Below are 72,089 nucleotides of genomic sequence, written 5' to 3' on the forward strand. Positions count from 1 at the left end.
CATCTGGAAAAAGGGGGCTAATGATCCCCACCCCCCAGAATGAACTTCCGGGACACTGAATCCAACGACTTTTCAAGTTGATGGGCAAAAGGCCTCAATTCCATCATCTCTCCAAAGAAAATTTAGTAAGGCTTTGGGGATAAATAGAGTCAATATGTAATCTTTGGTTCATGGAAGGTGCTCGAAAAACAGGAATTGGTATTGCATAACTTTATGTGTTGGTCTCATTAACATTTTGCATTCTGCTATTTGTCAGAGCCTCTACAAGCAACGGGACCCTTTGGGAAAGTTCTTACTACCTCTTTCGAGATCTTCCAATGGGTCCAACCTTCACAGGAGCGACCCTGAAACTTGTGACTGCAGCAACAGGTCAGCCTGGGTCAGAGCTGGGGCTATTTCTATGCATCTGTGTCGTCTTAAGTTCTGCAAACTTTGGGGAAAGGGCTGGATTTCTTTCTCTGGCTACATCTAAACCCCACATGGCGCCCAAAATTTGCCCCATCCAAGCTCCTTGAGTAAATACATTCGTTCTCAAGTTCCATTACGATCTGAACGCAGCTGTGACTCACAGACCCCTCAAGGGTCCTGGGCTCTGGGGCGGACTTTGCACGCTGTGTGGGTTTACCGGTCATGGTCACGACTGTCCGTTGGTCAGATGTTATCGTCCTCATCTGACGGAGGAGGACACCCGGTCAGACATGCAGCTTCCAGCAGGCCGTGCTCCTCCAGAGAGAACGGGGCGGACGCAAGCCGTGGGGACAGTATGGCGGGCCATCTCGGGTGCAGCCCTGCCCCTGCTCTGGGGCTACAAGCCAGGAGTACACAGAAGGCAGGATCGGGAGCCAAACCGAGTGTATTTTCTGGGTGGGAATGATTCGGGTCCCTTCATTTCTGTAACTGAATAAAATGCATTGGGTTCCTCTGCCTGGTGATCACGGTTTTCATTTTTTCTTTGAAAATGCTTCTGGAGCAAAAGCCACTTGAGAAGATTTATGGCCTGAAATGAAAACTCCAAGCAGGTGAAATGAGAAAATATCTGTTGAGGTAGAACATGGTTTCTTGCCATGGAGCAGGTCTGCCCCAGGGTGGGGGGGAGGGGCAGGGGCTGGTGGGTGGAGGTGAGAAAGGAGGCGTGGCGGGGACCCCAGCTCCAATGACCGAAGTTATTGGCAGAGTCTTGGGGCTTTTCTTGGCGCTCACACCACCTTCTACACACACACGTGGGAGGTTACACATGTTCTTACCCCTCTCCTCACGTTTTATCTTGACAGAGAATGGAAGGCTTGTCCAAAGCCAGCAGCTGTCTTGAAATAGATACCCTGTATAATCCTAAAAAGAGGAATGTGGTTGATCTTTAGGAGACAGGGAGAGGCTTGAGCAGAGAGAAGCTTCTGGAAAGCAGGTGGGTGGGTTGGTAAGTAGGAAACGAGGGTGAGTGATGTCATTTCAAGGTGAAAGGTGAAAGGCTCTGGAATCAGGCTGCCAGATGGCCGTGCTCTCCACGCCTTCCTAGAGGCCTGGCCTCAGGAATGTTACTTGCTGGGCCTCAGTTGACTCACCTGTAAAATGGGAAAGCCATAATAGCACCAGGAAGAAGTTGTTTCAAAAACAACCTGTTGAAACAATGCCTGGCTTATGGCCAGCGTTCAAAAAGTATTATTTTAAGCAAACTAGAATATCTAAGTAAGGTTGACAAGAGTTAAGAATATGCTGAAGCCCAGAATGGTTTGCTATTTGCATATAGTCACAGGATGACTATTTAAAGAATGTTTACTATGTATCTCAAATTCTGGGAGGATTTAGGACAGATGACATGGATTTGTTTGAAAGGCTGGAGGACATGGTGTTATATAGAGAGAGTTTTTTTTTAAATATCTATTTATTTTGAGAGAGAGAGAGAGCGAGAGAGAAGAGAGGGAGATTAAGAAGGAGGGAGAGGGAGGGAGAGAGAGAATCCCAAGCAGGCTCTGCACTGTCAGCGCAGAGTCCCACGCAGGGCTCGAACTCATGAAGTGTGAGGTCATGACCTGAGCCAAAACCAAGAGTCTGACGCTCAGTTGGTTGACTGAGGCACCCAGGTGCCCCGAAGCTGGTTTTTAACTACCACGATTGTGCTTTATTACACACCACCACCTAGTCTATGCTGACTGACACGCCAATTCCAGTCTTCTATTCTGTGTGTCTGGCTCTCAATTGCATCTTCATTGACCTTGAAGATGTTTCTCCTTCTCTCCCTCCCAGGGAGCAATCCCAGCTCAGGGCCTTGAGGTGCTTTATGCACATTTTCCTCTTGTTTCCATCCTAGAAGCTGAGGGGAAGCAGACCCTAAGCCTGGGTGTGCCTCCCGTCATTTCCTTGCCAAGGTCATTGCAAATACCTCTTCTCCGGTGCTGCCAGCCCAGACTTCAATTGCCGCATTGTTATTGCTGGCAGTTTTATAGGTACCGTAAGCATATTCTTGTCAATAGACTTGACCTCTAGCATTGTTGAAAACAGACAAGTAAAGGTGCATATATTATAATTTCCCACATGGGAGGTTGTGTTTATAAAGGGATTACTGTGGTGTCTTAACTTCCCGGACACGTGAATTTTCCAGGGACGCCTGGTGTTTCCGTAGACAAGGGTATTCACGCGTCTCTTTCAGATTCAAGGTTGCTCTGGTTGAGTTGGGGGCACAGGGAGTTAGCACCGACTGTGCAGGACGGGCTAGACCAGCACCGGGGAACTTTGAAATCAGGACACCGTTGGTCCGGGCTAGGATCCCCCAAAGCAGAAGGAGTGGGGTGTGGGAGGGAATCTCAGGGAGCACTCCGGGAGCCAGGACTCGGCAGGGGTGTGTGTGAGACAGGTCGGAAGGAAAAGCCGCTGTGAGGGGTGTTCAGAGGTTGCCGCCGGGGACAAAGAGGGCCCCCTCCCCCCAGGACCTTTAGAGAAGCACACAGGGAGGGCAGGAGCGATTTGCCTCCCACGTCTCCCCCCACCTGAAGGCGCCCCTCAGGGCTGCTCACATGTCCTGTACACGAGCCGGGAGAGGGTCGGTGTCGGCAAGGTGCACTGACAATGCAGGGACGGTGCCTGCTTAAGGTCAGATCCCGCTCCTCAGAGTGAGCCGAAGCCCCCCGAATCGGCCACACCAGCTGCAGCGGCGATCTGGGGGAGGGGGCGTGGGGCCGAGAGTCAGAGGGACAGCTGCGCCTCCTACAAGGCTTGTCGCCACTTGCAATAAGAACATATTGTGCCCACTATTTTTGTTAATGTTTATTTTTGAGAGAGAGAGAGAGAGAGAAAGCGCAACCAGGGGAGGGGCAGAGAGGGGAGGACAGAGGGTCTGAAGCAGGCGTCCCTGGACAGCAGAGAACCTGACACGCTTGGACCTGCGAACCCTGAGATCACGATCCGAGCCCGAGTGGGACGCTCAGCCATTGAGCCACCCAGGTGTCCCAGGGCCCGGTATTTTTATACAGCACCGTCTTCCTGGGAAGGCCAGCTCGTTGCCAGCCCTGTTACTGATGTGGCCGAAGGTGGGTGGAGTGGGGTGGGGGGTGCATGCAGTCAGGAAGGCGGCAAGTCCTCAAATCCCACCCGTTCTCCTGGATGGGGAAACCGAGGCAATACAGCAGACTTCCCCGCCCGATCTCCCTGGCATTTTTCTACCTCCTCACTCCAGCCCCCTCAGACCGGTGCCAGCATCTGGTTTCTCCTGGGCTCCTGCGCGACCCCCGCAGACCGTGACCCCGCCCCCCCAGCACAGCCTGCAGGTGACCGCGACCCCGCCCCCCAGCACAGCCTGCAGGTGACCGCGACCCCGCCCCCNTGCAGGTGACCGCGACCCCAACCCCCCAGCACAGCCTGCAGGTGACCGCGACCCCAACCCCCCAGCACAGCCTGCAGGTGACCGCGACCCCGCCCCGCACAGCCTGCAGGTGAGACCCCGAGAGCACGGCCACACGGAGCCGGAGGACCAGAATTGCCGCCGGCAGGGGTGCCGCTGTGTTCTCGTCTCTTCTTGCAATAAGCCATCTGTAGGAGAGAAATTGATTTTTAAAATAAACAGGCTTTGTGTAAAATGTCTACATATGTATGGGGCCATTATTAGGCTTTGCAAATGACTTTCTCCCCCCGAAGTGCAATCACAGCTTCTCTGCCGCTGAGACGCGGAGCTCGTGACCGGGGTTCCGCAGGAGGAGGATGCGGGGGTGGGGGGCTGCCAAGGCCCTCTCAGACCCCCTGGGCTCCTCCATCTCAGGGGGGGCGGCTCTGGATGTCAGTCCTCCTTCCGAAGCACTTAATAGGGGCTTCTAGGTGGGGGAGGGCTGTAGGTGCCTTTCTGCTCTTGGACAAAGGCAGGGATAACATTAGATGTGCATTTCTAATTTAAAAAAATTTTTTTAATTTTTCATTTGAAAGAGTGCAAGAGAGAGACCGAGAGACAGAGCATGAGTGGGGGAGGGGCAGAGAGAGGGAGACACAGAATCTGATGCACACTCCAGGCTCTGAGCTGTCATGTCAGCACAGAGCCCTACACGGGGCTCCACCCTAAGAACCGTGAGATCATGACCTGAGCAAAAGTCGGAAGCTCAGCCAACTGAGCCACCCAGATGCCCCTAGTTGTGCATTTTGAAGAGTGCATTTGCGGTACAAACAGCCACAGTACAGGACCCACGGGCGTCTTGGTTGACGTGGTCATTACTGTGATACAGCCACTCACAAAAGTGGAGTAGTCAGAGTTCTAAGGTAAGCCCCGGGAGGTTAGCTTCACGTGTCCACTTGGCTAGGCGATGGGACTCTGGTATTTAATATGAACCGCTCATATTGCTGTCAAGGTATTTTGCAGATGAGATCAGCATCCCCAAGCAGTCGACTTTAAGTAAGCAACCCTACTCTTAAAAGTGCGGGTGGGCCTTGTCCACTCTTAAGATTGTGGGTGGGCCTCATCCAATCAGTTGAAGGTTTTAAGAGCAAAAATAGGTTTCCCAAGAAGTAAGTCTGCCTCAAGACTGCAATGTCAACTTACCTGATTTTCCAGCCTGCTAGCCTATCCTACAGACCTCAGACTAGCCAGCCTCTAGCTATGTGAGCCATTTCCTTAAATCTCTAAACATCTATATATGTGTATGTCACGTTATATCTCAGTCTCTCTCCATATATTAATGTCATCTATTGCTTCACTTTCTCTGGAGAACCTTGACTGATACAACCTCAAATATCCTTGCCCTTCTGTAATCTCCTCCCTTTGAATTTGGGTGGAGTCTGTGAAAGCAATGATCCAAGGCTTTTGCAGATGTAACTACAGTTTTTCTTTAAATCTTGGTCCGAAGGTCAGACGCAGGAAGTCAGAGATCTGAGAAGGATTCAGTGTGCCCTCGTGGGCCTGAAGAAGGAAGGGGGTCATATGGCAGGGAATGTGGGTGGCCTCTTGGAGTTGAGAATGACTCTCAATGCCAGACAGCCGGCAAGAGAGCGGGACCTTAGTCCTACAATGGCAGAGTACTGGGTTCTGCCCACAAGATCGAATTTAGAAGCAGGTTTTCCCCAGAGGCCCCAGAAAGGATTCAGTCCGACCAACACCTTCATCTTAGCCTCGTGATCCCCTGAGCAGAGAAGCCAGACACACGGGGCCCAGCTTGTGACCTACAGAACTGTGAGCTCATTCATGGGTGTTGGTCTAAGCCCTAAGACTGTGGTTCTTTGTCACATGTCAATAGAAAGCTCCTACCAAAGCTAATACCGTCTCAGGTGGCATTGATAGAAGGTGGCTACACATCAAGGGTGATGAGATCCACTTAAGAACTTGGTTACAGCTCCAGGAGCCATGTTTCCGGAGGGTCCTGTCCAGATTAGAGAGTGAAGGGGAGGGGCATGGTTGGAAAGGATGTTCTGGGGGNAGTGACTGTTCATGGTTGAGAGGGGGTACTCAGGGGGGGCATTCACTGGCTCACAGCATATGCAGAACTACCAAGTGCAGAAGTCACTCCGTCTTGTGTGCCTGGGCAAATAGCTGCCGGGAAGAAGGTATCTCTGGGCCAGAGCCCAACACACCAAGTTTCTTCAGGCCTGACCCAAATGCGCCGCTTCCTTATGCAGGATCCCAGCCCTTATAATGCGGCCCCACATACTTCTGGAAGCTTCTGGGAGTCTCACAAACCCTTCTGTTGCCCGTGTGTCTGCCATTATTTGGGAGTCTCTAGAAAAATGTCCTCTGACTCTATCTGGAATCGATGCCCACCAAGTACTGCTACTCCCCGCCACTTCCAAGGCACGGGCATTCTTACTGCGCTGGAGTGGACCCCTCCTCTCTGACTCTCTTTGTCTTCCCTCCTTCCCTCTCTCCCTCTCCTCCTTTAATAGGTAGGCAGCACCGAAGTGCGTTGTCCCCTTACCATTCAACCTCTTACAGTTTATGGCTGCCTTAATCTTTTTTTTTTTTAATGTTTTATTTATTTCTAGGAGAGAGAGAGAGACAGCGTGAGCAGGGGAGGGTCAGAGAGAGAGGGAGATACAGACTCTGAAATAGGCTCCAGGCTCTGAGCCGGCAGTCAGCACAGAGCCCGACACGGGGCTCGAACCCACGAACTGCGAGATCATGACCTAAGCTAAAGTCGGACGCTTAACCGACTGAGCCACCCAGGCACCCCATATGGCTGCCTTAAGAAATTCAACTCAATACCCACAACGAGCTCCCTGCTGTCATTGTCGAGCCTGACATGTATCAGGCATGTGCAAAACAGGAGACATGTATCGTCTGTTCAGGTTCCCAGCACTCCTTTGAAGTGAGTATTATCATTTATAGATGAGTCACGTGCAATTGAGTGTGTGCGAGGCACTGTGGGAAGAGAGAAGGGGTGATTAAGCGCATGACCAACTGCTGTCAAAGACAGAACCCAACGAGAGCGAAACAAAAAACCCCAGAAGTGTAAGGAAGACTCTCAGGACAGGGACACACACGCCTTACGCACGTCTCCCTCTGTTCTCTCCCTGTCCTACTTCCTCTCTGCTGTGTCCTCGGGGACGACATGGGTCTTACAAGTCGGACGGCCCGGGCTCAAAGGAACTCCAGCACCTACCCTGCACCGGACACTTTGGGCAACACAGCTGGCCTTCTATCCAGGTTTATGTAGTCCCCATAAGGCTTTTGGAAAGAGGGGGCAGACAGAAGTTAATAAGTGATTGAAACGATCATCCTGGCATGTCAGTGGCCACTGAGCCCGAGAACAAAGTCCGTGCCGGCCACGCCTCACAGCGGGAACTTGACTGGTCATTTCATGTGTATAAAGGGCGGCTGGTCCTATCTCCCCGCAGGCCGGCCGGGGGAAGCAAGACGCGCTAAGGTGCCTACCGCCGTCTGGAATGTGGCTCTCCTTCATAGTGTCACTGCCCCCGTAATGATCATTTCCTTACCAGTTTTCACCGAGCCTTGCTCCTCTGGAAAATCTCAGCCAACCAAAGCGCCACGTTAAGTTAATGAAATCATGATCGTATTATAGCATTTCTCCTACTTTCCAGCAAACATCCTACTGAGGGTGAACCGAGTCTAGGCTGTGCGGAAGGGAAAAGCAGCCTCGGTCCCTGCCTCGTGGGTTTCTTTTCCACATCAGACAGACAGACTAAATTAGCAATTAGCATCGGACACCTCCGCGCTGCCGAGGATGGCTTTCAATTAGCAGGCAGCTGCTCCACTCCCATTAGTTAATGTCACCCTTCCTGCATTTCTTCTGAATGATAATTGCAGTATGTACCAATGCATATTTTTAACTGTTCCCTTTAAAAAAAAAAAAAAGGAAAGAATGTCATTGTCCTCCTACAAAAGCTCAGCTACTGTATTGTCGCTCCTATAAAGAAAAAAAGAAACATCCAACCTGGGACAGTTCTATCCTAACGAGCAGCCCCATGAAACCCCAGGCTCTCAGTCTGAATAGAGAATGTTGGTATGTGCTTGGAACTAGTTTTAGCAGCATGCAGTGCGTGCGTGCATGTGCGTGTGCGTGTGCGTGCGTGGAGGGGATGGTGTTTGTGAGGCCACACACATTCCAGGAGTAATAGCTGTAAATTGTTTACAGTGAAGTGTTCCCCGAGTATTCTTCTGGACCGCTTTTATCAGTGGAGGGGGATCGTAAGGGAAGAAGGGANCGTTGCAGAGATATCAAAGTGAGTTCTTCACCCAGCTTCTCCAAAGGTGCGTACAGCTAGGAATGCATAATTACCGTGCAGTTATCAGAACTAGGAAACTGACACGGGTGCAGTGCTGTTAACGGACAGACTAGATTCGGGTGTTGCCTGTTTTTCCACTTATGTCCTTTTCCTGCTCCGGGACCCAGTCCAGAACCCCACGCTGCCTTTGGCTGTCATGGCTCTTCAGGCTCCTGTGACCTAAGACAGCTTCCTGAACTTTTTTTTTTAATGTTTTATTTATTTCTAGGAGAGAGAGAGAGAGACAGAGGGAGAGAGAGAGAGAGAGAAGCAGCGTGAGCAGGGGAGGGTCAGAGAGAGAGGGAGTCACAGACTGCAACAGGCTCCAGGCTCTGAGCTGGCAGTCAGCACAGAGCCCGACGCGGGGCTCGAACCCACGAACCGCGAGATCATGACCTAAGCGAAAGTCGGACGCTTAACCGACTAAGCCACCCAGGCGCCCCTGAACTTTTTCTTTTGTGTCCCGGACAGTTTTGAAGGGCAGGAAGGAGGCACTTTGTTGAATGCTGCCCCATTTACCTCCAGCTGTTTAGATTGGGGGTGTAGCGTTTTGAGAAGCCGTCACAGAGGTGAAATGTTGCATGATACCAGGGGATGTGATATCAGCCTAAGTTATCACCGGAGATGGGAACTTTGGTCAGGACGGTGTCTGCCAGCTTTCTCCAACAGAAAGATAGAACTTTGCCCCATCTCTTACTCTTTGGGAACAAATCACTAAATAAAACCTCAAATCTAGAGGAGAGGAATTAAATCCCACCTCCTGGTGATACATCATTTGGAATTCTGCTGGAGGGAAGACTTGGGGAACGTGACTTTCTAAAAAATTTATGTTTATTTGAGAGAGAGAGAGGAGAGAGAGAGAGAACTGGTGAGGGAGAAGGGCTGAGGGAGAGAGAAAATTCCAAGCAGGCTCCATGCTGAGTATGGGGCTCAATCCCATGACCCTGGGATCATGACATGACCCAAAATTAACAGTCCGACGCTCAACTGACTCAGCCACCGAGGCGCCCCGGGGAGGGTGGCTTTAACAGCACATCTGTCACTATGTGATTTTGGTCCAGTAACTCAAGCTCTCTCAGCCTCAGATTTTCTTCGTATGAAATGAGAGCCTGCGCAAGACGGCTGAGGTTAGGCCCCAGCTCCACCCCTACCAACATGGCCTTAGAGAAGTTTCTTAAACTCGATAACCTTCAGCAGTCTTGTCTATAACGTGCTGTGGTTGGGAGCCTGGGTAGCAGCCGCAAGGCATTTTGCACAGAGCCCGTGTCTGGGTATGTGCAGTAAATTTCAGCTATTATCCTGACCAAATGGAGACTCAGTAATAGGCTAGTCAAAGTTACTCAGTGTTGGCATCAAAAAAGGTTCGTAGAATTAATTCCTTGCCATGTGTTTGAAAAAAATGTTTCCCATCCTTTACAGCTTTGTTGAAACATGAGACCGATAATAGCAGCATGAGAACATTGCACACACCCAGCCTTGCCATTCAGTTGTGCACAATTACAGTTTTGGTGAAGAAAATAGAGCCGGCGTTGAATGTCAGGCGGGAGACTCTGGATCACCTTTCCCACTAAGTAGCAAATTGTCAGTCGGTGCCTCCGTTTCCCTATCTGTTTAATAAACATGACCCTCGGGGCTCCCAGCACAGGGATAGCCATATGGCAAACATTCAATTCCTAAGCTACGTAGATGGCTTACCCGTCATAGACCGCTTGTTTCAATAGAAGAGTTGGGCACACAGCCACGGAGTCTTATTTATTTAAGTAATCTCTACACCCCATATGGGGCTTGAACTCACCACCCTAAGATCAAGAGTCACAAGCTCCTCTGATTGAGCCAGCCAGGTTTTAAAGGGTGATTAGCATTTCCATGTAAAAATTAAATAAATGAACTGATATGAAGCTCATTATGTAGGTATTTGCGTATTATTTGGTGTTGGTAAAGTGGTGGTAAAACTGGTGCATTTAAAAAAAATTTTAATTCCAGTGTAGTCAATATACAGTGTTGTGTTAGTTTCAGGTGTTCAATAGAGTGATTCAAAAGTTCCACACTTCACCCAGTGCTCATCACGACAAATGCACCCCTTAATCACCATTGCCTATTTCTTTTTAAAAAATTGTTAAATTTTTTAAAAAAATTTATTTCCGAGAGAGAGAGAGACAGTTTGAGCAGGGAAGGGTCAGAGATAGAGGGAAACACAGAATCTGAAACAGGCTCCAGGCTCTGAGCTGTCAACACAGAGCCTGACGTGGGGCTTGAACCCACGAACCGTGAGATCATGACCTGAGCCAAAGTTGGACGCTTAACTAACTGAGCCACCCAGGCGCCCACCCCCCCATCGCCTATTTCTCCCATCCCCCTACCCTCCTCCCCTCTGGTAACCGTTAGTTTGTTCTCTATAGTTGAGAGTTTGTTTCTTGATTTGTCTCTTTTTTTCCCCTTTGCTCACTGTTATGTTTCTTGGATTCCACACGAGTGAAATCGTATAGTATTTGTCTTTCTCTGGCTAACTTATTTCACACAGCATTGTGCTCTCTAGATCCAGAGGTGTGGTTGCAAATGGAAAGATTTCATTCTTTTTTACAGCCAAATAATATTCCAGTGTGTGTGTGTATGTGTGTGTGTGTGTGCGCGCGCGCACGTGCACATGTGCATTAGATCTTTATCCATTCATCTATCATTGGACATTTGGGTTGTTTCCGTAGTTTGGTTATTGTAAATAAAGCTCCAATAAACATAGAGTTGCATATATCCCTTTGGATTAATATTCTCATATTCTTTGGGTAAATATCCAGTAGTGCAATACCTGGATCATAGGGTAGTTCTATTTTAATTTTTTGAGGAACCTTCATATTGTCTCCCACAGTGGCTAAAACTGCTACACTCTCACACTCTGATGTGTTATAAATGGCTAAGCTCTGTTTCGAAAAAAAAAAGCGCACACTTGCATATAGACAGAAGTCATGAGGCTGCTCTTAGACTTTGATCCAGTGAGACCATCCAGGGGTCTCAAACCTAAACTAGCTGAACTGAAGAAAATAGCGACATGTGTGGAGATATTTATTCTTGCCGTCTACATGGCTGTGAGAAAAAAAGACATCATCTAAAGGGAACGGATAAGAACTGCCATTCCATAAATCACTCAGTAACAAGATGTTAATTACAAGAAGCGAAACGACACAGGAAGTACTTATGATGGATTGTTTGGTGAAAACAATAGTAAGAACATGACAGACACATCATGTTGAAACTGTGAAACTACATGGGCATGTGGACGGATTCTAGAAGGAAATGTGCAAAAGTGAAAACATGGTTCTGTTGAGAGAAAAAAGCAGTTAGGTGCCCCTGGGTGGGTCAGTCGGACTTCAGCTCAAGTCATGATCTCACAGTTCATGTGTTCGAGCCCCACGTTGGTCTCTCTGCTGTTAGCACAGAGCCTGCTTTGGATCCTCTGTCTCCCTCTCTCTCTCTTCCTCCCATGCTTGTTCTTTCTCTCATTCTCTCTCTCAAAATAAACTTAAAAAAAGAAATGAGGTAAGAGTTAAACAAATATTCTTTTATCTTAAAAGAATATTCAAGCAAATATTTCAAGTTAGGCAAAACAGACAGAGGTGGTCAAATTTGTCGATGGTTTGGAACAAATACACAAGGGCTCCCATGAACACCTTTCGCTGCACATAAGTATTTTCCCAACCTCCCCTTTCCCTTATGTGCCCCTTAAAGCTCCTAAATAAATTTAATAGAGTCAACAGAAGCATTTTTAAAGGATGAAGAGAAACAATTTCAGGACTCTATATAAAGAGGGAAAGAAAGAGCTTTTTTCTCTTCATCCTTCAGTGGCTTGTTAGAGTCTCTCGGAGCCTGTGTTACTGAAACCCGAGGGTGACAGGCATTAAGGTGAATCTATTGCCGAGCCTGGGTCTTTAATGAGTGCATTGATCAGAGAAGAAACGCAAGAAAGCACAGTCCGGTGACACCTGAATGAATATAAATTTAGCCCCGACTGAAGATCTTCCACAGTCAGCCTGTTCCCTGCTGACAGTGTGAACAGGAGGGGAGAAAAGCAATTTCGGTCTTCAGTCTTGATTCTCTTCATGCTGTTGGCAGTTTTTAAGAAGAACAAGTTATGACTATTTTACCTTTAAAAGCAACGGGAACCTGTCAAAGATTCCCTCCCTGGAAGTGACAATCGAGAGAACGACTCTACTTGGGACTGATCTTGAATCTGAAATCGATCCGTTTGCCTGGAGGCGGATGTACTTTTAAGCCATTGGATTTGTCCAGAAATGGGACTGGCTGCCTTGGCAGAGGCTGACTGCCCCATCATCGGAAGAATGTGAAGGAGGGCAGATTGGCTGGCTGGCAAAAAATTTCAGAGGGGCTCAGACATGGAAGAGAGACCTAGGGAGAGGAGGAGGGCTTGATATTGAGTCACCTTTCAGATGACTCCAATTTTTGCCTTCTATCCTTCTAGAAAACCAGCCAGTGGAAGGATAATGGTCACAGCATTTTGGAACTAGACAGATGGAGTTTTGGATTTTGGCTGCGTGATTTATTGTATGACATTGGACAATCCCCCACCCTAGTTCACATCTCCCTCAGTCTCTTTATTAATCAAGTGGAGATGTGAACATGACCTAACTCATAGGTTTGCCATGAGTTACGTAATGCACAAGTGTAATGTATAATGTGTTCCCCACAGTGGACACAGGGTAACATGCTCTCAATAAGTATTATCATGATGACACTTTTTCATTGTATTCAGTGATCATACATCAAAGCCTTCTTATGTGCTTGGTCTTTATCTCCATGACATCTCACTTAAACTTCTGATATGAGGTGAATCATGTCCCCCAAATTGACGTGTGGAAGCCCGAACCTCCAGGACCTCAGAATGGGATCGTGAATGGAGACAGAGACTTGTAAGAGATAGTTCAGGTAAAATGAGGTCGCATGGATGAGACCCAATCCAATATGAGTGGAGTCCTCATAAGAAGAGATTAAGACACGACATAGAGAGAGGGAAGATCATGTGACGATGCAAGAAGATGGTGGTCTTGCAAGCCAAGGAGAGAGATCCCAGCCCTGGTGACTCCTTGCTCTCAGACGTCTAACCTCTAGAATTGTGAGAAAATTCACGTCTGTTGTTACAGCTACCCGCTCTGAGGCACTGTTACCGCAGACCTGGCAGACTAACATATGCTTCAACTACCCTGGGAGGTATGCATGATTACTCACATTTTCCAGAAGAAGACACTGAGGTTCAGAGAGGGGCAATGACACCGTCAGGATGACACAACCCCTCAAGCACCTATTGGTTTTACTTGAGTGTCAAGGGAAGGTGAGGAGATCGGTAGGTAGCACATCAGAGAAGCTCAATAAAAGTGAGGGCCTCCCTTGTGACAGAGCTGAGACTCACACGCTGCCTCCATGACTCCCATTCTTTCCATCTTGCTCCGAAGCTCTCTCTTGCTCACCTGCTGGCCCGACGTGCTAAGACTCTCAACTTTTCTTTCTCCCCTTTATCACTCTACAGACTTTGGCACATCAGCACCTTTTGATTTCTGCAGCCTCTTCAGAAGTATTTTTGACACAAACAATAGTCTCGGTTTTTGCCTTTTCAAGAGGCATCAGCACAATCCGAGCAGACACTGGTGACTCATTTTGATCATTGCCTTAAAGCAATTCCCTCTGTGAGCCGGGACCTGACAGGCCTCACTGTGCCATGAAATCTTACACTATTTTTATGCCTTTTAATCTATCTTTTAACAGCCTTCTTGTTTAGAACTCTAGGCCCTGGATTCTCAGAAAGCACATTTTCCAGAGCGGGGAGAACACACTTGGCCTGTCTTAATCAAAGGCTCAGGGAGCCCCAGTCTGGGGTCCTTATCCAATCTTCAGCTTTTCTAGTGCATTCCCCCACGGTTTCCTTTTATAATGGCCTCAGCAGGGACTCCCTGCCCGCTTGGCAGGGCTGCTGGCTGCCGTCATCTGTCTTAATAACTGCTGAGTTTCTCGAAAGCAGGAGGCTGTCAAAATGTTTCTAAACGGCCTGAGTTACTCACTTGAGTCACTGTTATTGGAAGGTCATTATGAAAGTGACATGTCAGGGTGAGCATGTGGGATGGGGTCAGTCATTACCTTCAGAATGCCTCCCAGATACCCCTGGGCCAGGTAGAACTATGGCCTTCTCCCTGGGCTTCTTAAGAACTTGGTACGTCTCCTTGTTTTGTGTTCCATTTGATGTAACAAGCACTCAAGGAAGATTGATAAGATCCATGCCGCTGAATTCACTTCAACATCTTTCTATTTAACTATATAGTGAGTCCTTGTACTTTATTAGGACTTTAAGGTGGAGACACGGTACTCTGACCCTAAGACTCATTTCTCCTGCCCTCTGAAGATACAGGCCAAGGGAACCATATATGCAAAAATAATAGCCAAGTGGGAGACAAATCGGTTTTATTCATAGAATAGTTGGGCAAGCGACTTGTATCCTTTACTGCTGGATCACTGGGAAAATTGAGCTGGAGAAAGGGGTGGGGTTTGGGTCTCCTGTGGACCCCCAGTACTCTATTCTGTAAACCAAATGTTTTATCCAGGCCCCAAGATTGGCCCTGAGACCTTAATACCACCAGCAGTGTAGATGAGGGTTCAACAAGACCCCACAGGACAATCCTACCCCAAAATGGCTACAGCATAGAGGCTAATGGGAAAGAGAGACAGATCCTGGCTTTGGGGCCTGATGGGCTTGAGGTCGTGGCCTATCAGCTAAGCATTAACTCCTCCCAGTGATTTGGGAGGTTGTCAGGAAAATCTCCTTTTCCCTTACCATACAACTATAGGAGGAGTAGGGGAAACTTAGGCAGAGAATGTACAAGAGCTCAAAACCCATCACAGACACCACAGATGGATGAGGTCTCCAAGGGCATCAGGTCCAAGTCATCATCACTTAGCTGGAAACACAAGAGTGAAGGGACCTGCCAAAGGCCACATGGTTACTCATGGGCAGAGGAGTGGCTCAAGTGAGTGTCTTAATTCTGTCTCCATCCCCTCTGCCCTGGAAGTCTACTGGTTTGGAGATGGACGTTCCTTGTCTGGTAATTATGGTCCAGCCACTTTGCAGCTCATGCTGCAATGAGTAGTGAGCTGTGGTCTTCCTGACTTCCTTTCTCTCCCTTTGACTTTCAGATTAAAATGTGTCTTAGAGGAAAAGGAGGTCTCTGAATGCTGTGCAGGAACCTCCTTTCTTAACAAATCTTTCTACCTCCACCACAGGGTTATTGCTAACAAATTGCTTTCTTGCAATGTCTCAAAACATTGAATTTCCCTTCTCTCCACTGGCTCTCTCTGTACAGCGTGAGGTCAAGCTGAGAAATGCAGTGGAATGTTGCCTTCCAGTCAAGCAAATAGAAAGATAGCCGATTAATTTGATGGACTAACTCTATATGGGGCTTTGTGAATATTATTTAATATTGCAATCTTATGAGAGAGTATCCATTTTGTAGAGAGGGGAAACTGAGGCATGGAAAGTTTAAATAAGCTGCCCAAGTTGACCCAATGGAGTGGTGGTGGAGCCAGTATTTGAGTCAGACCTATCTGAATGTGGAGCCAATATACTTGGCTTTATATAATAGCTCCCTTACATATTTTCCCATACTCATATCCCTTAACAAGATTTATCCACAATTTTTGGTTGAACTGATAAATAATATTTATAGAATGATGAGTATGTAAATATTGGTCTCCATCAGGCACAGTAGTATGCAGTTATATAGTCTTCAGCTTTTTGTTTTACCTGGAATTAATAATTGCCTTGATGTTCCAGTGTTTATTTCCTGTGTACCTATTGCTTTCTTTTCCAGTGTTATTACCTTGTGTCATATGCCTGTCAGTAGTTCTCCAAAAACTTAAAGTTATACACTCTCAGCCTTATATTTTTATATTTACTGGAAACCTGTGTCCTGCATCACTATCATTTTTCTTTCAATCTGAACAGATCTGAACAGATCATTTTCTCAGGCTGGTACACAACGGCCATCTGGGGACTTCCATTTGATCATCTTACTCTCCTGAGTTGAATTCTTTGTCCCTTGGATCCTGTGTTTTCCTTTTCTTTCTTTTTTTTTTTTTAAATTTTAACTTTATTGAGTACCTCTTCCAGAAGTTTTCTAGGAANAAGTTGATTGATAATATATTTCTAGGTTGAAAAACATACTGTGGGTTGGAACCAACAGCCATTTCATTCTCTTTTTGCTATGCTTTCCTATAAATCAGTATCTGGGAAATTAAAAGTACATTGCACAAACTGCAATAACTGGTGCTGGATTATCCCTCCTGCTGTAAACAAACATAAAATTGAAAAAAATATAAAATAACTGCTTTCAAGCAGTAGGCAATTGACAATGCAATCCTTGAGAGAACAGAGATTCATCAGGTGAAGCTCATGATCATCCAGCCTTATGCCTGGGATGGTGTCTTGGCTGGGGCACAATGAACTGGAGTCTAAGCAGAATATGCTGTTGTTCTGCTGAGCTTAAGAAGTAGAGATCAGAGTTCAGGGCTTGAGGCAGATGGAATCCCTAGGGTGGGGCTTTGGAGAGAAATCTATGTAGAAAAGGAGTCCTGTAAGTTGACACAGGGGTCCCTGATAAGCTATGGCTGAGCTTTGACTGTATGTGCACAGGGCAAACCTCTCAAACCTTATCACAGAGCAGCTGCTATGGCATTGAGAATAGAACAGAGTTACTAGAGGTCAAGCTGTGCTAGAGAAATTGGAGTTCTTGCCCTGCAGAGTAGGGGAATCCCCTTAATACCCCTAGCATCTAGCTGTGATGTCAGAAAGGCCACAATTTAAGAGTAAGAATTATGCCATGGACCTGCCATGTTTGAGTCCCACCAAGTTAGAGGGGCCTGGAAAATACCTTGAACTTTCCACAGATCTAAATGAACAAGGTGTGAAACCAAGCCTTTGCAAGTTAAAGTGATGAACTGGTAATTGCATGGCTTGTGATTTCAGAGGGTGATAACTGAAGCCAGAGTATCTACAATGTCTTTTTCACAATGTCCAATATTCAATAAAATTTTCACTGGACATTAAAAAAAAAAAACAGGAAAATGTAAGCCATAGTACAAAACAAAACCAAACAAAATGAAAACAGTTAATAGATACCCAAATCCAAGATAGCGTATATGTGATGTTTAGTGAAGACTTTAAAATGACCCTCATTAAGATGTTCATGTACAGGAAAATTTGACTTTAATGAGTCAGTAGGCAGAAAGTTTTAACAAAAAAAAAATGTAAACTCTGAATAACTGGAAATTCTAGAACTGAAAAGAATGAATACAAACAAAAAGCTGACTGAATAGATTTATTTTTATTTTTTAAACTTTATTTATTTATTTATTTTGAGAGAGAGAGAGAGAGCGAGTAGGGGAGGGGCAGAGAGAGAGAGATAATCCCAAGCAGGCTACCAGCTGTCAGCTTAGAACCCGATATGGGGCTCGAACTCACAAACCATGAGATCATGACCTGAGGCTGAGATGAAGAGTCAGACGCTTAACAGAGCCACCCAGGCACCCCAAAATTTCACTAGATAGAGTTAATAACAGATTGGAGATGGCAGAAGAAAGAATCGGTGAACTCGAAGATAGGTTAACATAAATTGCCCAACTGAAGGACACAGAGAAGAAGAATCTGAAAACCTAAGGCTCTGGTGGTCTGTGCACCCACCTCTGTGGCTGTGCAGGGGTGGAGAGGGCATCAGGTGGGTCCGTGCCAGTCTGTGTGCACACCTTTCCCTCCAGCCCCAACCTGCAGCCTTGCCCCTGCCTCACACGCACCCAGTGCTCTGCTTGCAGCACCTTTGAGAGGTTCTGCAGGGTAAGTTGACTCATTTCTCAGTGTTATGCTCCACTGCTGGCCTGTCTGTTTCTCCACTGTTCACCTCACTTTCCCCACTATAACCCCAAGTTAACAATAATCTTACCTCACAGGAACCTGAAACAAGTGAGATGGAGCTGGTAAGGAGTGGGGGCATAGTGCTTGGCACACAGATCACTGATGATCAATGCTCTCTATTTTCACTCTCTCCCACCCTCCCGCCCTCTCTTCCTCTTCCTTTTTCCTTCCCCTCCCAACCATTATGCATTCATATATTTCAACCACCTCAGGCTGCTTTCAGGACAGCGGTTTGTAATTACTGCAGCATGGTGTATAATGTCTGTGGCAAATTTATTTCCTCTCATATTTCTTGTAAGTGTTGCTGATGCAGAATGAACGCCTCAAATCACTCAGAGGCAAACAAATGAGACAGAAAACCCGCCAGTAATAAGCTGGATTGGGAGGTGCATATATTTTTTAGAAACAGTTTTCTTCTTTGTCTTTACTGTGTGGCCAATTAGAGTCTTGTCTGGGGAGATGACAGTCTGGCCCTGTCCTTGCCAACAGGCCTTACCCTGAGCTCAGACAGAAGGTGGGGGCTTCACAGCCTGACCTTGGTCAATGCGATGGCCTTTGTGCACAGAGAGAGTCAGATGTGAGCTTGGAATGATCCAGTCCAGCCCAATGCAGGGAAGGGAAGTCAAAATCCAGACCAAGGTGTGGAGCTGACTTCTGTGAGGGCCAAGCAGCCGGAGGCTGGGCCTGGGCTGGAGGGTAAGCATCACCTGGTCCCGGGGTCCTCCCAACCACCAGGTGCAGGAACCCACCCCCTCCTGTTCCCTCTCCTTCCTTCTCAGTCCATCACTGCCCAGAGCCCCCAGCCAGTTGGCGCTGATTCTGTTTTTATTTTTAAGTAATTAACTCAGCAAATACGTGTGGCACACTTCACGGTTCCAGGCGTTGGTCCAGGCACCGGAGGCACAGATGAATAAGCCCCTGTCCCTCCCTTCAAGGTGCTCATAGGTGATCAGGAAGACAGACATTGAGCAGGCTCTTTCCATCTGTGTGGCTGGTGGCTGTTTGGGGACAGCAGAGAAAAGAGCCCTCAAGCCTGCTTGGAGGGGTCTCCATGAGTTTCTGGGCGAAGGTGCTTGAACTGAATTTTTAAAACAGAGAGGGGGCCCTTGGGTGGCTCAGCTGGTTGAGTGCCTGACTTGATTTCAATTCAGGTCACGATCCCAAGGTTATGGGACTGAGGCCTGTGTTGGCTGATCGCAGAGCCTGTTTGAGATTCTCTCTTTGACTTCCTCTGCCCCACTTGTGTGTGCTCTCTCTCTAAAATGAGCTATAGATAGATAGATAGATAGATAGATAGATAGATAGATAGATNAAAGCCAAGCCCAGGGCAGGAAGAGACTGTGAGAGGCCTCAAGGGGTTTGAGGTCCCCATCAGGGTTAGGTGTCTCGGCGCAGCGTCCTGGTGGCATGAGGAACTTGGAGGGAGGAGGCGTGCAGGGCGCTTAGAGCCCAGAAGGCGCAAGGCGGAGCCACCACTCAGACCAAGAGCCTTCACCGTTGCGCCCGATGCAGCTGGGCCAGCGCAAGGCCCCGGGTGTAGGGTGTGTGGGGCGGACAGCGTGAGGCAGCCGTCGCCGAGATGCCCTCCCGCGTGCCAGGCTGCGGGAGCCTCGGGCGTTTGCCTCAGCAAACCTGGATCTCCAGAGACGAGGAGCCCTGAGCTTAGAAACAGCTGGGCGCACGGCCACCCGCGTCCGCTCCTCCTGTGGGGTTCACAAGGCCCTGGTTATCCCGTGGAGCCGCTGCCGCCGCTGGCCTTGACTGCTGGACGGGGCGGCGATAACAGGCACATTCCTGGGACTAGGAATGAGCCTGGCCTGGCAGGAATAGATGGAGGGCGTCGCCAGAAAGGGGACTCAGATATGAAGCAGACCCTGCTCGCACAGGAAGACTCAGCACATGAGTAAACAGACGCCTCCGTGTCCAAGATGAGAGGAGCCAAGACCGGCTGTGCCCACCTCCAGGGAAGGGCTGCCTGGAAGGTTGTAACCAGACTTCTCCATTTTGTTGCAATAATTTAAAAAAAAAAAACTTTTTAAAATGCTTATTTATTTTTGAGAGAGAGAGAGAGAGAAACAGAGCACAAGTCGGGGGAGGAGCAGAGAGAGAGGGAGACACAGAATCCGAAGCAGCTCCAGGCTCTGAGCTGTCGGCACAGAGCCCGATGCGGGGCTTGAACTCCTGGACCGTGAGATCATGACCTGAGCCGAAGTGGGACGCTCAACTGACTGAGCCACTCGGGCGCCCCTATAATAATCTTTTTATTTTAATTGTCACTTTGGCTGACGGCAAACTGAAAATCTTTTTGGAAAACACTTCCTCATTTGGAGACTGGACATTGAGATGCCCTCCCTCCCCCCTGCAGAGGGTGGGCTCATACCTGAAACCTGCCCTACTGGGTCTAAGACAAGGTCAAAGGCAACGACAAGGAGACAATCAGCCAGCAGTCGGTCTTGTTCCTGTTAGAGGTGTCTGCCTGCCGCCGGTTCAGGCTGCAAGAAACAGAAAATGCAACTCCTCTCTGGCTTGCACAGTAAGAAGTAGATTGGCTCAAATAATTGAAGAGTCCAGGCATCGATCTGGATTACTGGGTTTGGCTTGTGGAAAGCCTGAGTCAGATTAATTGAGAACATGGGATTTGGGGCTGCCTGGGTGGCTCCGTCGGTTGAGCATCTGACTTTATTTCAGCTCAGGTCCTCGTCCCGGGATCGTGGGATCGAGCCCCATGTCAAAGTCCAAACTGATCATAGAGCCTGCTTGAGATTCTCTCTCTCTGCCTTTCTCTTCCACTTGTGCACGCTCTCACTCTCTCTCAAAAATAAAATAAAATAAAATAAAATAAAAAGAAAAGAATATGGGATTTTAATCTTTTACACTAGTAACCACTACGTTTCATTCACAGCCAGTCACTCATTCCGTGTTCTCTCCCTGACTCCTCCCCATCTGTGTTGCACACACACTATCATCCTCCGTACCGTGGAGGGGACACCAGCCAGCCTGCATTTGTCAAGCCCAGATAAAGTGAGGGGCACTTCAGCTGGGAATTCCATCCTGAGGTCCATTGCCTCAGGAATTTCAGAAAAAAAATCTAGGAGCATTCACCAACTTTCAGCTTGACAAGGTGAAAACACGGATTCTGGTCTGGATGAAGCCTTGCACTTTCTCAGGAAAGACCGGGCGCCACGCTTCTTCCTGGACGAGGCTGGGAGGTTTGCACAGATGCAGGGAAGGAACGTTACCTCCCCAGGTAGCCCTGCCTCTGTCCTGCTCCGGGGTTACCTGCCTCACGCCTGGGATTCCCAGCAGAGCAGAACATAGCTTCCTGCCACTCATTCCATAAATGCTCATCAAGCGCCCAGTGTGCCGCAGTTCCTGTTCGAGGCCCCAGGGATACGAGGTGGACAGAGTGAACAAAATCGCTACCCACAGGGGCACATTTTCCAGAATCCTTCTCTCCTTGGTGATAACCCGCTGGTCCTTCGAGACCCGCCTTGGAAATCCATCCCTGGCGTGTGCAGATATAGTCTATCAACTATCCACAGGAGGGCTCAGGGTCGCGGAAGGTCTCCTCATGTGACTAAGGCTGAGGGCGTCATCAGAGGGGGCTTTCTGCAAGAAGAACGGTGCGGAGGCTCCCGGGGTTGGGCGAGGTGGCGCATCTCCCCTCCCGCTCGGTGGCGGCAACCATCTTGTCTGGCTCCTTTTCCCACCTGTGAGCTGCTAACTCTCGAGGCCGTGTCCCCATTGGGAACCCGGAATGTGGAGGAACTCTTCGTATGTTTGTTTCAGGACAGCAAGTAAAGGACAGCGATGCAAACCCAGCTGGCAAATACTCTCTGCTCAAGACCTTCTCTGGTGCTACACCCCGCGGTCCCCCACCCCCAGAAAGGACGTGGCAGGGCTGTGTCTAGGACTCTAGCCCTTGATCCAGAGCTTGGACTTACATAGGAAGTCAGTGTAGTCCTTTTGAATCAAGGAGTCGATGGGTAATAAATGAATTAATTCAAGGGGGATCAATATGTGTGAATGAATTCTGTTGTGCTCTTCTCCTCTAATGGCTGATCCAATCCTCCTCCACAGCTTTCACCCTCATCTTTGTGGAGGAAACTCTTCTACCCATGGTTTCCACGTACGGTTGTCAGTCTGTACACTGCACAAGGTTGCCGGCTCTAACAAGGCACCATTCACCTTGTGGACATGCAATAACTTATGTGAGAGTGTGGGCAGGGGTAGAGCTTGTGGGTCTCGCCACTGAGCCTGGAGCAATGGAGAGGACGCATACACAGCTGTGTCGGTGCTTGGGCCACACCCTGTTTCGAGCACATTCTGGGGTTCCCCTGAAGTCCCTGCTCTCGCCAGGGCCCAGATCTCATCCTTGCCTCACACTGGGGCTGCCAGGGTGGCCTCATCAGGGGGGCAGAGGGCCGTGCAGGAAGTGTGTACTGCTGGCAGTGGAGGGCGGGTGATCTGAGCTGTGTTTGCTCCTGCTTCAATGGCCTCTGGACCCCACCCCCCACCCCCAGAGCTAGGCTGAGGCCAGAGGGAGTCTCTTCTACTGATAAGAACCCTTGCCTGGTCCCTGCCCTTTCACAGGGGTTATCTGATGTGGCCACAAAGGGTATCTATTCACATTCCAGCCTTGCCCCAGGCCAGCTTGTGCCAAAACGTATTTAAGAAAGGGGTGCCTTGAAAAAACACTTCCCAAACCTTTAGACTGGTATAGATCTGTCGGCCGCAAGCAGATCTGAATGCCGGCAGCCCCCTTCTGGAACCCTGCGTGGAGTCACGAAAGATTTCACAGAGCACCTGTTGGGGCCCGAGGCATTGCCGAGGTCACCCAGCTTTACCCCCGTGGGGTTTCCTGGGGTGGGTGCGTGACCTTGTTCTACGGGAGACCGTGCAGCTAGAAAGTGGCCGAGCAGGAACGAGGGGAGAGCGGTGATGGCTGAGGCTGGGGAGAAGCCGCCTGCCCGTCACCCCCATGAGGACGTGATCACAGTTGAACCACAAGCGTCTCCCCATTGACTCCTCCCCCACCCATGTTCCAGAAGGAACAAGAACCTTGTCTCCAACATTCAGCGGTGGAATTTCCCCAGCGGCTTGTTTACAAACCTCCCCGCAGACCCAGGGAAAGTCTCCCCACCCCACAACCCGCCTTAATGGGGTGCTTGTCTCTCTGAGTGTATCTGGTATTTCTTCTGTTCACGAACAGACTCCTTTCCAACGCCTCAGCCCTGAGGGGACACAGTGATCACAGATGGGTCCCCGCTGCTCGTTTATGAATGAACAGCCTCCCTTCGTTGTGATTTTATGTGTATATTGATTTCATTCACTCAACATGTCTTAGGACCTTGAAGTTTCACCTTTGCCATCGTCATCTTTTTTTAAATTTTATTAAACATTTTTTTGGTTTATTTTTTTGGTTTATTTTTGAGAGAGAGAGAGGGAGAGAGAGAAGGGGGGGGCAGAGAGAGAGAGGGAGACACAGAATCAGAAGCAGCCTCCAGGCTCTGAGCTGTCAGCACAGAGCCCGACGCGGGGCTCGAACTCACAAACCGTGCGATCATGACCTGAGCCGAAGTCGGAGGCTTAACCGACTGAGCCACCCAGGTGCCCCCATCATCACCATCATACAGGTGCATAAACTGAGATACAGAGAGGCCGATGAACTTGCCCAGATCACACTGTTGGTGACCAGTGTGGCTGGGATTTGAACCCAGGCAGTCTGGCTCCAAATGCTGTAGTTTTACTTCGCATGCTTGTGCATCTAATGTCAAGGAGGGGTCTTTGTTCACGTTCTGAGAGCAAGGGGGGCTGGTGGCATTTTTTTGAGTAGGAAAATGAGTGATGTGCTGGAAATTCAAGCTCCGGTGGTTTTCCCTCACATTCCTGAGGGGATCAGGGTGTGGTCTTTGGGAAGGGGCGGTCTGGGCCCTGAGCCCAGACAAGCGTCCCTGGACCAGACAGAGGCGGCTGGAACGGAGACAGTGTCAGCCTCGAGAGACCTGAGGAAGCTTGCCGTCCCCTCTCCGGACTCGAGCCCTTAATTCCCACCACGGACCGTGCAGGCACACAGACACGGCAGCGTTCTGTGGGAGATGAAGCCACCAGGTGGACGGAAGAAATGCCATCTGCCTGGAGTCACACAGCCCACCTGCGGCAGAACCAGCTTCCGGGAAGGCTGGATGCCACTCGCTTCTGGACGCAGAGAGGAGACGTCAGCTGAGCACGAAGCCGGGATCCCAGGAGCACCCCTGTCCCCTGCCTGAGGGTTAGGACAGCTCATGTCCTGTGTCCTCTGCGGCTCTTACAGGCGGGGACCCCCTGGTTAGAGTGTGGGAGGCACAGGTATGCACGGGGTCCCTTTGTTCTCAGGACACATGTGAGCCAGAGTGGTTGTCTCCATTCTGTGGCTGTGATTCAGGAGGTTAGTGACTCACCCACGGTGACACAGCCAGGAGGAGGAGAAGCCGGCCGACGGCCCCTAAGGCTCCATCATCTGAGCAAGCCAGCGAAGCCGCCATAAGCTTGCTGGTGTCTTAAAAGAGAAATTAAGGAATCACTTTGAAGGATCAAGATGTTCTGGAAGGTGGAGGTGAGCTCTGACATGGCCTTTCTGCTCCTCTGGGAGACGGCGTAAAGCTGTCTTCTCTGCCTCTGGGCTCTTCGAGACACTGGCTTGTGCCGACTAGCTGCCCTCGAGCTCGTGACAATGATACAATGGCAGTGTTATTGGGATCCAGTGGCCATCGCTGGGTAGACTGAAATCTGAGATGTGTGGAGAATGTCTCTTCTCCTGGGAGCAGGTGACAATCTCGTGTGAGGGCCTCAGGCCTGGACGATGCTATCTGTGGAGAAGAGAAAGAAATCACGCAGGCCCGGTTACCAGTCTTCGGGAGAGTTTCTTCACATGGTGTCCGCACCCCGACGACCTTGGTGGGGGGTGAGCTGAGTCACCCACCCCGAGGGAAAGGCCAGAGAATCCGCTTTGCCAAAGATACGGAAGTGCGGGGGAATGCCCTGTTACTCAAGGCCCCCTTGTGTGTTTGCGCTGCGTGTGTGTGTGTGTGTTTGTGTGTGTTTGCACACATGCACTGCCATACACACGTGTGCATCTCTGGCTCTACTGGGGTCTAAAGGAGAGGCTGATCAACACAGTTCCTTACGGACAGCTAATTGCAAGCCGAGAAGGGCCTTGCTTTGGGCAGCTCTGAGCATCGGATTGTGGAGGAAAATATATTGCGGCCTTGGGAAGAGATGGGGAAGGAATGATGTTAAGGAAGTAAGGCACTTAAATGCAGCTCTGTCTCCAGCCTGCTGTGTGATATCAGAAAAACTCATTGCCGTCTCTGAGCGTCATTTTCCATACACATCAAGTTGTAAAGCCCGAGCTCCTTGCCGAGGCCTGAACAGATGCTGCGCTGTCTGACCCTCCTTCAGAACCAAGTCACGGGGCCCCCAGCCGCCGGGAGTGCTGGCAGCGTGCGGCTCGGCCGTGGCCACACTGCCCTCCCTGGGATCAGCCAGCAGCTGGCCCCTGGTCCCTGCAGGCAATCGGCCGTGGCTGCCTGGGCCGGAGACACAACAACTGTGCACGTGCGTCCCAGCTCCAGCGCTCTCTGCGGGGCCAGCCGTGGCCTCTTGTGACGGAGGCCCCTCTCCTAAAGTCCCGCTTCCCTTTGAAGCTGTGCTCCCGGCAGCCCTACTGTGCACTCACCCCCATCTCAGCCTCTGTGTCTCGGAGAACCCAGACGAAGGCCCAGCGATCTGCCCCTCCCCTGCTCTCCAGTCCAGCTCCTCAGCCCTTCCCCTCATTAAACTCTCCAAGCTTGCTCTAGCCTCAGGGCCTTTGCACATCCCTGCTGTGGAAATACGTCTCCCTCCATCTTTGTTGTTGGCTTCTTATCATTTAAATCTCGGCTACATTGTCATCTCTGTAGCAAGGCCTCCCCTGACCACCCAGTCTGGAGTATGTCCTGCATACTCTTCACACGTCCCTGTTTTATTTCCTTCGAGGCCCTTATAACTCGCTGACGTTGTGTTTATTCAACATTCAGTTGTTTATTTTCTGCTGCCCCGCTTTGGAATACGGGCCCCCTGAGGGCAGGGACTGAGGCAGGCTTGGCCACCCCCCATTTCCAAGAATGCGTGCCAGAGCTACCCGAGAGCGGGGGTCTTTCTCCCGGGCTTCGGGATGCCCGTGACCCTAGATGGCGTAGCAGTTTCCCAGAGCTGTTGTAACAAACCACCACACGCTGGCTGCCTTAAAGCGACGTCTCGCACGGTCCTGGACGCGAGGAGCCTGGCATCTGGGTGCGGCGGGCCCGCGCTCTGTCCCCCGAGGGCCTGGCGGCTTGAGGTGTTCCTTGGCTGGTGGCCACGCCACTCACCTGGCTGTCACATCACCTGCCTCTTGCCACGGCTGCTCCCTTTCTCTGAGTCTTGTGGTCCCCTCTGTCTTTCCCAAGGACACACGTCACTGGGTCTACCCCCCCCCCCGCCCCGTGATCCAGGACTGTTTCATCTTGAGATCTTTAGCTTCACTGCATCTGTAAAGACTGTTTATCCAAACAAGTTCACCTGCACTGGGTCCAGAGATCAGGACGAGGATGTATCTCTCGGTGTGGGGGGTGGGGGAGCATCATTCACTCACCTGCACCAGGTCCAGAGATTAGGATGGAGATGTATCTCTCTTGGGGGGGGGTAGCCCACTACAGATGGGAACAAAAATGCATCTTTGTTTTCATTAGCTTCTAACTGGAATGTAGGATTTTCCTCAATCAGGAAACAGCAGCCACTGCGCTGTGGGCAGTGCCCGCTCTCTCTCACCGACAGGTAATCCAGTCCTTCAAGAAGGCGGTCCTTGGGGCGCCTGGGTGGCTTAGTCAGTTAAGCGTCTGACTTTCGCTTAGGTCATGATCTCACGGTTCGTGGGTTCGAGCCCCGCGTCGGGCTCTGTGCTGACTGCCAGCTCAGAGCCTGGAGCCTGTTTCAGTCTGTGACTCCCTCTCTCTCTGACCCTCCCCTGCTCACGCTGTCTCTCTCTCTCCTAGAAATAAATAAAACATTAAAAAAAAAAAAAAAGGCGGTCCTTCCCCGATGTTCCCACCGGCCCCAGTTATAGAGTGTGGTTCCAGGGGAGCCCCTGTGTTACTATTTGTTGGTGAACTACTTTGACAACCGTATTGCAATATAATTGGCCTCTCTCTAATCCTGTGCTAATTTCATTTTATGGGAAGGGGTCCACAGGAATTTCAGATGGTGGACAGGGCCCGTGGCACACAGGGAGGGAGCCAGCCTCCGGATGAATGGTTTCTGAGGTGTCTGTTGTCTTTGACCTTCACAGGCTGGCCATATTTTTTGGTCACGTGTGTAACAGTGTCAAGAAAATGAGCTCCGGACGCTGTCCCCTGAGGGTCTGAGACCCAAGACGGAGAGCGGGCTTGGAGACAGAAAATGCCAGCCCCCTGTGGTTCCTTGCGTTTCGCTGTCACCGCACGGCCTTGATGGAGGGGAAGGCAGCGGCTGGCGTGGGAAGGGCTCAGGACTTCGGGATCCTCCAGAAGGAGACTGCCAGATTCTGCGTGAGAGCCCGGAACGCACTGCTGGTCACTGAATGCCCACAAAGCGAGTGGATGCGTTAAGGATGGTCCATTTGATGGGCCAACATCGGCAGAGATGCTGTTCACAGAACCCCTCCCCGCTCGTGGACAACTTGAATCCGTTCTCTAAAAAGCTGCTTCCCTAATTCTAGGTGCAAGTCAGTGCTGAACCAACTCTTCACACACAGAGTTGCTCTTCTTGGAGCCAGACGGCCCTGGACAGCTCCGGGGCTCCCTGGCCCTGGCAGCGGTGGTCCATGAAAGGGGGAGATGAATATTCCATACGCTGAGCTGGAGGGACCCACTGGCTCCTGCTTGATTCCCCCGCCACCGGCAGCTGCGATGGGCTGGCCTTACCATCGACCGTGCGGATTACGTCAAAGGTCAAAGGCACCAGACCAAGCTGGCATTATTATCCTGCCACAGAACAGATTAGGTGACTCTCAGGACCTGTGCCCAGCCACCCAGAGCTTATCACTCACCGGGAAATAGTTTGAAGTCAAGTGATGTTAAGCCTAAAAGCAGAGATGAACACACACAATTTCAAATAAGAATCTGATACCTGTTGCCCTTGTGGGTGCACGTGAGCCTAACTTAGAAGGCCTCGTGTTTTGGGTGTGCCTGTCTGTCTGAAGACACCCCTTTCTAGCATTGGGCTTGGAGTGAGCTGCCTCTGGCCGATTAGGACCCCACTAATATCTCACTGAGTCTCAGCTTCCTCCTGTGAGATGGGCAGAAAGAATCTCTGATTCGTCCTACCTTACAGGGTCCTGAGGGGCTGGAAGGAGATGGTGACTGTGAATCCCCCTGTGATGCTGAAGGGGTGCAGATGTGGAGGAGAGGGTTTCATCAGTGTTTCTTGTGGATCTGAGCTTACAAGCTGCGAAACAAGAGAGCAACATTGCTCTTTTGGCATTGATCACCCACCGTCTGGTGGGCCGGTCGGATGGTGTTCATGGGCGGGGCCTCCCAAAAGTGCTAGCCTGTGGCTGTTACTGTGCCCATTTTACAGGAAATGAGAACGAATTCAGGTGCCCAAAGGCCCGCATTCTGATCAGAAATCAGCAAAGGCTGGGACATAGCCTCTGGAAGCCTCCCTGAGATCTAACCGCTTCGGGTGGAGTTCTGCAGATGAAAGCAGCTATTTTGGGTTTACTCCAGTTCCTGGATCATTCTGGTACAAGAAAGAAACACTAACCTCGGTGTCAAGGACCTGGGATTGAATCCTAGCCTTTCCACCGAGGGGGGGTTAGGAGGGTTGCCATGACTTTGGGCGATTTTCTTTTCTCAGTCTGTTTTTCTTTTTTTTTTAATCTCTAAAAGGGATCCTCGTGCTTAACCTTCATGCAGTGAATTGTCAAGGGGAATAACAAGTGGGAAATCATCCGGGTCATAAGAGTTGCCAAATAATTGTTTTTAGCTTGTTCACTCACTCACTCACTCACTCGGCCATCCCTTAGATGGATTTCTGGTCTGCAAGTTGCAGTGGGTTAAAACCGTAGTATTGTAGTTGAACAGACATGTAGCCTTCACCACCTGCAAGCTGTGAAACAGCAGCGTGCAATTAGCCTTTGCCAACCTCCCTTTTCCCTCCATAACAAAACTGCTTCCTCTGTGCCAGCTGCACGCGAATCCCTTTACGTGCATTAACTCACTAGATCTTTGCAATGGTCTTCAACGTTGGCATATTGTTATTCCCTTACTACAGATGAGAAAACTGAGGCATGGAGAGGTTAAAAACGTGGCCAGTGGTGCATGGCTAGTGAGCGTTGGACCTGGAAATTGATCCCGTGAAACGGGGCTGCCGCGCACCATGCGATATTGCTACCTTCCCTCCTAGGGAGACCCTGAAGAAGAAACAGGTGTAAAGTACATGCTGGCACAGAACCATTTTCCGTAAATGTCAGTTTACCATGTCATGGAATAGTGCACTGATCGCAGAAAGAGGTCCTAGGGCTGGGCTCCCTGGGTCCCACCTCAGCTCCGTCACCAAGACACCCCAAATCCTAGATGAGAGTCTCATTCTCCTGAGCAGCGAAAGAAGGGTAATAGTAACCATTCTCCATCTGAGGGTTGCGCAGCTTGTGCGAGGTCAGAGTGAGAGCAGAACTTGGGTCATTTTAAGTTCATTACAAGCCTTGGCTTTTATTGCAAAACCTCTTGCTGCTTTCTACCTGTGTCCTAGTTAGAGCACACACCTTCCAGATCTCTGACTAGACTGTGTGATCCGGGAGGGTAGGGGAGATGTTTTATTCACCATCGCCTCACTGCAGCCCACAGCCTAACAGTCATCGCAGAATTGGGCTGGGTGTTCCTTAGAAATAGACTGATTTGAATACATGCGTAGCCTGGGATGCTTTGGGTCATGTTATGTCTTCGTGGGACAAGAAGGTCAGAGGACCTAGGCATTAATAAAAGCCTTGCTAAGCAATCTGCTCACACGATGGGCTCCGGTACAATGGAAAAATGCCAAGCTGTTGGGTGTGAGCAGGCAAGGGGCCTCGGTGGGGAGGCCTGGCACCCAGTGCCCTTTACTATCTTTTTTAGCTCTGACCCGAAGCATCTGTAGCTCATCTCTCCATTCATTCAATCACCCACACTTGGGTGCATCCGTTTCTATTTATTTCCTCGAGAGAGCGGTAAAACGGCACATTTAATGACTCCCTTTCTTCTCTGCGAAAGCGGAGAGCCTCAGTCACATGGGCACGGAGCACACAACCTTGGCCTTCAGGAGAAACGGGGCCACGGATCTTCAGGTTCTCCCCGCCCCCTCGCCCCTTTTCAGCAGCTCCTTGCGCTTCGACCTCCAGATGCCTCCCTAAAGCAGCCCTGCCCCTGTGCACACTGCTGCCCAAGCCGCACGCGGACCGCCCCCCACGGGTGGCACTGCCTCATTGCCGGCAGTGTGGACTCATGGAATCCACCCTCCACACCGTGGGCAGAGCCACCTTTCTAACTACGACCAGTTCTCTTTCCGGTGTGGAATGCGTCAGTGGCTTCTCCCTGCTGCATGCCAGGCCTTGGAAAGGAAGCACCGGGCGCACGGTCACCCTGGAAGACGGTCTCCTGCTTGTTTGTGGCATCTGTCTCCCCACCATCACCAGAGCTCACTGGGCAGAGGGTTTGTCTTCTCTTACTGAGCATCCCCAGTGAGTGGGGGGCATTCAGTGAGGGTCGTTGTGAGCAGATGACCGGACGGACGGACGGATGGTCTTTTGCTCTTTCACGTCTCTGTTCTGTCCCTGTAGCTGCCTTCCCTTCCTGGCTGGCGCCTCCTCTGCTCAGGGATGGGCTGAGCCCCTTTCTTCTCTCCTGGCCCAGGATGCACCTGTTCTGAGTCAGACACAGGGATTTGGAGAGGGAGCATCTTTAGGTGAACACACAGGTGTGCAAGTGCCACTGTTTAAACAGGAGATGCCTGCACACCCTGTCCGATCTGCCTCTCAAGAACACATTGAGCTAGAGTGTTCCAGGAAGCAGCAGATGCGGTGTGTGCGTGTGTATGCGGTGTGTGTGTACATGTGGTATGTGCGTACATGATGTATGGCGTGTGTAGGGGTGGTGTGATATGTGTGAGTGCATGCATGTGATGTGTGATGTGTGTGCATATGTAGTATATGGTGTGGTGTGTGGGTGTGCATATGGGCATACATAGTATGTGCTGTGATGTGTGTGTATGTGTGTGTGTGTACGTCTGTGTGTGCATGTGATGTATGGTGTGTGTGCATATATGGTNGTGTGTGTGCATATGTAGTATATGGTGTGGTGTGTGTGTGTGCATATGGGCATACATAGTATGTGCTGTGATGTGTGTGTGTGTGTGTGTGTGTGTACGTCTGTGTGTGCATGTGATGTATGGTGTGTGTGCATATATGGTATATGCTATGTGGTATGTGTGTGTGCATGCATGTGTATGTATGTATGTGTGTGTGTGCCTCTGATGTGTGGTGTGTGTGCGTATGTAATATATGGTATGTGGTGTATGTGTGCACATGTGTGCATATGTAGTATATGGCACTGTGTGTGTGTTGCATACACAGTATAGGGTGTGGTGTGTGTGTGTGTGTATGTGTGTGTGTGTGTGTGTGTGTGATTCAACGCGGTTTAGTGGTGGTTACCTAGCAAGCATTGGATTGAGGCTGTAGCTTCTAACTACCCACACTGTCATTTATTGCTATGGGGTCACCCGACTTCCAGGATCCTGTTTTCTTATCAATAAAATGGCCATGAAAGTCCTCTCTGAAGGTTGTTGTGAGGGTCAGAGATGCTGCACTTAAAGCTCCTGGCATCTACGGTTCGGATAAATTCCACCTCTGAGCTTCCTTGCTGCGATGCTCAGGGGTGCGTCACTTCCCAGTGAAGAGCACTGCAAGCATCAGGGCTGAGCCCATCAGCCAGGCCTGGTCAGGGCCGCTTCGGGCCATCATGAGGGCAGGCCAGAGCCAAGGGCTATTGGGCCAGCAGGGTCCTCACGAAAAAGTAATGCCCATCCCGATTTTTTCTTAACAAGCCCTGGGGAGGGCCCGGCAGCATTTGGCCTTACCAGAAAGACACAGTGGGTGGTTGAATCCACTTGTCTCCACTGGGTCCTGTGTCTGGAGTCATCTGGTATAACACTGAGGCCTCTATAGCTGAAGGCACGAAGGAGCCCCATCAGGCATCTGGGCAGCTCCTGTTTAAACACACACTTCCCTCCAGGCCCTGACTACCACCGTCCTGGGGAAGGGTAATGGTCAAAACAGCCTACTTTCCACTGTGTATCCATTGTGTCCCCAACGTTGGAGTAGACACTGGGCGCTCCAACACTGAATTCTCACAGCTGTCCATGGGGGGCACAGGTTCTCATCTGGGCTTGATTTCCGCCTCCTGCTCCTCCGGGACAATTGTCAACATCCGGAGACTATTTCATGGACAAAAACCACACAATCGTCTTATAGATGCAGAAAAAGTATTTGACAAAATCCCAAACCCCTCCATTATAAAAATACTCAACAAACTGGAAATAGAACTTTCTCCACCTGATAAAGGGCATCTACAAAAAACCCAGAGCTCGCATACTTAATGGTGAAAGATTGAAAGTGTTTCCCTTAAGATCAGAAACAAGACAAGGATTTCTATTTGTACCATTTCTATTCAACATGGTATTGGAGCCTCTAGTAAGGATAATTAGGCAAAAAAGAAGAAGAAGAAGAAGAAGAAGAAGAAGAAGAAGAAGAAGAAGAAGAAGAAGAAGAAGAAGAAGAAGAAGAAGAAGAAGGGAGAGAAAAAGAAAAAAACAAAAGAAAAAAAAGACATCCAGATTATAAAGAAAGCTGGAAAACCATCTCTATTGGCAGATGACATGACTTGGACATAAAAATTCTAATTAATCTACTAAAAAAATTTAAGAGGTAATAAATGGCTTCAGGTTTGCATAGTGTAAGATTAATATAAAAGATTGATGGCACAGGTATCCCTCTCTTTGCAAAAGCTCACTTTACACCTCTTTGCTTTCATGAAAGACCTACATTGGTACCTGTTTTGGTAATGGAAAGAAAGCTGAAGAGGATTTTCACTTTTACCAAAAGGCAGCAAGCCCCTATGGAGGCAGTGCACCCTGAACTCTGAATGTGGTGCCACCCAGCACCTTTCCCAGGAACTACTCTGACCCATGTCTGTGATCATCCATGCTTCATCTCCATTTACTTTGTGTATTCTTTAGCCAGATGTGTCCTAAGAGATTGGAAAAGCCTGAGAGAGGTTGTTTTTGGTGGTGGTGGTGGGGTCTGGGAATGCTCAGAACTTTTTCCATATAAATGAATGGTAATCACTTCTTTGCTTTACACCATTTCGTCTTACTGAAGGTTTCCATTGGAACACTCAGCTTGCAGATAGTGGGGGAAACCTGTATTTCTCTACACTAGCAATGAGCATTCCAGAAATTAAATTAGGAAACCAATTTCATGTACAACAGCACCAAAAAGAATGAACTACCTAGGAATAAATTTGACAAAATCAGTACAAAACTTACACTCTGAGAACTACAAAGCATTGTTGAAAGGAATCAAAGAAAAGCTAAACATATGGGAAGATAATCTGTGTTCAAGGATCAGAGGAGTTAATATTGTTAACATGGCCATGCACCTCGAATCGATCTATATGTTCAACACAATCCCAGCAGACTTTGCTACAGAAATTGACAAGCTGATGGTAAAATTGATCTGGAAATTCAAGGAATCAACATAGCCAAAACAAAATAGAAAAAAAAAAAAGGAACAAAGTTAGATAACTTACATTTCTCAATTCCAAACGTTGCTGCCATTGAAAGATAAACTGAGGCACATTAAAATTTTCAAAAGTTTCTCTGGGCAAACATTGACTGGAATTGGGTGGGACACCCCACAGAAAGTGGTTGGACAGGAGATAAGGGAAGGATTTTTATACAGAAGACATGGGAATGGAGCAAGCAAATTATGTGACTGGCAATAGCTTGAGCAGTCACCTCATTTGGGAAGACCTAGAGGACTGTGATCTGCTGTTCTTCAGTTTCTTTTTCTTGGACTCCAGTGCACTGGCTCTGCCATAGGTTTTGGTTTGCACATGGAGGCCCCCAAGTGATTGGCTGAGGCCACCTCAGCCTCCTGGACTTGTCTAATTACTCTACTCACTACAAATCTGCAGAATTTAAAACAAGGTGGACTGGTACAAGGATAAACAAGTATAGAAGTGAGAGTCCACCGTTAAATCCTCACAGTTTTAGTGAACAGATTTTCAACAAGGGTTCTAAGACCCTGCAGTGCAGAAAGAATATTCTTTTCAATGAGAGATGCTGGAGCGAGCAGATGTCCACATGCAAAAGTAGAAAGTTGTACCCCATTCTTCACATCCTACACAAGAGTTGTCTCCAAATGGATGATAGGCTTAAATATAAGAGTTGGAACTCTGAAAGTCTTGAATAAACTTCAGGAGTAAATTTTCATGACCTTGATTTAGGAAAAGCTTTCTTTCTTTCTTTTTTTTTTAAATTTAAATCCAAGTTAGTTAACATATAGTGTAATAATGATTTCAGGAAAAGAATTTGGATCATCCCTCACATATGACACCCAGTGCTCATCCCAACAAGTGCCCTCCTTAATGCCCACCACCCACTTAGCCCATCCCCCCACCCAACACCCTGCTAGCAACCCTCAGTTTGTTCTCTGCATTTAAGAGTCTCTTATGGTTTGTCTCCCACTCTGTTTTTATATTATTTTTGCTTCCCTTCCCTTATGTTCATCTGTTTTGTGTCTTAAGTTTCACACATGAGTGAAATCATATGATATTTGTCTTTCTCTGACTGACTTATTTTGCTTAGCATAATACACTCTAGTTCTACCCACATTCCATGTTGTTGCAAAGGGCAAGATTTCATTTAATTTCATGTATATGTATACACATACCTCATGTTCTTTATTGATTCATGAGTTGATGGACATTTGGGCTCTTTCCATACGTTGGTTATTGTCAATAGTGCCGCTATAAAAATCTATAAACATCGGGGTGCGTGTGCCCCTTTGAAACAGTACTCCTGGGTCCTTTGGATAAATACCTAGTAGTGCAATTACTGGGTAGTGGGGTAGTCCTATTTTTAATTTTTTGAGGAACCTCCATACTGTTTTCCAGAGTGGCTGCACCAGCTTGCCTTCCCTCCAGCAGTGCAAAAGTGTTCCTCTTTTTCTGCATCTTCACCTACATCTGTTGCCTGAGTTGTTAATTTTAGCTGCTTTGACAGGTATGAGGTGGTATCTCATTGTGGTTTTGACTTGTATTTCCCTCATGGTGAGTGATATTGAGCATTTTTTCCATGTATCTGTTAGCTTTCTGGATATCTTCTTTAGAAAAGTGTCTATTCATGTCTTTTGCCCATTTCTTCACTGGATTATTTGGTTTTTGGGTGTTGAGTTTGATAAGTTCTTTATAGATTTTGTATTCTAACCCTTCATCTGGTATGTCATTTGCAAATATCTTCTCCCATTCTGTCAGTTGCCTTTTAGTTTTGCTGATTGTTTCCTTTGCTGTGCAGAAGCTTTTTTATCTAGATGAGGTCCCAATAGTTCATTTTTGCTTTTGTTTCCTTAGGCAACGCTTTCTTGGATAGGAAACCAAAAGCACTTTGACTTCTTCAAAATGAAAAACTTTTGTGCTTATTGAATGTCATTAAGAAAGTGAAGATAGCTTATGAGATGGGAGAATAGATCTGCAAATCATGTATCTTAGAAAGTACTTGCATCTGGAATATATAAAGAACTCTTACAAATCAACAATAAAAGACAACTTGCTTTTGGAAGTGGGCAAAGGATCTGAATAGATTTTTCTACAAAGGAGATATGCGAAGGCCAAGAAGCCCATGAAAAGATGGTCAACACCCTTCATCATGAGGGAAATATAAAGCAAAACCTCAATGGGATACTGCTTCACATCCGCTTGGATGATTATGATAGACAATACAGACAATAACAGGTGTTGTCCCGGACAAGGAGATGTTAGAATGGTCACACAGCCGGTGAATACACCCAGTGTGGAAAACAGTCTGGTAGTTCCTCAAAAGGTGAAACAAAGTCACCACATGACTCAGTGATTCCACTCCCAGGTGGGAACAGGGCACACGCAGGAGAAATGAAATTTATATCCACACAAGGATTTGTTCTTGAGTGTTCCTAACAGCCTTCTTTGTAATAGTCAAGATGTAAAAATAACTGAAATGTCCGTCAGCTGATAATGGGTACATAAAATGTGGCGCATCTGCGCTGTGGAATATTCTTGGGACATGAAAAGGAATGGGGTGCTGATGCCTGCTACTACTGTGTGCAGGGTGTGTGCACGCAAGGAGGAATCTTGAGGACATGATGCGGAGTGCAAGAAGCCAGTCACAAAGGACCACATATTATATGAGTCCATTTTTATGAAATGTCCAGAATGCGCAAACAAATAGGGCCAAAGGTAGATTAGCAATTTCCTGAGGTGCGGAGGGAAGGGTGGATGTGGGTGGAGTGATAGCTAAAGCATACCAGGTTACTTTCAGGAGTGACAAAATTTGTTCTTAAAATTGATCGTGGTTGATCCCTGCACAGCTCTGAATACATTAAAGCCTGCTGCGTCGCATACTTTACCTGGGTGACATACGTGGTATGAAAATTATGTCTCAACAAAGCTGTTAAAATTAAAACTCAGCCCCCTAGATTCTAAAGTACATCCTCGGTCCTGGATATGGGTGGCTTCTGGAAGCTGGTTTCCCCTGAGACTAGGGCGGGCATCTGGGGACAGGGGCTCTGGGTTAAGCTCAAGTGTGGCAATGGCATCTCAGGGGTCCCCTCCCTGGGTGTCCTGTATCACTACATATCTGCCTCCTGAATTCATCTATGGTCACATTCAGGTTTTTCCTGAGGGATTAGGGTTTCAGCCCTTACTCTGTGCACATTGCATGGCGTTCCGAACCCAGGGGTGGGATTTGGAGTGACACAAAACGGCGGCTACCCCGCATTGGCTTTGAGTTCAGCTCAGCCATGTGGAAAGGTCCCTGAGGCACTGGCAGGTCCTTGGCTTCTGTGGGTTCTGGGGGATTTGATCACTTCCTCTGTGAGTTCAGGACAAAAAGGTGCAGTTTCCAGCAAGTTTGAGAATGTTCAGCAGGTAGAGCATTAAAGATGGAGCTCCACATCTGAGCCCAGAGTGGGTGCCTGGTGCCTTTCTCTTCATCTTTCTACAGAATAGTGGACATGCTGGCACAGGTGTGGAGAGATCATTTGGAGGACGGAGGCAAGCTCACCTATGCTTTTACAAGAATGATCATGATTTAAAAACGGCCTCTTATCGAGGGTTTTTCTGTCTTCCAGAAGGTTTGCAATTCTAACTTGCTCAGGGCTGGCTCAGCCCTTGCAAGAGGCCGGGGATGAGGAGGCAGGAGGCAGCAGGAGGTTTTGGAGGATTTCAGAACCACTGAGGCGGCCGAGACAGCCCGAGTCCTTGGTGCTGGCTGGACCTGGCCCGGGCAGGGCTTCACATCCTCACCTTGATCTCTGACCTCCCACTGGGCCCAGGCTGCTTCCCCCTCTTCCTTGGCACGTGACTCTGGCTGGAATAAACAATTCTGGTAAGTCCGGTTGATGCTCAGGGTCCTTGGGAGGCCCAAGTATCATCTGTCCAGTGATGGAAGCCAGACGCTGTGGAGGAGACAGAGCCAGAGGGAAATCAAGTTCAGTGGAAGGGCCAGGCGCCCAGATCCCTCCCCGACCCCGGGACTACAGGCAGAGGAAATGCCCTCAGCCCTGCCTGGACCTGTGCATCTCCATCACTTCCTTCAGGTCTGCATTCTGAGAAGCACCCTCGGCCAGCACTAAGCACCTCCTGCATGCATCTGAGCTGTGCCCTGAGAAGGACCCGGGAGGTGCAGGCAGAGGGCTCAGTGCTCAGAGAGAGGACTGGGGGGGTCTACGTCTGGTGCAAGCCCCTTACCTTACTGTAGATGGGGAATGGAGTTTGGGGGTTGGTGGCTGTCCAGGATCCCCACTGAGGAGTGCTCCTCTCAACCGTCACTGTCCCCAAGGATCAGCAACAGCACATTACAGCGAAAGCTTACAGCACTTTCATATATTAAGCTTCTGTAGCAAATCAGATACTGACCTAGTGGGTTTTTAAAAATTTTTTTAATGTTTATTTATTATTTTTGAGAGAAAGAAGAAGAGAGAGAGAGCAGGAAAGGGGCGCAGAGAGAGGGAGACACAGAATCCGAAGCAGGCCCCAGGCTCCAAGCCGTCAGCCCAGAGCCCGACACGGGGCTCGAACCCACGAACCATGAGATTGTGACATGAGCCCAAGTCAGATGCTTAATTGACTGAGCCACCCAGGTGCCCCTGACCTGGTGTTTTCTATACATGAACTCATTTAATCCTTAAGCCAAGCCAAAGTAATGTTAACTTTTTTTTTTTTTTTCTCCAAAGAGGAAATTGAGGCTCTGAGTAGCAAGTGACCTGCTAGCTGGTCACACGGCAGGTCAGTGTGGTCACATAGCTGGGGCTGGGGTTTGTACCGGCCTCTCATTTTGATCCTTATTCTGTCTGTGGCCCCTGGTAGCTGCTGATTGTCCCGTGGAGACACAGCCTGGTCGTCTGTGAAGAGCAGGCCCAAGGGGTCAAGTCCGGGAGGCTGAGCTCGGGCCCCCGAGGGTTAACCGGGTCAGGGTGAGGGGAGCAGCGCCAGGCACGCAGTCACTGGGGACCCAGAGCCTGTTCTGCGAGGTCTGTGGCAGCCCTCCCTTTGACCAGCGTCCAGTGTGGCCTGGGCTGCGTGCAGGTCACAGAGGTTTGGGGTTGGATCCCAACTCCGTTCCTCGTGGGCAAGTGGGCACGTCTTTTCTCTGCCTTGTGCTCTTTTGTTCACCTGCAAATTGGAGTCTGGCCTCATCTACTTCTCCATAGTCATAAGGGAGGCTGGAAAGTGTAGTTATTTCATTTGATAAAAACTCTGACCAGGGGCGTCTGGGTGGCTCAGTCGGTTAAGCGCCGACTTCGGCTCAGGTCATGATCTCGCAGTTCATGGGTTTAAGCCCCACGTCGAGCTCTGTGCTGACAGCTAGCTCAGAGCCTGGAGCCTGCTTCAGATTCTGTATCTCCCTCTCTCTCTAGCTCTCCCCTGCTCACACTGTCTCTCTCTCTCAGAAATACATAAAACATGAAAAAAAATTTAAAAACAAAAACAAAACAAAACAAAACCTCTGACGGGGAAGGCAGGGTTTACCTGGAAGAGAAAGGTCAAGAGAAGGCTTTGGGCAACCACAAAAGATAAAAATTGACAGCTGGGAAGTAACCAAGCAGGGTCAGGAGCGCCGGCCCCTCCACCTAAGATGAAGAAGGCTGGGGAAGAAGAGGAATGTAGCTGGCTGCAGGTGGCCGCAGTGACAACTGGGAGCTGTCTTGAAGTTGCCAGACGGGGGAGGGGAAGCTCGGCTGCACCAGAACCTTCAGGGGCTCTCACACGTCCGCCTCCATCCCCATCCCACCCAGGAGACTTTGGGTACCCGGCCCGGCAAACCAGCTGTGGAGCCACTCACCTAAACATCCTTTCCTTTGATACGGACACCCTCGGCTCCTTCCTCTCTCTAGATGCTGTGTGGTGGGGGGGCCTCTAGCGATGTGGCGCTTGCCCTTGGAAGAGAGCTCTGGGTCCTGAAGGCAAAAACAACTGAGCAAACCAGAGCGAGTCTAGTACTGTCCATGATGGAAGGATGAATAAGGAAGGTTTCCTGGAGGAGAAGGCCGTTAAGAGGAGCCTAAATATACTCGCCCTTTGACCAGGCAGACAGAGATAAGGAAAATATAGCTGTTCATTCACATATTGCTGGCTGGCTGCTCTCGGGGCCAGGGCAGGGCTGCGTCCCCAGCCCCTTGACTTGCTTTGGCCAATGAGATATGAGCTGAGCGGACAGTGTCACGAGACAATGCACGGTTTGCACGGTCTCTGCCCCCTGCTGTTACGGTCGGTCGTGGGGACACAAGCTGGGATGCGGCTTCCATCAGCCTGGGCTGCACACGGGTGACGGCGAGCAGATGTTTCCCCCCTCTCCTCCCAACCCAACTTTGAACACGCGGAATGGGATTTAGGGGCTGCTTGTTGCTATAGAGTAACTTCACTCGCCTGGACCGATGGACCCAGGCCTCAGGGTCACAGGCGGAGAAAACAGCACAGGAAAATGGCTGGAGGTGAGAAGCAGCATCGTGGGTGTGGTGACCCTGAGGAGCTTAGTAAGGCTGCTGTGAAGTATGAGACAGAGGTGTGGAGAGACAGGCACGCTGAGTCCTGAGGGCTCTGCTGAGCTTTTGTGCAGGGACTGAATGGTTTTGTATCTTGTGAGCAAAGGAGAGTCATTAAGAGTTGCATTAAAAAAAAATAGCGCTACGTATCATGTGGAGAATGGGTGAGAGGCGGGTCCACCTTGATGCTGGGACACCAGGGAGAAGCCTGTTTGAATAGCACAGGTGAAAGGTGCAGTGGGCCCCGGTCAGGCCACGGCAGTGGGAGGGGACAGAGAGTTCATCCGAGTGCAGTCTGCACGATGTGATGATGGCTTGTGCCTGGGATGAGGGGGGAGGGGGCAGTCTCATCCCAGAGCTCTGCTCTTCCCTCCCATCAGCTCATTGTCTTTTTTTTTTTAAGTTTATTTATTTATTTTGAGAGAGAAAATGAGAGCATGAACAGAAGAAAGGCAGAGAGAGAGACAGAAGGAGAGAGAGAATCCCAAGCAGGCTCTGTGCTGTCAGCATGGAGCCTGATTCAAGGCTCAATCCCACAAACGGTGAGATCATGACCTGAGCTGAAATCAAGCACTTGATGCTTAACTGACTGAGCCACCCAGGCGCCCCTGGTTCATTGTCTTTTGATCAAGACTTTTGCATTTGCCATATATTGGGTTATTCTAAAATATTTTTTAATGTTTAATTATTTTTGAGAGAGAGAGCACAGAGGAGGGGCAGAGAAAGAGGGAGACACAGAATCCGAAGCAGGCTCCAGGCTCTGAGCTGTCAGCACAGAGCCCGACGCGGGGCTTGAACTCACAGACTGGGATATCATGACCTGAGCTGAAGTAGGACACTCAACCGACTGAGCCACCCAGGTGCCCCACCATCTGTTTTGATCCTCAACTTCACCCTCTAAATTCAGCTGAGCAAATATTTCCATTTGAAAGATGAAGACATGGAGTCTCAAGGAAATAGTAGAATGAGGTGCTTAAAAACCCAACCCATCTGGTCTTCTTTCTCAAAACCTCCCTGGCCTCTCTCACTTGGATATTTCAAGGGTGGAAGTAGGTGTTTGGGGGCCAGGGATGGGGAGCACTTAGGTAAGAGGGAACTGAGCATTGCTTTCCAGCCGTACTTACCCGGCTGATTTATCTGTGAGTATTCAAGCATATGCTACATACATAAAATGCAATAGGCTCGAAGGAAGCCCCATATACCACCGTCTAGATTTATAAGACTCAAATGAGTGATTTTTATTCCATTGTTAAGGCTTTTTTTCCTCTTACTCTATCAAATTATTCCTTATAGGATTTCTTAAAAGAGCAATCTCCATCTCCCATGATGCTTTTAAAATGCAATTTACTGCACACATTTTATTAGCATTCCGCCACCCAGTGATGCAGTCCATGATCAAAACGACACACAATTCACTTCTCGAGTTAGGCCTGCTTGAGACGTCCTTAGTTTGGTATTTCCAGTTGTGTTCATGGTGGTTTTGGACAGGGAGACAGCAAGCCCGGTGAATTGTGTGTTTGTTTGTTTATTTATTTATTTATTTACTAATGTTTTATTTATTTCTGAGACAGAGAGAGAGAGACAGCACGAGCAGGGGAGGGTCAGAGAGAGAGGGAGATACAGAATCTGAAGCAGGCTCCAGGCTCTGAGCTGTCAGCACAGAGCCCGACACGGGGCTCGAACCCATGAACTGTGAGACGATGACCTGAGCTGAGGTCGAATGCTGAGCCACCCAGGCAGCCCTGAATTGTGTGTTTTAAAATGGCTCAATTTCTCCAACTCGGACTCAGGGTAAAATTGTCCTTGGAACCACACGGGCAGAGAGGCTGGGCGGGACTTGAGAGACAGCAGCCGGGAGCCCTGGGTCCTGTGCTGCACCTGACATCCATCAGCAAGCAACGCCGAGACCCAGGCCAGCTTCTCTCTTCTCGAGTCTCAGTCTCCTCCTCTGTGAGGCAAGAAGAGTAGGAGGGGCCAGTGGCTCTGCACTTATGTGTTTATTCCTTTAATTATTTGCGGGTGGGTTTTTTTTTTGCTTAATTTTTTTCAGCTGCCAAACCCTTCCCCCCAAAACAAAATACTGTGCAGCAGCCAGAAATGTAAAGCTAATAAAAGCAAGTAGCCTTACCCTCCTGGCCGCTGTACTCCCATGGGAGACCTGGTGAAAGCAAGCTAGGGGGATTTTTAGGTTTAGATGAGCACTCAGGAATGGGGTACGTCTGGAAAGTTCTCCAACCTACTTCAGCCACTCACTAGCTCTGAGAGCTCTCGTAGGTCACAAAGAAGCTTCACATGTGTGCTTCTTCCTCTGTAAAGTGGGGGATCCATATTCAACGATTTTGACATCAGCAAAATACAGTACATGGTTCAGAGCACATGTGTATTTAGTGTGTGTGTGTGTGTGTGTGTGTGCATAGTGTGAGTGCTAATATTCCCTAAGCCCTAAATCCATGCTAGGACTAATGAAAGCATTTTCATGTATTAACTCATTTACTTCATACAACACGACAAAGTACTTCTATTCCTCCTCAGTTTACAGGTTCAAAAACTGAATCTCAGATAGATGGAGTAACTCGTTCAAGGTCAAAAAAGCTAGTAAGTGATAAGTAAGGACCTGGCAGTTTTATACATATTTGGTCCAGATCTTGTCTGAACACCTAGTCCAATCTTTTCGTAATCTGGAAACTCACTCTTGGACTTGCGATTTGTAGAGTCTGACACAGGGACTGGCCAATATGGTGGACAGATTCTAGAGTGGCCCCCACCTGCTGGTGCTCATTCCCCAGGGAGGCCAGGACCTATGACTTGCTTCAGATGATGGAAAACGTCAAAGGTGACAGGATGCATCAGACTACATTACAGAATATTATAACTCCTGTCTCTCTCTTGCTGGCTTGATGAGCCAGCAGCCTGGGGGGTGGGGGCACATGACCAGGAAATGAGGGCAGCTAAGGATGGTCTTGGGTTTCAGCTGACAGCCAGCAAGAAACTGAGGGCTGCATCCCACAGCTGCAAGGAACTTAACGCTGCCAAAACCCATGTGAGCTTGGAAAGCAAGTCCTTCCCCAGTTCAGTCTACAGATGAGAACACAGTCCTGACTGACACCTTGCTTATAGTGGATCTAGATAACCTTTGTCTGGACTCTGGATCCACTGGGAAATAATGAGCGTGTGCGGTGTTAAGCTGATCCGTTTGGGATAATCTCAATGCAATGAAGCTTCTTGTGTTTTTCCTTTCTGTTTTCATAATAATAACAATTATCCAAACTATCCTTCAATTAGGCTAAATGCTTTTATGGGCAATGGTTAAAGATGCAAACCTTTAAGAAAAACATTAGAGACAAAGGATTTTCAGATAGCAGAAGGAATATTACATGACGTCCTGAATCCAGGTCCGGCACGCCCAGTGCCTTCAGCCTTACCGTCCAAGGACTGGCTTCCAGCTTTCTCGTGGATGCAGCTGTTTCCCAGGTAGCCCGCACTGCCTCCTAGACCCTGCTGAAGCGTTGCGGCAGACTGAATGCACCCTCTACAGAGTGGATGTTTTCCTGATGACCCATATCCGTCCTTCGTCTGAGCTGTAGCACTAATTTCTTTGAGGACCCCCCCCCACTCCCCGCTCCTGTGGATTAGGTAGGATCTAGGAGAAGTCAGCACAAAGTCCTCATCGTGTTGCACATCCTATTTCCCCAGCCCCAGGACGGGTTCAAGGATGAACACATGACCCAAGCAGGTCAACAGGATCCGTCTCCGGAAGTTCCGCTGGGACTGGTAGGAAAGTGACACCCAGTCTTTCTAGAAGGACTGGTGTCCTCCGTGAGGCTCCCATCTGCTTAGGTAGGGTCTAGTATTTCCCCCACTTTGCAGATGAGGACATTGAGGCACACGGAGAAATTTAGTAATTGACCTCAAGTTTTCGTCTGGTGAGTGTGGGGCTGACATTTGAGCTCAGGTCGCGTGGGTTCTAAACCCAGCTTGGGGCTCGTGCTGGCAGCGCTAACAGTAACAAAGCTGTCCAGTCATTGCTGTGATTACTCAGTGAAAGGCAGAAAGAATACGTCCTGGGCACCACTGCGGGTTCATTACAGCAGAGGTGGAGGAGGGAGGCAGCACTGGCTAGGCTCCCCAGAGAGGCACACACAGAATACGCAGAATCACAGCAATAGTGGTGAATAGGGACTTTGGGAGTTACCCAGAGGCCTGCCTCCCCATTATACAGGTCAGGAAACTGAGGCCCAGAAGGAGCTGCCTGAGGCCTGCGATGGTGGGCCCCGAAAAGGTCATATTATAACCGGAGCTGGGACCACACTAAGGCAGCAAGGGGCCCTGCGTGCCGAGTTTAAGGAGACTTCCAAACTCAGATGTGGCCTGTGTGCTTGCACACCCCTTACCTCTTATACCCTAAACTGCTCACCCTGCCTCGCCTGACTCCTGGCCTGACTGCCAGCCAAGGCTCTGGCCTCAGATTCCACCAGAAAGCCCCCCTCAGTGTGTCCCAGCAGCGCGAGCTCCTGCTGTTTACTCCTGTTGATAATTTTCTTCCCACCAGACTTTTACAGGAATTTTCTCAGGTGAGCTAGAAAACAACTTCTAGGGTTTTAAAGTCAGTTACCCACCAGCTGAGAAGCTCAAGGACTGGGGGCTCTGCTCACCTGATTGTCCCGGGCATCCCTCCTTTCCTATGGTATTTTATTTTTATTTTATTTTATTTTTTTATTTATTTCTAGGAGAGAGAGAGAGAGACAGTGTGAACAGGGAAGGGTCAGAGAGAGAGGGAGTCACAGACTGAAACAGGCTCCAGGCTCTGAGCTGACAGTCAGCACAGAGCCCAGCGCGGGGCTCGAACCCACGAACCGCGAGATCATGACCTGAGCAAAAGTCGGGCGCTTAAACGACTAAGCCACCCAGGCGCCCCTTTCCTATGGTATTTTAATCCATCCAAGATACCTTGGGTTTTAACAATGATCTTACTCTTGGAGAAATTAAATTTTGTTTTGTTTTGTTTTTGTTTTTGAGAGAGAGAGAACAAGAGTGCACAAGCAGGGGAGGGCAGAAAGAGGGAGGGACAGAGGATCCAAAGCAGGCTCCATGCTGGTAGCACAGAGCCCGATGCAGGGCTCGAACTCATGAACCAAGAGATCGTAACCTGAGTCAAAGTTAGGAATCGGACTCGTTTTTTTGTTTTTAATTTTTCAAATGTTTATTTATTTTTAAGAGAGAGAGAGACAGAGTACAAGCAGGGGAGTGGGAGAGAGAGAGGGAGACACAGAATCTGAAGCAGCTCCAGGCTCCGAGCTGTCAGCACAGAGCCCGACGCAGGGTTTGAACCCAAGGACCATGAGATCATGACCTGAGCCGAAGTTGGAAGCTTACTTGACTGAGCCACCCGGGGGCCCCTTCCCCCTCTTTCCCTAGCTTTGTCTTTTATTGTTTTCCTTCCCTTGGGGACTGTGTAGTTGTCTGTCACCAGGAGGACCAGGAAGGCACAGCCAGGCCCCCTTCAGACCCGCAGGCGCAGGGCACACAGCGGTCCCCGGGGCAGCATGCGGGCCACTCTGCTCTCAGCCGTGCCTCAGTGGCCCCTGCCCTGGATTTATTTGTAGGCTGAACCCAAAAAGTAAGCAAAGGGAAGCCTTACATGTGTCCTTAGGAAATACATGTTCATAAGTCAGCAAAAATCAAGTAAGTTGTGCAAATATTTAGTGAAGGCCTCATACTTACTTTAGAAGTGGGAGAAGTCCTAGATGAGAGATGTGTGGTGATGTTTATTCTAAACTGTCCAAATATTATCACTGTCCTCCAGCTGAGGAGAGCAGGGAGATGAATAACTGCCCATTCCTATGGCCTCATCATCACAATGCACAGTGTGGTGGGTACCGGAGGTCTGAGCGGAGTCTCCTGATGGAATGTTCCAGTCGATGTGGTGTAGGGGAGAGAAGAACGTGGGGTGTGGAGTCAGGCAGAGGGCGGTTTGAATCCTGTCTGAATCATTAGCAATAGGCACCCTGAAGGAGGTATTCCAGCTCTTAGGGCCTGAATATTCAGTTTCCTCCCTTATAAAATGGGATGTTAAATTGAGCCGGAAGCCATCTGGAATTCAATGACGAGGCCTGCGTGATTGTTCGTGACGCAGCACAGGCCCTCTGTACATCGGATCCCTCTTTCTGCCTCCTTCCTCTGGCTGAAACCCTGTTCCCACCCACCCCACTCTTTGTGCCCCGTGACAGTTCAGGTCCCCAGTCACGGCGCCTGAGGGAAGCGCTGGGTGTCCAGAGTTCATTTCAGAGCTGGCTTCAGGCAGCAAGAGCGGTAGAAGAGCAACGGGGACACGGGGAACGCGAAGCACCCGGAAGGGTGTGTCGCGCAGGTCTGGATTTTGTCGGACCGCCCGGGATGTGTGCACGATGCTTCCCACAGGGGCCCCCTGAGAACAGAAGCTCCGTGCACTGACCCGCTGATTGAGGGTTACTCCAGGGACGTATCCTGCACACGCTCACCCAGTTCTGGACTCTGCACGGAAAATAGGAAACCCAGAAGCTCTTTGGAGTTCCGTCATTTCCACCCGTGTCCGCCACAGCTGTGGCTGAAATCAGACATGTGTCCAGGGGATCTGACACCAGGTACTCAAATCATCTGCCGCGTGAGACCGAGGCCGGACTTCGCACGATGCGTCCAATGTCCCCTGGCCGCAGATGCTGAGATGCTGAGATTTGAACTCAGGCTGCGTAAATTATCAGCTGATACACCCGTCTTACCATTTCAAGCTTTAGTTTCCTCACCCACAAACTGGGAGGAACTAGTGTAGAGATGGAGCGAGTTAACAACGACACACGCATCAGGAGAGGGCCCGGGGGTCGTGAGAAGCCCCACACGCTGCGTGTCACTGTTGTCATTACTGGGCCGCGGCGATGTGGCAGCAGTGGCTGTAACGGCAGTGACATCAGGAGCACTGGCGGCGGGGCGTCCGTAGAGCACGGAGATTAACGCGCTCCCCAGCCCACGCTAGAGCCTGGCTCTGCAGAGAGAGAGGGCCACAGAGCCGCAGAGGCGGCCTCGCCTGGAGCCTGGGAAACATCCGGAATTCCCGCCGGCTCCCCCCAGACCTGGGGGCAGGCTCTGCAAGGTAGCAAGGTCCCCCGGGGATTGGCGTGCACAGTGTAGTTTGAGAAGCGCCAGGCTGGTGGGAAGACTCCATGGTTTGAGCGGGGCTGTGGGGAGAAAGGACGGAGAGCCCAGAGTTTCTAGCCTGTCATCACCTTGTCTTTTTCCTTCCAGGATCTGTGCATCCAGGTGAAACTATCCAGGGAGTGGTGGACGCAGTGTGTCTGGAACCCAGATCAGGCCAGAGGCTGAGGATCGGTGAGCCATCAGCACATGGCAGTAACAGCCAGCGTTTATTGCACAGCTTTGACGTAGCCGTAATGGGCAGGCCCTTTCCATGCACCGGCTACTTCAATCTGCAAAACATCTGTGAGCATGGTGTGCTTATCTCCCCATTTTACAGATGAGAAGACAGTGATGTAGGGAAGTTTTTTTTTTTTTAATTTTTTAATGTATATTTATTTTTGAAGGGGAGAGAGACAAAGCATGAGCCNGAAACTATCCAGGGAGTGGTGGACGCAGTGTGTCTGGAACCCAGATCAGGCCAGAGGCTGAGGATCGGTGAGCCATCAGCACATGGCAGTAACAGCCAGCGTTTATTGCACAGCTTTGACGTAGCCGTAATGGGCAGGCCCTTTCCATGCACCGGCTACTTCAATCTGCAAAACATCTGTGAGCATGGTGTGCTTACCTCCCCATTTTACAGATGAGAAGACAGTGATGTAGAGAAGTTATTTTTTTTTTTAATTTTTTAATGTTAATTTATTTTTGAAGGGGAGAGAGACAAAGCATGAGCCGGGGGGGGGGCGGGGGGAGGTGGGCAGAGAAAGAGGGAGACACAGAATATGAAGCAGGCTCCGGGCTCTGAGCTGTCAGCACAGAGCCCGATGCGGGGCTCGAACTCACAGACCGAGAGACCATGACCTGAGCTGAAGTCGGATGCTTAAATGACTGAGCCAGACCGAGAGACCATGACCTGAGCTGAAGTCGGATGCTTAAATGACTGAGCCACCCAGGCGCCCCTGGAAAAGTTACTTTTTGACCTTTATCGCTCAGATAACAAGTGAGGGAGAGAGAATTCAAAGCCAAGGAGGCTGAGATGAAAGCATCTGGTCCGTTCAGTGGTGCTGTATTATACGCAGACAGTCATGCAATTTCTGGACACTCATGTCAATTAATTGCTTGCTGAGAAATGTCACATGTCCTCCACCTTGTTATCCTAAAACAGAAACTAGCATTGCTGTCTTGCTTTTTCACAGATAAAGACCCTGAGGCTCAGAAAGCTGATGTGAGTATAGAAGCCCCCATAGCAAGTGGTAAAGTAAGCCTGGAGACACTCCAGCACAGACCCCGAATGTGACTCAACTCTCGGAATATAGTGATATGAGTTGCCTAATCAATCTCCATTTCCTTCCTCTTTGCTTCCAAATCCCTGATTTTGTTCAACATGGCCTGTACCCAACCTCAGGTATTGGATCATGAGTGTTGGAAACTAATTATCACAATTCTGTTAATCATAGCATGCTGTTCCTCTTTTACCAACCTCCCTTTCAGATAGAAGTGCTTCGGCAATGGATGAGAAAGCTGGACTGACAGCAGCCATTTTGCAACCATGAAGCAGCTGGTGAAAACAAGTAGCAGGAGCTTTGATCTCTCCTATGATGGCCAAGGAGCCCAACTAAACTGGGAGCTCTCTACCTCCAGACTTCACATGCCCAACAACAAAAAAAACTCCAATTTATTGAAGTCACTGTTAGTCTAGTTTTCTATGATTTGTCTGTGAACATATTCCTAACTAACACATCCTTCTAAAAGTAAGGATAGTGGCTGTATTGATTCAATGGTGCTTATGTGAGAACAGTGCAGAGCATACACTCAGTGCTCAATAGCAGCAGCCATTATCATCTCACCCTGTGGCTCTGACTGAAGTCTGAGAAGCTTTTCCCATTTCACAGGCTTATCTCACCACAAGGCAATGGCATTCTGCTTGGGTCTCCTCCAGTCAGAGTTTATCCCAAGCCAATTAGCCCTCAGCTTTTAAACCCATTTCTTTCCTGTCTGACATTCATCATCTTGTCAGCCTGTCCCTAAGGCTCTGCCAGATGAGGGTGGGAATGTCCTAGAAAGTTTCCCAGAGAATGCATAATGGATGTCTCCTTCACAGCCCTTCCTGGTGCCTCTGAACGGGCTGGTCCTGGCGAATCTCAGACCCAGAATCCATTTCCAGAGTGATGTCAACCCAGCCTTTCTCCTTTGGGCGAGGAGGGGGAGTGGGGAGTGGGCTCTCACACGGGCAAAGCTGGACAGAGCTCTCCACTTTCATCCCACCAGCTCTAGTGCAGAGTGGTAATTTGTTCCTCCATATATCCGGTGACTGCTTGTTTTTGAAACCTCATTTGTACTCGAGATATGTTTACTGTATGATTGAGGGAATGAAGGAATGAATCTTCAACTGCTTTTTCAATTATCTATAAAACTCTCCCCGTAGAGTCCTCAGAAGCTTTTTACACACACCGTGCCCAGATTCTACCTCATTATCCTTTTCCTTAAACTGCAGATGTTGGAAGAGAATGTTCTTCCCTGGGCTATAACATTGCCCAGGTTAGTACAGCGGCCAATTAGGAACAGTAGTAGGGATCAGAACTGTAGCAGCTTGATTAATGGACATGCTGCACTTAAATTTCTAAATATTGAGCCATTGTGAATAGATGGAATCAGCTTTCTCTGCAGCATATATATCACCCCTGTACAAAGAAATCAACTATCCCTTCGAATACCATTGGGGGATATAAAAGAACACAGAAATAACATAGAATCAGGAAGGTATTGAGAGAAGAAGCCAGAAAGGAGAGAGATTGGACAATTTCTCCAGCTGCCCCTGACTGACAGCGCTACCACCTCTCTAATGAGAAGAGATTTGAGTTAAGAAAAATAAAATTTCAAAGGGTATTACCTGCTGAATATACTATAGGATTCAAGTTCACTTTGTATGGCTTATTTTTTGGTACAGTCTTAATCCAATCTCAACTCACCTTTTGATGCCTTCGTAAAATCCCGAGTAAAAGGAGCCTCTAGATTGTAGGTAATATGAATTGATTAACCTGACACTGAATAATGCTTTAAGATTTCTAGCACCTGTGTTCAGAGAACCTGCTAATAAATCCATGCTACCCAAAGATGCCGGAGCAAAGCTTATTCAGGGAAGGGGAATAGTGCACCATGACCATCTCGACTATTTGTGTTGGGCCTCATGCAGAACGTGGTGGGTGGAACACGGGATAAACCTCAGTCCTTGCCCTTAACGAGATTACAGTCTGGGAGGGTAAGGCAGACATACACACCAGCATTAGCCCAACGACGTAAATATCATGGAAGCTCTGTGGCTGACTCTTTCAGTGGATCTGGAGATGATGACAGTTTGGAAAATCTCCATAGAGTTGGAGCCTTTTCAATGGAGTCTGGAAGGAATGGAGCATAGAAGGGACCACTCTGTAGCCTTTGAAGGAGAATGAGCCTGTCATTTTAGTAGTTTGCCAGGCTGTCAAGTGCATAGGGACATCATAGGTATTACATTAGAGGTTGTGCCCTTGAATGGGGCGCCTGGGTGGCTTAGTCGGTTAAGCGTCCGACTTTCGCTTAGGTCATGATCTCGCGGTTTGTGGGTTCGAGCCCCGCGTCGGGCTCTGTGCTGACTGCCAGCTCAGAGCCTGGANGAGGCTTAGGAGAGGGTATAATGCCTGTCCCTAAAAGGTCTTGTATGCCTCACAAAGAGACCTTTTCTTGCTTCTAAACCCTGTCAATATGGTGACATTTGTATTTGGACCCTCAGGCAATTGACCTTGTGGAGGATGGAATGGATCAAGAAGACCAGGGAGGCGGTAGCTCTCCGGATGCCTTGGCGTTGAGCTGGTTCTCATTGATGTGGGGCTCTGACTCTCTAGGGTTGTCAGTGTGGTAGGTGGGATTAACATGACCTTCTCCACCCTAGCCTTTTAGAAGAGGCTGGGCATCAGCCTCTATTGCAGGGTGCTGTTCAGCCGATCGTTTTTCAACCACATTGGCAATGTGTGTTGCCAGGCGCCTCAACATGGATTCTTGAGGAAGAGAAAGAGAAAACTGGTTCTCAAGGGTCACATGTAGGGAATAAAGAGCTGAGGAATAAGTCAGGTCTTCTGACCTTACTGTTGCACGTTCTTTCCATAGCCAGACATTGCCTGATAAGTTTTCCTTCCTTCTTTCCTTCTTTCTCTCTTTCTCCCTCTCTCCCTCCTTCCTTCTTTCCTCCCCTCTATTTTTTTTCATTCATTCATCCATCACGCATTCACTGAACAACATGAGCCTCTACCTTAGTCCTCCAGGGTTTCAACTACCTGATGCAAATCCCCCAGCCTCTGAGTTGAGTTCGGCAAATATTTTTTGAGCAGCTTCTATGTACCTGGCATTGTATAAGCCCTGGGGATCCCATGATTGATGAGGTATGGGTCTTGCTCCCAAGATCTCTGTCTAATGCAAGAAATGGATGTGCAAACCAGAAGTTACAGTACACCGAGATATGTGTTGAAGCGAGCTTTGCACATATCCCTGAGGACTCCATTTCCCCCATCTAGTCAAGTAGATCATTTATTTCCACACTTATTTCCAGTTCTGACACCCCTGTGCACCGTGCTGTCAGCACGAAGAGTCAGAACACGTTAGTCTGCGTCTGTCAGCCTGGGTTAATGCCCAAGTTGGGCACTCCCTTTCTTCACGTCTGCCTTTTGGAATTCCTCATTAAATAAGGGGGCGAAATTGTGAAAACTTTATGTTTTCAGTCGTAATGCCGTATGAAATAATAATGGACCCTGCACAGAAAATTCCATTTGGAATATGGAGCTCTCTGCACCGATGTATCAAAGGATGTTTCCCAAACGTGCTCCGTGCCTCACAGGACTGAATAATAAAACATTTCGAGAGAGGTGGTGAGTATTTACATGAGGTAGTAAAAGTTGGATTCACTCATAAAAGAATTTGAGGAAGAGAAAATAAAAATGTATTGACATATGCATAGAGAAAAAATAAAATAAACATTAAGGAGATCAAGTGAAATGTTATAGTGGCTGTCTCTGGGAGGGGGAATTTTAACCTGATATTTACTTCTTTTGCCTTATTTTTATGTACTTCCCCCAAATTCTGCAATGAACATGCATTGCTTATATTTTTATAAAATAGGCATTACTTAAAAACAACAATAACAACAACTCTTGGTGATTTGAAGATTGAATTCTGCTAGTGGGCTATCTTCTGTCCGGACCTTTCCTGGAGGGGATGCTGAATTGCTTAGTGTGAAGCTCTTTTGTTTCTATAGTGAAAAGTAAATAGGTGTGAAATAATTTTTAAAATTTTTAAAATGTTTATTTATTTTTGAAAGAGAGAGAGAGACAGAGCGTGAGTGGGGGAGGGGCAGAGAGAGAGGGAGACACAGAATCCAAAGCAGGCTCCAGGTTCCGAGCTGTCAGCACAGAGCCCAACGCAGGGCTCGAACCTACTAACAAGATCATGACCTGAGCTCAACGAACTGAGCTACCCAGGTGCCCCAGGTTTGAAATAAGTTTATGAGCAGGCCTCCAAAGTAGACAGAGATGTTTTTGCCTGTGATAGGTGAGCAGAGGGGCTGAAATGCCAGGCTTCTGTAGAAGAATTCCCACCCAGGACCTGAGGTCCGCTAGCAGCTGAGCCTTCGCAGGGACTCTACACCTGGTTGAATAAAGTAGGTCAGAAGTCAGTCCACACTTGCTACCACAGGTACCAATAATGAAATGAACAGCGACAGATGTCTATTTCCTCCCAGCGCTTGCTCCACGCCCTGCTCTCATCTATGCTCCTCACATTTCAATTTATCTTGATGATGGTTAGCTGAGTGAACCCAGAGAGTGGGTTCAGAAATAGTCGGGTCTCATCATTTCAATTCTCTGGGCTCCCTTCTTTATTCCGTAACAGACACACTCTGCTGTTTTGTGATGAGTTCATCAGAGGCTGCTAAGTGGGTGAACCTAACTCCCTCACCGACTCATTTGTTCACACCACAAGCATTACCGTATTTAGTTTAATCCTAATTTTAAAGAGCATCTGACCCTCTTTTGGGGGGGAGGGATGGTGACCTGTAGTTCTCTTATTTCACAGTGATCCTGCAAGTTTCCCCCGATGGATGTGTCCGAAGCCTGGCCAATCAGACACTTCTGGGAAGACATTTGGGCAAGAGTCTCCTCCTTTAAGATCGCAGATGTGTGTCTGTGGCCTGCCTTGCCAAGCCAACGTCTGAGAAGGGGGCACCGCAGGCTGGCAATGCTGAGAAGAGAAAGTGGAGCCAGGGACAGGGAGCATGTATGCATCTCTGGACCCTCACGGCATCTTGTTTTGACCCCTGACCATTGTAACTGCAAACAACTGTTTTATGATGTGAAATGAAAGCTGGAAGGAAAGACACCAAAATAGTAGCCCTGAAGACAAGGTGATTTTTATTTCCTTCTTCATTTTTCCCCTGCATTTAAAAAAGTGGTTTATAGATTGCATTCTCCTTTTATGATTAGAAGAAATAAAATATCAGTGCTCTCAAGACTGCCTTGAAAGAGCCATGTTGGGCACTGCCATGCCTTGGTATTGCCAGCACCCAAGTATAAGCGTTCAGGGCTGTGCCACCTGGTCAGGTGCGGTGCTGGCGGTGGGACTTCAGTGTGGCTCGTTCTCCCTCCCAATCCCACTTAGGGACTTGAGCTCTGCCCATTCCATTCCCAGACCCCCCTGCCAGTCCTCAATGTCCACGTTTGCACGGCCTTTACCATTTCTACCTCACTCGGTGCCTTGTGTTTGACTTGTTTGTTTATGTGTCTCTTGCTTGAAAGCTCCCAGGGTCCCCTGCCCAGGGCCCAGGCCATCAGAAGCCACCAGCTCCTGTCTGTTGAAATTAGTAAGGACAAATCCCACAGGCTGGCTCACATGCTACCTTTCCAACACCTTCTCATTTGCCTTCTCTTGTATGGGCTGGAAAGTTAACTGTTTTTGTTTCCTGCTTCCTGTGAAGCTAAGAGGGGCCAGGTAACACAGCCCTAACTAGTCAGATGTTGGTGAAAGTCCTGGGAAGGGCTGCATTCCCAGGTAAAAGAGTAAAATCTGAAGAAGAGGATGCTGTGCCGAGAGACACAGAGACCAACCGAGACCACTGAAGTCGAATTAAGGGCATCTTTATTACCGGCCGGGACCACACAGAGTTAACATAGAACTCTAAGTATGCGGTCCTGAGTCCAAGGACTTAACGCTTTTTATAATGAGCAAGCAGGCAAGCAGGAAGAACAGAAGCAGAATTGAGTGATTATTGCAAAAAGGCTACAAAGCGATAAGGAGAGCAGCCCTTATCCTGGTATGTAGGAAAGCATTCGTTATTTTGAAGGCAAGGTTTAGGGTTGTAGGGGTGTTTCAAGGGACTAGCCATTATTTCAAGGACAAGGTATGCAAACTGTGTCATAAACAACAATTTGTAAGGGACATTAATCCTTGTCATCTTGTTTCCTTTCCTTGTACCTGAGGACAGTCACATAGCCCTCTGAGTGCAGGCCCAGAAGGTAAACTCTGGGTCGAGATGGAAGGGCTGAAGCTAAACTCATGTGTAACCAGGAGATGATTTGCAGTTCTCCTCTGCCCCTGTCTGCCTGCCAGTGTTGCTAATCTTTGCCCACCGTGCACTTGTGGCAGCCATCTTGCGGCAGCCATGTTGAAAGCATGAGGGTCCAATTTGTCTTCTCCAGGAAGAAGCATCAGCATGCTGGAATGGCAGAGCTCCAGGAGAGGGGAGATGGGGTCCCTGCCGTCATCACTGAGAACTCATACTGGGCTTAGCCACCTACTACTGGGTTTATGGTATTGAGGCAGACAGAAATCATTTGCTTTCGCTCCCATGGTCAGATTTCCGCTACAGGCACCAGAGCTCCTATCAGATGCTGGGAATGAATGAGGGATCTTAAGTGAACAGATGGAGGAGCGCAGAAAGGACATTGGGAGGGTACCTGCACTGAATCCGGTCCAATGCCCTGGGTTCAAGCCAATATTCCTGGTGACCTTGGACCTACTCCACGACAAGACCAACTGGGATTTCCTGTCAATTCAGTGTCTGACCTTTTCTCTACAAGAAGCTTTTGTTTCTGTGTCAACAAATGGTAACTTAGAAGGATACTAACGGTAAATCGTAATATCACCCTCACTGATAAATGAAACATTGGTACCTGGAACTGCAGAAAAGACCCACATCCATGTGAACAAAATCATCCCAACTGTATCAGTGAAAAAATTGTAACCCAGAGAGGAAATGCTTACTCGGAGTCACACAGCAACTCATGGTGGAGGGCAGCAGGGGTCCTGATGCTCTGGTACCAAATGCTCTCGGTCCCCATCCTGGCTCCAAATCCACTGAGTTGTCAAGAGGGGCAGATAATGAACTGAGGAAGCAAAGAACTTACCAAAAAGAATAATCTTTAGCTTTTAAGACAGGAGTCTTTGTACATCTGTCAGTACATCTACTGATGGGAGGAATGAAAGCCATTTGGTTGCAAATAATCAAAATAATTCCTCTGGCATGGCTAGATCTTGAGGGTTTCCTAAGTGCTGCCCAACTTCAAATTTCACCGGGTCCTCATACAACCCAGTGTGTAGTGAGGAGAATTAGGTCTCCTCCTTTACAGGGAGAGAAACCAGTGCCCCATGGGTTGCTCATCCAGTGTCCATTGACACGGAGACCGCATACTGGAAAGAGCCCCAAGAATAGTGTAACAAGTCTTAGGATCCAGCGCAGGAATGACAGACAGACCAAATGGCTTTTGAATGATGACATACTCTGAAAAGTGTGTGATTAGATTTCCTATACATTTATTTATCTTTTTATTTTGAAAGAGAGCATGAGTGGAGAAGGAGCAGAGAGAGAGGGAGAAAGAGAATCCCAGGCAGGCTCAGCACTGTTAGCACAGAGCCCGATGGGAGGCTCAAACCCACAAATCATGAGATCATGACCTGACCCAAAACCAGGATCGGGACGCTCAACCAACTGAGCCACCCAGGTGTCCCTATGTGATTACATTTTTATATCAAAATATTCTTATCCTATTCAGTTATGGTTTAATTTCAGAGTGGCTCTGTCTTCCTTTCCAGTTGAACTTGAAAGAGCTGAGCTTTCCATTTTTGTTGTTCTTGTCATTTGTTCATCCCCTTTTTTCTTTTCTCCCTCATCAAGGATAATATAGTACAAACAGCCACTTGTCTAAGGGAAACTACACAAACCCGAATCCTTTCTGTAAAATGCACAGAATGTTTTGTGAATGCTTCAATAACTAGGCCAAGGTGCTCCTTTGTCTAAACCAGCGGCTCCAGAGGCTGAAGAGGGAGAAACAGAGACCGCTAATTGAGCACTGGCAAAACCGAGAGGGGTTCACTATATTTCTCCACAAAGCCTCTTTTATGATGATGAATCTGCTGAGATGTGCTGGCCATCTAGAATGTATTAACTTCCTTGCCTGCTTAAATAACTAAGAAATAAAATAAGCATTGCTTTATTGGGAAGATGCCTTTCTCTTTTGCCAGGTGGCCATCACAGGATCTAGTATCTTCCAAGACACTTTATCCAAATGCAGCATACTCCCTTTCTTTCTGCCTCACTCTCTCATTTCCAGGACATCATCAGGCTTATTGATTCTTGGACCAGTGCAAATGCTGATGGGGTGTGTCACACGCTAAGGAAATGTCATTTGAGGAAACATATCGATAAGGCTGATTAATCACGTTACAGGGAATCCTGGGATGGTGCACTGGAATACTGGGTGTAGAGGTGTCCATAATGAACAGACTATAGGGAGGTGACGTGGCAGGGAACGTCCCAGGCTTCCATCTCACTGTTCAGAGGGGTCTCTGCAGTCGCTTCACGTGATAGAAATGGCAGTAGTAGGGACGAGAGCAGTGACGATGGTAATGACGATGATGATGGTGTCAACTGAAACTTATGGACTCGTGCTGTGAATTATTTGAAATGAGTGTAAAAAACACTAAACCCAGAGCACTGCTAGACCTCTCCTCTTAGGGAAGTAACTGTTAGCTATTATGATTCTAGTTGTGAAAGACTTTCAAACAAGAAGACAGAGCAAGTGCTTTGAAGAATAGTTCAACGTGATCCAGGAAGACCTTTGTCTCTGGAGCACGAGCAAGAAAACACTCAACAAAGAGTACTGGGCTTGGGCCCTTCTTGTCTGTAAGGTCAGACCCAGGCTCAGCCCGACTGAACTCCCTTTGGACACTGTCCCTTTACCCTTTGTGCACTATCTTTGAGTCATCCTGTTATAGTCAGGGAAGGCTCTACATTGTGTTTTGTCTTTTTTTTTTTTTTTTTTTTTTTTTTTTTATTTACATCCAAGGTAGTTAACCTGTAGTGCAATAATGGTTTCAGGAGTAGAGTGCAGCGATTCATCACTGATATACAACACTCAGTGCTCATCCCAACCAGTGCCCTCCTTAAGGCCCATCACCCGTCCCATCTAGCCTATCCTCCCACCCAACACCCCTCCAGCAGCCCTCAGTTTGTTCTCTGTATTTAAGAGTCTCTTATGGTTTATCTCCCTCTCTGTCTTTATATTATTTGGGGGAAGGCACTTCTCTTCTCAGTAACATGCAGAGGATACGCTGAGATTGTGGTTCTCTGAAAGTCCGGGGGCCAAGGGGTATTTTGCATTGAATGGGTGGAGAGCAAATAGCATTCAAATACACTTCCTTCATTGCACATTTGGTCAGGAAGTTACGAGAGTAAGGGCACTTTGACTGTCATTGTCACAGGGGTGGGAACCATGCCTGCATTCCCAGCACAGTGGCTGACATATAGAAGATGCTCAGTATTTATGGAAGAAACAAAGGGAGGAAGGAGGCATGGAGGGAAGGAACTTCAGGTGGTTGGAACAGGAAATGACTGAGACCCCAGACCCATTAACTATGTGACCTTGGCCAAGTCACCTTCCTGTTCAGAATTCTGTCACTAAGGAATTGGCTCTGGGGCATAAAAAGAAGCAAAGTAGATGTGACAAATAAGCTCATTTTCTGTTCCAGGTACAGATGTCTCATAATGTGACTTCACGATGATATCAACATTTTCTCTTAAGTGGCTTCTGAAATTGACAGAAGTTGACATGGAAAAATGGCTTTTTCTACCCGCAAAATCATTCAGGGCTAGACACGTAGACTTCTCAATCTTCCCTGATTAGCTCTCTGTAAGGAAATTCAATGAAGGCCTCGAACCAAAGCTATCCCATTCTGGGGGAAGTGGGAAAGTGAGGAAGTCCCTCTTCTCTAAGGATCTGAGTGTAGAGCCTGAGAAGTCGGGGCCTGGTCTGATCCAGATCCTTCCAGCTTTGGAGCCCTCAGAGTGTACCCCATTCTGGAAACCCCAAAGGTGCATGTACCCTGGGGAGATGGGGGATGGACCGCCCCCTGCAGCCAGGGAGAGGTTTGGAGCATTTGGGGGAAGTCACCCCGGGTTTGGCTGGTACACATGGAGGCTATGGTCCTAGTTCAGCTCCTGAATGACTCAGAGCCCCCGAGCATCCCGTCTGTCCAATCTGAGCCTCTGCTCTCTCTTTGGTGAAGCAGGATGCAAACAGTGCTCACTCAGCAGCGGTAGACTTGAGCAGGATTAAGTGGGTAGAGTTCCTTCGCCAGGCACCCGCAAAGGGCCAGGAGTCATCTAATGAAGCACACTGACTGTGCCGGAAGTTACGACCAGATGGAAGGATGCCAGAGAAGCGAAGAGAAGGCTGGCTGTCACCCGGTCTGTTAGCAGATGAGAGAGCTGAAGTTCAAGGAGGGGCACAGCTTGCTCTAGTTCACGCTGTCCCTTAGTGCCTGTGTCTGGACGGACCCAAGTGACTTCTTGGTCAGCCCGCTGCCTCTCCCGCCTCTCCTGCTATCTCACTGCACAATGTCCACTCTCTCTCCTTGGTCCCTTCCTGTGCCTTCCTGAAGGACCCAGCCACCTCCCAAGGACGTGATGTCTTTCTATTTAACGTTTCCCTCTCCCACCTGAGTACAAGCTCTATGGGGTCAGGGACCATACCTTCTGATGTCTACTCTACCCCAGAACCCAGCACAGGGCCTGGTGTGCAGTGAGGGCTCCATGTACTTTTTGTATCAAAGATTTAAGTGAATGCCCGTAGGCATGCATGAGTGTGCGCATGCACGAATGAATGAATAACTCCTTGTAGCATGCTCAGGCCTGCAGAAAAGGTAAGATTAGGAAGTGGAGAGGAGCAGGAAATAAGGAAAAGCAGAACGGAGATGGAGGAAGGATACCGAAGCTTCCTCGGGACTGGTGTGCCTGGCTGTGGAGGCCGCCCGTGGCACCGAAGAAGTCAGGGTCCCCCTGTGGGGTGGCCGGCCATAGCGGCTGATATCATCTTGGTTATGTCTTTGCTGCCCTGTTGAGAAACCCTTGCACATTTGTTCAGCGTGATGTCCGCAAGTCAGTGCCCAGGAGCTGGTGTGCAGGGACAGAGAAGCACATCCCAGCTGTGGGAGGATCAGCAGGAAGATGAGGGGGAGCCCAGGGTGCACTCAGACCAGCAGTGGGGCACCTGACCCGTGCCGCAAAGGTCAGGGAAGCTGGTCAGAAGAGGGTCACCGAACTGAGTCTTTAAGGTGTGTTGGAATGCTCTTTAGACAGAGGAAGTGACCCAGAGGTGGGCTTGCTCAGGACACAGACCAGCCAGCACAGTGTTGGCACCACGGTCACTCCACTGTGTCCACACGGCCTAGCCAGTGTAGTTTCTGCCTTGTCGGTCATGCGGGAAGCCCAGCCCTGTTTCCGCACACGGTGTGCATGCTCCGAGTGAGGATGTGGATGGGTGTTGAGCCGGACAGGCTCTGGGTGGAATCTTGTCTACACCAGCACAGGTGTGTCCCTGCATATGACTTTACCAATCTGCATTTAGTCTTTTCATTTGCTAAACTGGAGAGACCCAAGTACTGCTGGATTTTTCATGTGCAACGAGCTAATAATGCATGAATGTGCTGTTGTTGCTGTCGTTATGACTTTGGCTTTATTACAATTTTATGTTCTCTCTGCTTATGCCCCAGGCAACTATTGGACGTCTTTCTTCGTCTCCGCATTCAGCACGGGTTTGCAGCCTTTTGTTCCTCAGTTTGCAGAGCAGAAACCAAACAGACAAGACCCCTTCTCTGTGAGGCCTCAGCGTCGCCCTCCTTGCCAGCTTCTTGCCTGGGCAGTGCCAGCTTCTGGAAGGACTGTGTAGTGGGACCTTGAGCCCCATGATTCCACAAGAGCTGGTGATTATCAGCAGGAAGCATGTCCCCACCTGGAGCAGGAAGCCTGAAGCAGGATGAGACCTGGCCTGTCAGCTTGTTTATCGACTTGGCAGATCGCATCTTCTACCTCGTTAGCCACCTGCTGCACCCAGGAGCCTCTGGGACACTGGCTGTGACCAGAGGCTTGAATACCTGGGGCTTGGGGCTGAAGGAAATGGGCTGGAGAAATGGGGGCATCTGGGGGCCTTGCAAATGCAGGGGGGCATCCATGGAAAGATAATTGACTCCAGCAAATGGGGTACAGAGTGCCGGAGCTTTCTCTCACACTTTATTGGAAGCCAAGATACTGCCACCTGGGTGTGAAACTGTACAGATTTCTTTTCTTCTCTGAGTCATGGCTTTTTCATCTACAAAAAGCAACTTCCCCCACTGTTGTGATGGTCGTGATGTACATGCTTGCAGATGATGTACATGAGTGCAGTTTATGATCTCCAAAGTCAAGTGCAGTGGGGATCGGCGGTGAAGGGGAGTAAAGCTCATTATGTCCCATCACAGCCTCCTGAATCCATCTTGGGAAGAGGACCACAGTGCAACCGATCTCTGTGCCTCAGTCTACCCATCTACAAAACGGAATGAATAACATCTACTTCTATCGGTACTGTGGGATGCATCAATATGTGCAAACCTTCGAGCACATTCTCCGGCACCTGCAAGGTGCTTATTTGTTGCCTCCCTCTCTGTGTCTTTGAGCCTTGGTTTCCTCATTTATCAAATAGTGAGGTTGAATTATAAGGTAAGAAGAATAAAGAAAGTCACCTTTTCTTACACCCGATTTTATCAAGATAGTACACAGCAAGGCCACAACAGCTCCCATTTGGCCTCTGCAAGCTTCCCTGGGGGCTGATCTTTAATGGGTATTGGGATGATATGAATGATAGCTAACACTTTTGAAGCACTTTCTAGAATCCAGGACCCATGGGCTCAGTGTGATACCTGATTTGCTCCTATAAGGATGAGGCAAGGTAGATATTTGGTCATCCCATTTTACAGACGAGGAAAGTGAGATGCAGAGAGGTGGAGTACCTTGCACACATTCACATCTCTAGGAAGTGACTCAGTTGAGATCTAGTCCTTGGGTCTCATGCCCTCACGCTCCACCCTGAATGGTCAGTAGAGGTTGGACTGGACCCATGGTCCTACAAGTCCTTCCACGGAAAGCTGTGTTAACTCAGGAACTCCTGAGGGCTGACCCTGTCCGCCAGTCTCCAAGCTCAGCACACTCTCTTTGGGGTACTTGGAGACATTCACAGGCACAGGGCACCCTCCCTATATCTTCAGGGCTCTTTGAAGACTGACCCAACTGAAATGTGTCTGAGCTCTGTTTTCCCACATCACCTTTATAGCACTTCTGTTCCCATTCATGAAAGAGAGCCATCTTTCTCCTTCATCCCAAAACTAGTCCCTGGGGCATCAAACAAAGAAAGGGATTCTTTGAATGCCAAGCAAAAGAGTTTCTGTGAGAAATATTGAATCAGTGGCATCTTATTCATCAAGGTAGCAAATGCATGCAGAGACAAGTCTCATTATCTATCTATCTACCTATCTATCTATCTATCTATCTATCTATCTATCTATCTATCTATCAATCATCTATCCATCCATCTGTCCGTCCATCCGTCTGTCCGTCCATCCATCCATCCATCCGTCCATCTGTCCATCCGTCCACCCATCCCTCTACATATCCAATCTCCCATCTCTCTTAAAATTTGGTTTCAGGAATGAGAAGGTTAACAGGGCTTGTGCATTAACACATCTATTTGAATTTTAAAATGAAATCAGACTTTCCTGTCAGATAGCAAGTCAGATTTGGATGATGGTTTTGACAATAAGAACTAGCTTTGCCAATTAGGCTACATGGCAGGTATTTCCTATAAATTAAATGAGTTAAATGAGAACCTCCAAGGTTTTGACAGATCAGATTTAAAGCTCTTGTACAATATTCCAGAATTGCACTGTTCAGTTTGGTAGCCACTAGCCACGTGTGCTTACTGAGGACATGAAAAGTAGATAGTCCCAAATCGAGATGTGCTTGAGTGTGAAGTACACACTGAATTTCAAAGACTTAACATAGAAAAAAGCATGTAAAGTATTTCATTAATATTCTCTATATCGATTACATGTTTAAATGGTTGTTTTGAATATATGAGTTAAATAAAATCTATTGTTAAAATTAATTTCACCTGCTTCTCTTTTAATTGTAGAATCTAGAAATTTTTAAATGGCATATGAAGTTGGCATAGTTGTCATCATATTTCTATTGGGTCATGCTGCTTCAGAAAATATATGCCTTGGCATTATTTTAATATAATACAAAATTTTTAGATGTCTATCTAAAATGTCAAAATAGTATATTGTCAAAATTCTCTTAAAACTTACACAAGCAAAAACTTTTTTTTAAAGTTTATTTATTTATTTTGAGAGAGAAAGAGCCCAAGCAGGGAGAAGGACAGAGAGAGAGGGAGAAAGAGATTCCCAAGCAGGCTCTGCAGTATCAGCACAGAGCTGGATGCAGGGCTCGAGTTCACAAACTGTGAGATCATGACCTGAGCCAAAATCAAGAGTCTGATCCTCAACCAACTGAGCCACCCAGGGACTCCAAAATCTTTTTTTTAAATAGATGGGAACATTGTAACCCAGACAAAGAACATGACTTGTCCAGTTTTGTGTCTGTACACGAATCCTGTAATGGTCAAGGAAGATTCACTTGCAGCCTAAAGATCTTGATAAATACAAGGACATTGACCTTAACGAAGTATCCACAGAGATGAAAAGAAGGCTTTTCTTTGGAGAGCACCTGTTCCAGGTGCACTCTGAGACCTTCCAGCATTTGCCAACTGGTGCAATTTCCAATTACGAACTTGCTGAGTGGCCTTGAGAAGTCCCTTCCACACTGAGTCATGGGTAGATTATCTGCAAAGGACAGCATTAGGCCCCACTGATCAACAAGATCCCTAAGGACCCTTCCAGCCCCGACTGTCTGTGACTTGTTCCCTCAGTGTCCTCATGTGTGTGATGGGCACACATTCCCTCCCACCACCTGGGGCTGTTGGGAGGATTCATTTGTCTACACTCCATTTGCTTAGAACAGAAGGTGGCTCATGGTGTTGAAATGTGTGGCTCTTTCATGAGAGCCTCTCAAGTCTGTGAAGCCACACTTGTCCCATTTCACAGACGATGATGCTGAGCTCCGCCTTGGGGAGATGCAAGTCCACCCAGCATGTTAATACCAAAACTGGTCAGGTTTCAACTTCAGGAGCAAAGACTCCACCCCACAGGATCTGTTCATATTATTGTGGTGAAATACACACACCATAACGTTGACCATTTTTACCCTTTTTAAATGTGTAATTGAGGAACATTAAGTGAATTTATACTGTAATGCAGTCCTCACCACCATCCATCTCCAGAACTTTTTGTCTTCCTAAATTACACTAACCTTTGATCCCATTAAACAATAAAGCCTCCTCTCCACTAGACTCTGGTAACCACCATTCTACTCTCTGTCTCTGTGAGCCTGGCCACTCTAACTACCTCATATGAGTAGAATCAAACATTACGTGTCTTTTTGTGTCTACTTCTTTCACTCAGCATGCTGTCTTTAAGGTTCCTCCACGTAGTAGCAGGTATCAGAATTTCCTCCCTTTTAACCTTTATGAGTATTCCGTTGCATGGATGGAGCACATTTTGTTTATCCAATCATTTCTTGATGGACACTTGGCTTGTTTCCACCTTCTGGCGACTGGGAATCATGCTGCTATGAACACAGGTGTACAAGTATCTGTTGAAACTGTTTTGTGTACACACCCAGAAATGGAATTTCTGGGTCATATCAAAATTCTATGTTTAAGCCTTTGAGGAACTGCCATAGTATTTTCCGATAGGGATGCGCCAGTTTGCTTTCCCACCAGCAGTGCCCTAGGGCTCTTGTTCCTTCACATCTTCATCAATGATTTGTTCACAGGCTCCTTTTTAAACCCAGTCAAAGGCTTATCCATGTGAGTGCAAAGTAGAAGCTCAATAAGGGGTCTGCCCAGTAAGCAATGGCTCATGGGCACTGAAAGAGCCTGTGAGCCCCCGTGGTGGCCCATCCAGACCACAGGGATGACTGAGGCTCAGAGCCACATGTGACCAATGAGACTGCCAAGTATGGAATGTCCAGACCCATTTATAAGGTCAAGTGAGTACCTGCCTCGTTGGCTCACATATAGAAGTTTTGGTCCTTCCTCTAGAAAGTCCTAAAAGCAGAAGATTAGCTTCAAGGCAACTTGGGAATTCACGACTCTTCCCCAAAGCCTCACATTTCCATAGTTTTCCCCTGTGAGTATCATGTCTTAATTTACCTGGGAGATCAGGTCAAGAGTTTTAGAGTCTCCTTGATTTGACTATTTTGCTCACTTTCTGTACCTAATCCATTGACAACCCACCAGTTCCACCTTGAGCATCTACCAAGGATGCTATGGCTTCTCACCTCCTCCTCCTGGCTGCCTGGCCCAGGCCATCATTCTTCCTCACCACCTTTTAGCAATCACTCCTAACTCTCTCCCTAATTCAGCCCTTCCCATACCAGGCTAAGGGATCCTCCCCAAACTCCGGCGCAACTTAGAGTGTCTGTCTCTTCAGACCCACCTCAGCTGCCCATGAAACTGGGGTAAATGGTGGAGGAAGCCCTTATCATGGGCCACAGCCATGTAGGCCCCTCGTCCTTAGCCTGGCAACTTCCCATAACTCAGCTTCCTCTGCTCTCCCTTGCCCTCCTCTGGGCCCTTTGCAGTGGTTGTTCCCTCCATAAGAATTTCCTTTTCCAGGCCTGGCTCTCTCCTCCAGCAACTACTGGGCAACACCTTGTGGGGTGGACTTCCCAACCGCCCTCCATAACAGAGCACCACCGTGCCCTGCGCTCCAGTCACCTTACCCTTGGTTTCAGTTCCTGGAGCCCCTCTAACAAGGGGCTCAGCTCCCTGCAAAGGGGAGGACCCTCACTCTCCTCTTCCAGACTCTGGTGTCTCCCAATGTTCGTTGGCTTGTGGTGGCATCAGCGCAGGCTCTGCCACTATCCCTGCATGGTGTCCTCCTCTGTGTCACCATCTGTCTTCTTCAGTATCATACCGGGACATTCTCTCTAGAGCTGGGGTTCACTTTCATCCAGCAAGATCTCCTCTTGACTCTTAGCTTAATTACATATCTAAAAATCCTATTTCCAAATAAGGTTATGTTCTCTGCCTCCAGGTGGACATGAACTTTGGGGGCACATTTTCAACCACCTCATCCTTCTTTTTCTTTCTTGCACTGATGGCTGTCTGATAGACTCCCTTGTGGTGTTTGTCTTCCGACTCCCATTATAAGAATGCAAGCTCCGAATGGCAGGGATTTGAGTCTGCTTGTCACTGCTATTGCTCGCAGTGGGTTCTGGCCTGTAACAGAGACTGTCATCACATGCTGGCTGGAAGATGGAGTCCTGGTGACCCTCAGGGGCTGCCTCTGCATCCCTGAGGGCCCCACTGATATCAGCACTGCCCCCTGAGGTTGGGGATTCCCTCACTTCCTGGAGCCAGATCCCCTGTCCCTGGGGACACCGTCTCTGGAGAACAGTTGGGAGAGAAACTTCTGGGACCACTACCCCTCCAGCCTCCCAGCCAGCCCAGCCCAGCAGGCAGAGTGGGACTTCTTCTGCACAGCAGCTTTTAAATGAATTAGCTTCTCACAAACTAAAGGTTGCTGGAGGGAGGTGGGTGGGGGGATGGGCTAGATGGGTGATGGGTGCTAAGGAGGGCATTTGTTGGGTTGACCATTGGGTGTTGTGTGTAAGTGATGAATCACTGGGTTCTACTCCTGAAGCCAAGACTGTGCTGTATGCTGACTAAAATTTAAATTTAAAAAAATTAATAAATGAATTGCCTTCTCTATGTTTGTTTGTTCTGATTAAAAAAGGAAAGCATGGGGTGGATTGACCAAGTGGGTGGACAATTATTAATGCCTTTAGGTGTATTATAGGATTCATTTCTGGTTTTTACATCCTTCTTAGAGTTGGAAGGAGCTAACCAAATTACGTGGAAAGGTAATGCATGCTTACCAAGAGAAGAAGACAGTCACAGACGGAACAGTGAAATACAAAGAAGGGAAAAAACATCACCTATTAGCCCGCGACCCATAGGCAACCATCTCTGGCTTATTCTCAGTTGGTTTTCCATGCAGTGTGAATCCTGGTTGAAATCATATCCTAGATTCAATTTAAAATTATGCTCTCTTTCTCCTAAAATTAGACCATGAGCAGTCTCCACATCATTAGAAACTAGTAACAGTTCCCTTGTGTGCAATGCTTACACTGCGGCAGAACCAGGCCAAGCTCGGCTCCATCAACCCCCCACTGCTGTCACAGCGCGTGGGGGGTCAGAGAGTTGGGGTAGGGAGGGGTGGCGGAGGGATAGGCTCTGGGGCAGGAGGAACTGGGCGTTGGTCCCAGCTTAGTGGCCTCTGAGCTGTGCGGCTTTGGGCAAGGTGGGCGGGTTCCCGGGGCTGCAGTATCAAGGCCACACAGAAATGTGACTGAGGACGATAAGATTTTACTCTCCCAGCTCTGGCTGAAAATCCAAAACTGAGGTGCGGGCAGGGCGCCGCTGTCCTGGCAGCTCGCAGGGAAGAATCCTTCCTCTCCCCTCCCAGCTTCTAGGGGCTGCTGGCGATCCCTGGTTTACAGACGCAGCCCCCCAGCGGCGGTTCCCGTCTTCCCACAGACTTCTTCCCGGTGTGTTTGTGTCTCTGTGTCTCCCCAGCGCCATCTTGGAAGGACACCAGTCATTGGATGCAGCGTTCACCTAATGCGATCATCTTAATCACGACAAGTTAATCATGTGAACTCATATCGGTGCATACTCTATTTTGTTTCTTTTTAATTAACTAACTGATTTATTTATTTTTAAAATGTATATCCAAGTGAGCATATAGTGCAATAATGATTTCAGGCGTAGAACCCAGTGATTCATCCTCTACTTATAACACCCAGTGCTCATCCCCAGTGTCCTCCTTAATGCCCCTCCCCCATTTAGCCCATCCCCCCACCCAACACGCTGCCAGCCACCCTCAGTTTGTTTTCCGTATTTAAGAGTCTCTTATGGTTTGTCTCCTCCCTGTTTTTATATTATTTTTGTTTCCCTTCCCTTGTGTTCATCTGTTTTGTATCTTAAATTCCACATATGAGTGAAGTCATATGATATTTGTCTTTCTCTGATTAACTAATTTCACTTAGCATAATGCCCTCTAGCTCCATCCACACATTTGCAAACAGCAAGATTTTATTCTTTTTTGATTGCCAAGTAATATTCCACATCATTATCCATTCATCTGTAGATGGACATTTTGACTCTTTCCATACTTTGGCTATTGTCAATAGCACTGCTATAAAATTGGGGTGCATGTGCCCCTTCAAAACAGCACACCTGTATCCTTTGGATGATTACTTAGTAATTGCTGGGTCATAGGGTAGTTCTATTCTTAATTATTTAGGGAATTTCCATACTGTTTTCCAGAGCGGCTGTACCAGTTTACATTCCCATGCAAACACACTCTTTCTAAATAAAGTCCCATACTGAGGTTCTGGCTGGACATGAATTTTGGGGAGACATTGTTCAACCCCGTAGAGTGAGTAAGCTCCCTGTAGCCCTCCCTCCTTGCCCGTCAGAGTCAGGGACTGGTGCAATGTTAGATGAAGATACACACGTATGCACAAAGCTTTAGAATGGTTCTGGCACACTGCACCTTCCGTGCTTGCTCTCACGATGAAGCAGTTCTTCCCTCACTCCACCAGCCCAGCAAGGAAGTGGTGTCTTAGAAGTGCCCAAAGATGCTCGGTGCCCTTCAACCCAGGACGAACAGCTGCGGACATCTAGGGTTGCTGGAGAAATTCTGGGGAGGCTGCAATGGACTGTGTACCCCTGAAGTCCCCAAAGAGTTAAGTCTGTAGAGAGAGACATGTAACCCACGATTAAAGATTATTGGGGAAAACATCAGGATGCTTTCACATGATGAAAATGTAGCTCAGGGCACAAGACACAAAGTAGCCTACACTGTCACATAGTCAAGAAGCGTATGGCCTCTGGCTTTGCTGACAAAGATAGCATCACAGCACACATTGCTGAGATGTTTTGCAGACCAGGACCAGAGATAGGAATGGCTGCCCTACCATGGTCTTGATGAAACCAGACCGACCAGCGTCAGAAAGACAAGTCCATCTCGAAGTTTACCCAGTCCCTGACCAATCAGATGAACTCAAGACCCTGAGCCTTTTACCCTTGATTTTTGCCTTTAAAAGCTTTCACTTGCAAGCCACCTGGGGTGGGGGGTGGGGAGATCTTGAGCTCTCTGTTCTCCTGGGTGGCACCACACCAGTAAATAGCCTGTCTTTCTTCACTGCAAAAGGCCCGTGTGTCAGTCTTTTATTGGCTTGCTGTGCGTTGGGTGGATGAATGTTGGATTACACCCCATGAATTCATATGTTGAAATCTAACCCTCAGTGTGAAGGAGCTAGAAAGTGTGGCCTTTGGGAAGAGACTAGGTCATGAAGGAGGACCTCTCATTAATGGAATTGGAGCCCTTATAAAAGAGACCCCAGAGACCCTTGTCCCTCTGCCATGCAAGTACACAGTGAGAAGACAGCCATGTAGGCACCAGGAGGAGGGCCTCGTTAGATACGGAGTCTGCTGGCATGTCGATCTTGGACTTCCAGCCTCCATGACTGAGAAACAAATTTCTGTTGTTTATGAGCCACTCAGTCTGTGGTATTCTGTTACAGTAGCTGAACTAAGACTGTAGCTGAACTAAGGCATCGCCTTTTTAGGAGATAGATTCAGAGAGTAATTAAGAGAAGAGGCTTTCGCTCCAGCCAGGGCTGAGGATTTTTGACTGTAGCCACCAGCTGTGTGGCCCTGAGTCGCTTAAACTCTCTCAGGCTCCCTTTCGAGCTCTGACATGGGCCTAACCATGCCCATCTCATGGGGCAATGGTGACGCAAAGCGAGCCTGCAGGGCATTCGTAGTCCACTAGGAAGCATATAGGAAGTGCACGGAAGATGACAGCTTTTTCTCTTCTGCATTTAAAACCAGTGTCCTGATTTGCCATGTCCATTTGTTTGCTTAAAAAATACCCCTCATTGTTTTTCTTTCTACAAAAGTTATACATGTTCATTATAGAACCGTTAGAACATATAGATAAGCAAAGAGGAGGTATTAGTCATCTGTAATGTCCAGAAATAAAACCTACTAACTACCCTTTTAGCATTGTGCATGTACCTGTGTAAATATATACGCACATAAAACATACATTTTCATGGGCTGTTGCTATCTTCTCTGTGCTATATTCTACAAGCACTTTTTCCATGTGAATATATACCTTTCACTGCATCAAGCAGGTGTTTTGCAGGCTGCTGGTGGTGTCCTTATTTGCACAGTAGGTGGTTTCCTATCTCATCTGGGTTCACTTCCATAATGCACCCCTTTCCACGTTGGTGCCATGGGTCTGGGGAGCAGTGATGAGGCCTCTTCTGCGATCCAGCCACGTGGGAGATTGGAAATGTCATCACAGATACGGTTGTAAACGTTGTCACGTTTCTTGGAGCATCTCCATTGCCTTATCCCAGTGGAGCCTCACTCTGCCCATTTGAGGTTCCCTTTTACAGGTCAGGGAACTGAGGGTCCTGAGAAGCCAAGAAAATACCCAAGAACGTTGACATCAATGCCTGGATCTGAGTGCAGAGCTTCAGTTTCTCAGCAGAGGCTCTGTTCTACCACATGGAGGCGCAATGATAGGGCATTTCTCTAACGCTCTTTACTGGATCTGGTTCCTCTGTCCCTTCACCCACCCAGGAAAATACACACAGAAGAACACTCACTGTGCTTTCAGGGGCCCCACCGTCTCCCGCTAAGAGGAGAACATGAATGTTTAGAGCAACACCTGGATAAGATGCCTCTTTCCCACCTGGATGCCACAGCTAGGCGGACTTCAGTGATAACAGTTCTATCTCGCTGTCTGCCCTCTTTGTTAGCCTCCGAGCCTCTGAGGTAGGACTTTTGTTTTCTTCAACCTAAAATCTGCCTACCGTAGAGGGAATACAGTAAGAGCTAGGCTTGTTGAATCGAGTGAACGGAGAGACATGAATGGTGCAATCTCAGGGAAAAGCTACCTGCCTGGCTAGCACCTTATGGCCACTGTACCCCAAAGATCCCTTATACTTATATGACATATGGATTACAAAGGGTTTGCTTATATCCATCATCTCGTAAGGTAGGCTGAGTTTCAATTCCAGTGATGTGGTTTCATAATGAGAATGATTTTTTCCTCTGTATTCACTTCTCCTTGATTTTATGCATTACTGATGGCATCCTAGGCTGCACTATGAATTCTTATGTTTAATCTTTATTTATATTTGAGACAGAGAGAGAGACAGAGAGAGACAGATGAGTATGAGCAATGGTGAGGGAGATACAGAGAGGGAGACACAGAACTTGAAGCAGGCTCCAGGCTCTGAGCTGTCAGCACAGAGCCTGATGTGGGGCTTGAACTCGCAAACTGTGAGATCATGACCTGAGCCTAAGTTAGATGGTTAACCATCCGAGCCACCCAGGTGCTTTGAATTCTTATATTTAAATATGAATTGAATGGGAGTAGCTTTTATACCAGGCTGATTTGGGGCAAGTTTCAATAGTTTCGGAAAGTGTTCATTTCTGTCCTTTGCTTGTTTATTTTTGTGGTCTCAGTATACGATTTTTCTTACCAGTTTTAATGAGCACAGTGCATAGTAAAGAATGTAGTTAGTCACTGTAGGCCATAGTGTGACAATTTGTCCTCCAAACTCTTGGCTGTTTTAATTGTAGTTCAAGGTTTGTTTTCCTAAGTGTAGCATTTTTACGTGGCCTTTCCCATTGCGTCTCTTGATTATTTCCATTTGAGAGATTTCTTCAAACACTTTAAAGTTTAGAGTGTCCTCCCTGTTAAAGAGACTTGGTAAGAAGGTGATCTAATTCAGCACGTGTTGTTATGTTTTAAATTCTCATGGTTTACTTTGTATCTGGAGATTATTTTGATGCTGGTTATGAAGTGACATTCCAAGCT

This window comes from Crocuta crocuta, unplaced genomic scaffold (genome assembly GCF_008692635.1).
Source record: "Crocuta crocuta isolate KB4526 unplaced genomic scaffold, BGI_CrCroc_1.0 scaffold119, whole genome shotgun sequence".
Taxonomy (NCBI): Eukaryota; Metazoa; Chordata; class Mammalia; order Carnivora; family Hyaenidae; genus Crocuta; species Crocuta crocuta.